General features: G+C 34.9%; 4 protein-coding genes across 8 annotated transcripts; all 4 read right to left on the bottom strand.

Moving 5' to 3' along the window:
- Nucleotides 1-2,973: 2,973 nt before the first annotated feature.
- Nucleotides 2,974-12,199, bottom strand: LOC112502718 (F-box/LRR-repeat protein 10; the record flags this gene model as incomplete). Its single annotated transcript, XM_025106710.1, has 4 exons — nt 11,889-12,199; nt 11,468-11,673; nt 9,368-9,461; nt 2,974-4,461 (listed from the first exon to the last, which is right to left on the bottom strand). Coding segments are annotated over exons 1-4 (2,007 nt in total), but the record flags the coding sequence as incomplete, so codon positions are not given.
- An 8,822-nt stretch (nt 12,200-21,021) lies between these two features.
- LOC112502717 (transcriptional elongation regulator MINIYO) lies at nt 21,022-30,944 on the bottom strand. Of its 4 annotated transcripts, none has more exons than XM_025106706.1 (11): nt 30,616-30,944; nt 28,714-29,650; nt 27,615-27,742; nt 27,056-27,240; nt 26,575-26,680; nt 26,237-26,497; nt 25,245-25,433; nt 22,927-25,140; nt 22,172-22,381; nt 21,683-21,887; nt 21,022-21,404 (listed from the first exon to the last, which is right to left on the bottom strand). In XM_025106706.1, the coding sequence occupies exons 1-10, from the start codon at nt 30,808-30,810 to the stop codon at nt 21,696-21,698; spliced, it is 4,617 nt and encodes a 1,538-aa protein (XP_024962474.1). In that variant the 5' UTR covers nt 30,811-30,944; the 3' UTR covers nt 21,022-21,404; nt 21,683-21,695. The 4 variants fall into 4 exon arrangements, with proteins under 4 accessions (XP_024962474.1, XP_024962475.1, XP_024962473.1 ...); XM_025106707.1 differs by lacking the exon at nt 21,022-21,404 and having other exon boundaries at nt 21,418-21,887; nt 22,927-23,745; nt 23,845-25,140; XM_025106705.1 differs by lacking the exon at nt 21,022-21,404 and having other exon boundaries at nt 21,418-21,887.
- Nucleotides 30,945-31,973: 1,029 nt separating this feature from the next.
- Nucleotides 31,974-41,706, bottom strand: LOC112502715 (F-box protein SKIP23). Of its 2 annotated transcripts, XM_025106704.1 has the most exons (3): nt 40,700-41,699; nt 40,521-40,571; nt 31,974-32,292 (listed from the first exon to the last, which is right to left on the bottom strand). In XM_025106704.1, exons 1-3 carry the CDS (start codon nt 41,697-41,699, stop codon nt 32,273-32,275), a joined length of 1,071 nt encoding a protein of 356 aa, XP_024962472.1. In that variant the 3' UTR covers nt 31,974-32,272. The 2 variants fall into 2 exon arrangements, with proteins under 2 accessions (XP_024962472.1, XP_024962471.1); XM_025106703.1 differs by having other exon boundaries at nt 40,521-41,706.
- Nucleotides 41,707-44,122: 2,416 nt separating this feature from the next.
- On the bottom strand, nt 44,123-50,679 carry LOC112502720 (rop guanine nucleotide exchange factor 1-like). The gene is made up of 5 exons (XM_025106712.1): nt 50,179-50,679; nt 49,627-49,743; nt 48,980-49,518; nt 45,502-45,855; nt 44,123-44,723 (listed from the first exon to the last, which is right to left on the bottom strand). Exons 1-5 carry the CDS (start codon nt 50,504-50,506, stop codon nt 44,325-44,327), a joined length of 1,737 nt encoding a protein of 578 aa, XP_024962480.1. The 5' UTR covers nt 50,507-50,679; the 3' UTR covers nt 44,123-44,324.
- Between the last annotated feature and the right edge of the window lie 8,112 nt (nt 50,680-58,791).

Raw genomic sequence — 58,791 nt, 5'->3', positions numbered from 1 at the left:
GTCCCAGACGTTAAGGTGGTCGAGAAGATTTTCATAACTCTAACTGAGAAGTTCACGTACGTGATGGTATCCATCGAAGAATCCAAGGATGTGGAGACAATTTCTATTGATGAACTACAAAGCTCACTTGTAGTTCATGAACATAAATTCAAGAAACCATACCATCGAGATGATCTAGGCATGGGAATGGGCCGGGGACCTCAATCCCGGTCCCCGACCCCGATTACTTATCTCTATCCCCGTCCCCATCCCCATTCCCACCAGGGAATATAATCACATCCCCATCCCCAACAGGGATCCCCCAACAGGGAAACGGGGATTTTTTTCCGTTTATATAAGTTATTTTAAATTAAATATGTGAAAGACCATACATGTTTAAATCTCAAACATTTTCAATTAATCTAAAACCAAAATGAATCTAATTTAATACAAAAAAACCACAACATCATATAAGATCTAATAACCTAAAACAAAAACAAAAAAACTTAAATTCACATGTACCAAAAGATATTGAGTAATATACAAAACTTATTGAGTAATTGCATTTAGACTTGACATCCAAAATACTACATACTAACATCCAAAAAATAACAATTTTAGATTATAAACCTAGTTAGGAAATAAAAATTATGAACCACCGCTTTAGTTGAAATAAATAATATACATATATATAATTTATTAATTAATATATATATATATATATATATATATATAACGGGTACGGGGCGGGGAGTACCATACCCGTCCCCATCCCCGTTTTGAGACAAACGGGGATTCCCGTCCCCATCCCCGATTTAGTGGGGAATCCCCGTCCCCGACTGGGGCGGGTGGACCGGGTTCCCCGACGGGTCGGGGCCCATTCCCATGCCTAAGATGATCAAGTACTGAAGAGGCTGTGACAGAGGAAGATCCAATTGGAGCGGAAGATCCAATTGGAGAGGAAGAGGCCGTGGTCAAGGAAGATATTCGTACAGCAAAGCCACTGGGGAGTGCTACAATTGCCAAAAACTTGGGCATCTTCGGTATTAGTGTCCAAAGTGGGATGAAGAAGCGAATTATGCAGATTACGAAAAGTGTGAAGAAGTACTACTTATGGCATACGTCAAGGAACACGAAACCAAGAGGAACAATGTCTGGTTCCTTGATTTGGGATGTTTAAATCATATGAGTGGTGACAAAAGCCTCTTCTCAAGCATAGATGACAACTTCAAACATTCAGTCAAGTTGGTAAACAACTCTAGGATGACAGTTGCAGGCAAAGGAAGTGTTAGATCGACACTAAATGGTGCAGTGTACTTGGTTAATGAAGTATATAATGTCTTAGATCTCACTAATAAGCTGCTAAGTGTGGGACAACTCCTGGTGATTCTCATTCAGGATGGAGAGTGCAAGATTTATTGCAAAGATTAAGGAATGATAGTTCAATGTTTGATGAGCACCAACAGAATGTTCGTACTATATGACCCACCTGTGAGCAGCCCCCCATCTCTGCATAAGCAATGTCTTTACACAAGCACATAAAATATGGCTCAACTATGGCATTAACGATAAGGTCATCTAAAGTCACAAAGGCATGAAGATCCTGCAAATCAAGAATATGGTACGTGGGTTACTTAAGTTTGAGACAAAAACTTACACTTGCAATTGCTTGATTAGGAAGCAACCAAGGAATGCAATTCCGTTAAAGAGCACATGGATAGCAAAGAGAGATTGGAACTAATTCATTCGGACATCTGTTGATCAATCAGTCCCACTTCAAATAATGGTAAGAAATATATCATGTGCTTTATAGATGATTTTAGTCGAAAATAGTGGGAATATTTTCTTGCAGAAAATCGAGAAGCATTCAATTGCTTCAAGCTGTTCAAGAAAAAGGTTGAGACTGAAACAGGAAACGTTATTAAGTGTTTGAAGACTGATAGTGGAGGAAAGTACACCTTGCATCTATCTGTAACTTCTTGCGAAGAGCATGGCATACATAGGCAACTTATTAATGCCTACACACCCCAACAAAACAGTATCGCAGAGAGGAAGAACTGAAGGGTCATGAACATGGTAAGGTCGACGTTAGCAGCGAAGAGGGTACCAAAATCATTTTGGCCTGAAGCTGTAAATTGGTCCTACATCCTCAATAGATGTTCTACTTTGGCGGTGAAGAATCTTACTCTACAAGAAGCATGGTGTCCCAAACATGGAACACTTCATAATATGGGGATGTATTGCAGACGTACAAGCACCAGACACAAGGAGAGGTAAACTAGATGACAAAAGTTTTGAATGTATTTTACTTGGTTTCAGTGAAAATCAAAGGGGTACAGGTTACATGACGAGAAGTAAGAAAGGTGAGATCAGTTGAGATCATCACCAGAAATCTCAGAATGAAGAAACCTTATTTATAAAGAAAGCTGCTGGGTCACTGATAATTTGTTGATGACTCTCCGATCTCTTTTGTAAATGCTTAACGTTTGTACTATGAAAACAGATCCATGACCTCCAGTGGACCAAGTGTTGATTTTGATATCTCATATCAAGTCTATGTGAAGGAACAATAATATAAATAACACCTTGCATGCTTACATAATAGTCTACTGAAAGGTATCTCCAAACAGAAGATTACAACAACTTAAACAACACAAGTTTCAACATTATACTTGCACACCTTAGATCCTATTTGCAGTCTCCAGGGTCCTTTCTTTTATGTCCATTTCACTCGTTTACCATTTTCATTTTATGGATCCTACTTCCGTATGCTGACAAGTAAATTGAGGCCCAAAAATGAAGACGACAAATAAAGGGAAACAGGCTAAACAAAAGGACCCTTGGATTTACATATTTAACAACAGATTTAGGAGTCTTACCAAATTCAGGATTCATTTTCTACTCGTCATTTTCAGCTTCCCCCTCCCCCTCCACATCATCGTCATCGTCGTCGTCACCAATATCATCATTACCATCATCATCATCATCATCATCATCATCTTCATCATCATCATCATCAAGATCATCGCTAGTATCATCATCATCATCATCATCAAGATCATCGCCAGTATCATCATCAGTCATGTTTTCATCTTCTTGAGATATCCATTGCTCGAGTTCATCAACTTCATCAAAATCATGCATGTAAATATCATCCAAATTATCCCACTTATCAGTCCCGAGCTCCTCCCCACGAGTCATCAAGTGCAAGAACGGTCTATCAACTGCCAATGAGTCGACTAACTCATGGTTCAGGGATCCAGCCACTCCCAACCACCTCAAACCAGGGAAATAAGGCCTCTTAAGCCACTGGAAAGAGAGTTTGGAAATCCCACCACAGTTGAATATATCCAACGATCTCAAGCTACTACCATGCCACCTGTCCCCATCAGCCATGGTCATTGATGCTAATGCCATCACCGACATGTCACCAATAAGAGGACAATGTCGCATTCGGAGGTCAACAAGCGGAATCCGGTTCTTTACAAGCAAAAGCACGCCAGCATTGGTGAGGTCAGACAGATTAGACAAGTCCAATTCACGTAATTCTCTGTTGGACCCACCGTTGAAAAGAGAAGAAATGCACTTGCATGTGAGCCTCTTGCACCCTCTGATGGATAATTTAACAAGACTGCTTTTTGCACCCTTTCTCAAGTATGACAAGCCCACATCGCTTACATCTGTTCCATCTAATAGCAAAGTTCTCAGTTTTGGAAGTTTGCTGATGGCTTGAAGGGCTTTATCACCAATATTTCTAGAATCTCGGAAGTCAAGCATGATGAGATCCATATTTAACGCCAATTGCAGCACAGCGGAATCCGTTAAGAGGTTACAGCATCTTAAGCTTACCAGGGTCAGAGCCAGGGAAGTCGCATACATGTCAAGGAACACGAGATCGGTCATTCGGGTGCCATTGAAAACCTTTAGCTTGTATAGGTTTGTGCAAGCATGTAGGAGCGTTTTGAACCCGGTATCTGTGACCTGACAAAAACCACCAAGACATATGGCTTCCATATTTGTACATCTGTCAGCCATGAAGAGGATGCCTTGATCAGTAACTCTTCTGAAGAATGTTGGATTAAACTCCTGGCTACGAATAAGTGAAAGGTGTTTTAATCTCCCATGTTGGTTAATCAGCTGAAGACCTTCGTCAGTAAGGTCAAATGCAACTCCAGGTTCAATGATGGGTTGATCTCGAAGATCCAAATGGGTTAAATGGATCAGATTATGTGATATTATGCTGATCATGGTGTTAGAAATGTAGTCCACAGAGAGGCCAAGTTTCTGGATATTAGGAAATACGGGAGGGACAATATGATTTGGTGACTGATTCGGTGCTACAGTTGGACTCAGCAGCTCCGTAACCATCAATTGAGTTATGTAGCCAAACTGAAGACAAGTGAGTTTTGCAGAAGCCAAATTCCAGACACGAGCAAAATCAGGACGACGGAATATCGAGACATCAAACATCAAGACAAGTTCCTGGGAGAAAAAGAATGTTTCAAACAACACATTAAACAAAGGGGATAGAATAAAAAGACCGTCAATTAAAATGTATCCAGAAAAGGGAAAAATCCAAAAACAGACTTCAATTCCAAGTAAATGCACTACTTTCGGTGCATCATCTATACTGAGAAACTCGGTACAAATAAATAAACATAAGAGTAAAGTAAAATTTTGATACTTGGACTTGCTATCTATCTTAAGGTTTTAACCATGGTATTTCTTTGTGCACTTACAGTCTAAAACCTAGATAGTTCATACTAATCAAGTCTAAAACCAAGCTAATTCATAATAATAGAGTGCCTTACGCCTTTACCCTAACGCCATTAGTTGGATCCACTGAATTTAATATGTGCTTAGCACATGACAATATAAAAGGGTAAAATTGTCAAACTAACTCTATCTTTATCATCTTCATTCTATTCTTCTTTCTTCACCATCATTTTTTAAATACTGAATCAAAATATAAATACGATAAAGAAAAAACTCATTTACTACTTGAAACTTCTTTACAGATTCAAACTCAAGAAAAACTAGGAACAGAATGATGAATTAAAAATGGAAAAAAAGATCGAAAGCCAAATCCAAATCAAAACCTAGACCCTGACAACGAAACCCAGATGAATATCCTAGTTTTCTTCCTTCCATCATCACTTGTTACTTTTTCTTCTTCTTTCTAGTCAGCAACCAGATAATGGGTTGGAGAGGTGAGGGATAAGACCGTAGACACGGTCATGGTTTTGAAATCCACATTACCTATTAGGAACTTGAAACTTTCAATTCGGTAAAACTCAAAATTAGGGCAAAATTTTGGTGGGATAAGCAAATTCCCATATGCAAAAAACTGAGATAGTTGCTCATAATTCATTGTTTTTGGTGAAGATAAATTGGGTGAAAGAACCTACACCAGAGAAGAAACAAACAGGATCACGATTTTTGGACTTCGTGATATTAGCACCGATAGATTCAGCTACACTGGAATAATCATGAAAAAGGCCTCACCCTGCACAAGCACCCTGTAGGTACAGGGGGTCGCCCACATGTCATGTTCGGGGAGGCCTCTTCGTTGAGCTTTATTCATCATGTGTGATACTTAAAATACTACTACCCCTATATAACAATAATACTAAGAAGTAAAATATATTTCTTTTCTAATCAATAACTTAATTCAAGAGGGCCTACATGGCATTGATAACAAAGCATGCACCTTCATTTATAGTTTCCATCCCAGATAAAAACTGACTAGGAACTAGTTTCCTTTTTTATTGTATTCTTTTTAACCTATAGTAGCATTATAAATACGACCAACCCTCTACAGAGATAGCGAAGTAAAAGAGTTGCAACATGCCAGCCAAAGAATATACTCTCTCGGTGTATATGCACATCATGGTGATAGATATGTTACATAGTGAGTACATTTTTGAAAAGGAAGCCTTTATGATTTACAAAGTAAATCAAACACTTTGATGAAATAAAATGATCTAGAGAATAACATCACCTCCAATAAATAATTGCATCGATCTAACATATAAATTAATGGAAGTACTCCTAATGCAGTAGTTTATCTTTTCAACCAGAGCTTTAGGGGACAATGCATAATCAACAAGATCCACTAATAAACCTCTATTCACCGAGTGAGATACTTAAATGCTACCAACTTATAATACAAAAATATTAGTAAAGAAATAAAATAAGATCATTGCTTTACAACTAAGAGCTTAAGGTATGAGACAACTTCATGGTATACTGGTATTAGTATATAAGCGTATGCCTTCTATTACTCCCTCCCTTCCATATGAGAACCAAATAGGGACCGATTTCCTTCCACTGTTTTCTTTTTACCTGTAGCATTATAAATTAGACCTACCCTCTACAGAGACAGCAAAGGTAAAAAGCTTGCAACATGTCAGCTAAAAAAGAGACTTCCTCTTAATTTATATTTACATTACTGAGTAGAGGTTGAATGGAGTTAATACACCATTACGACAGTCAGATTTTTGAAAAGGAGGCCTCTATTATTTCATTTAGCAAACAATCAAACACTTCTATGGAGGTAACATGATCTAAACAACAACTTCATTTACAATAAGAATTTGCGACAACCTAATATACTAATGGAAAAACTCCTAACGCTATTTGCTTTTAAGCTGTAGCTTTAGGAGACCATGCATCATTTAGGTAGTGTTTGGTATACAGACATGATTGGAAAGGACTGGACAGGACAGAACTGGACAGGACAGAACTAGACAGGACAAGAGGGTAGGACTGGACAAAACAAGTGTATGCCTGGTGTTTGGTACGACTATGACTGGACAGGACAGAACTAGACAAGTTACCTCCAAAAGTTGTTTGATGATTTTTAATATTATATAATATTTATAATTAACACAAATAAAGTAAATAAATGATTTAATTTATAAATATTTTTACACAATTTTCATATAAATGAATACATACATACATACATATATATAATGGTACCAAGTTTGAATGAAAAATTTGATATAATTGATGATAGTAATAGTGGTGGTGGAGGTAGTAGTGGTGGTGGAGGTGGTGGTGGCCGAAGGTAGTAGTGACGATGGGTGGTGGTGGTCGGTGGCCGATGGTGGTTGGTGGACGACATTGGTTATAGAGGACGTGAAGATGGTGGATTGTGGTGGTGGTGGTGGCGGTCGACAACGGTAGAGAAGGTAGTTGTGCTTGTGGCTGATGTAGTGAAGATAGTGGTGGTGGTGGTGGTTATAGTGGAGGTGAGGTGGCAATGAATGGTGGTGGTCGATGGTCGACGGTGGTTGTGGAGGAGGTTGTTGCAGTAGAGGAGGGGTTGGAGGTGGCCAATGGTGGTAGTGGTGGTGGCAACGAATGGTGGTGGTCGATGGTCAACAGTGGTTGTGGAGGTCATGAGGTTGTTGCGGTATAAGGGAGTTCGAGGTGGCCAATGGTGGTAGTGTTGGTGGTAATGGATGGTGGTTGTAAAGGTGGCAATGGACGGTGGTAATCGGTGGTTGTGAAGGTGGTGAAGGAGGTTGTTGTAGTAGAGGAGGAGTTGGAGATGGCAAACGGCGGCAGTGGTGGTGGCAATGGACGGTGGTGGTCGGTTGTCGACTATGGTAGAGGTGGTGGTGGACGGTGGTTGTGAAGGCGATGGAGGATGTTATTGTAGTGGAAGAGGAGGTGCAGGTGACCATCGGTGGCGGCGGCGGCGGCGGCCGAAACTAGCGGTGAAAACAAATACCATATTAAGGTTATATATCAAACTAGGGTAGATTAGTAATATTTTAGTTTATGTCTTATTTATGTCCCATTGATATGAATCAATTGGCAAAATCAAGATTAGCGGCCAAAAGTACCACTAATCGGATGCTTATTAAAATAAACCCTGGAATTCGAGACCCAGTAATCTCCAATGTCTACGACAAGAATCAAAATACTAGAATGCCTGCAAACAATGGGGTGGTCGGTCCCTTAAATAAGCCGTACCCTAATCCTCCAAAATAGGAAAACATACTTATCCTAAGAAACTAGTTAATAACTTCCCTAATCAACTAATTAATTCCTAATCAACTAATTAAGAATAAGAAAATTGCAAACTGCCCCCCTCTACTTGTTTCCTGCCTCTCTTTTGTGACGCTTATATATCTGACCCCAATGTGGGTCGGGCTGAGACGTATCACCCATCCTGTTCCACCTATTTTGGCAGAACAAGAAAAAGCCTCTTTTGTTCCATGTTGTCCCACCTTGTCCCAGTTCTTATCCCTGTCCCATGTCACGCCAAACGTGGGACAGTGAGTTCTTGTTTTGTCCCATGCTACGCCAAACCCTAAACATGCTACGACAAAAATCCACCAAAATCCATTATGCTGGCTCTAAGATGCATGCTATGCGAGAGGATTTACCCCACAAATATTTGACACTTGAGTTGATCAAAATACTATTACTATCTGCACTTATTTAGCTTCAAGAAAAGAAAGAAAAGTAATTAAGAGAAAAGATCTGCAACGAGCTTAATAACCATGTGTCTATAAAATAATAGGGTGTTCAGAGAAATGATTTTTTCCCAAGTAAAATACAAGGGCATAGTAACCCCACATGGAAACAAGCACCAAGGATAGAAAAATATGGAACTAATAAATGAAATCTGGGGCTATCTACATACAAAGGTACATAGCAAATAAAGCAGTGACATTGAACTTTTTAATGTGGGAATGATTAGTCTCACTAGTTGAGCAGCTGATTCAAGGGATATTAGGTTAAAGTATTTGGAGGACTCTGAAAATAAACCTCAATTTACCTTAAGAACGATAGCCAGCTTCACAACAGAAGTGACAGAGAAAATATTTGAAGAAAAATTCTAGACATCCCACCGTCCAACAAGGTTGGTAGGTTTTTGTAATTTGGAGACAAAACATTGGTCTTAGATTTTTCAATGACGAAAGCTAGAAATGATTAATTAAACTTGTTTGCTGATTTTAACAAATGCAGCTTATTACTATATAGTACAAATTTGTTGTGATGCCCAGCAGTTCTAGTCTAGGATTTGAGGTTATGTAATTGATTGGATTTGTAGAGGAAAGACAACAGCAAACAGAAGTCTTTCTCAAGCACAGATTTTCAACTTCTATCGCTGTGTGATACCAGTAACAGTGTACTTTAAACTCCAATCGCTATCCTTAGTGGAAAGAAAAAAGGAATGTAGACATCCCATGTTAATACGAGTATGTCAAAGCAAACAAAAATAGTTATTCATGTTTTTTGCATATCAGAGGGATTGGACCTTGGAGATGCCTATTTATTTCCCATCATGTGAACACCAAATGCAACCATTTTAACAAGTCTGCTATTTTCATCCATTTAAGAAACCACTTTGGTAATAAAATCTTACTTCCAATTGAGTGCAACCCCTGAGTAACCCCTCTAGATCACAGACATCATGTAATTGTCCTCGATTATCAGCCACAGAACTCACAAACAGAGACCTGGAGAACACGTAATTAATGCTGCTAATTAATTGCAGATACTGAGAACTTTAATTGTCACACATATTCAGATACTGTAGGATCTAGCATATGACATAAAATGGAAAGCTTACAGATGGCCATAAATCAAAAGCTAAAGAAAGATATTTACGGCAATCTCTACCATGTGTTCAAGTCTAATAAGATAGTCTACACTACAAGGTGCAAGAAAACATTCAGGCACAAACAAAATAGCGGGCTATTACACCTCATCACATAACAGAGCATTTCCAATATACATATATCTCCATCAATATGTTTCTCTTCGGTTAGAATTCTCTCTCCTGAAAGATTTAAGGTATTGTACTCCCTTCATGTCAACTCAGAGGTAAATATCACTGTAAGGTCAAACAAATTAGTTCTAAAATTCAGTGGCAGAACACAGGCCTTATAACCTATGGGGCCGAAACAGACCTGTTACTCCATATAGTGCATAAATGTTATATACTGAAATATTTTTACTTCTTGATTTATATTTATACTTTGTTTTCATTATGTTAATTAATAGTAAGTAGGCCTTATTATAAAACTAATTATGTATATGAGACTGTTATATTGTTATCTTAAATCCGGTATTATTTTCGTCCTAACTCGTAACCCAATGTCATTCAGATAACATATTTTTTGGTTTTCAAATCCACTTCTTCTAGTTTATTTAAAAAGGAGATTTTAAATACGTAGTTATCATAGAATATGAAAATCGTTGAGGGGATCCGGTTTAACAAGAAACTAGTATACCGTTTTGGCATTTTAAAATTAGATTTCATACGGATTGCCCTTTTACCAAAGCTTATTATGTTGTTTGCAGTCGTTTCATCTCATCTAGTTTAATTATTTATTCCTCGTATTCTAATCTCAATCCATTATTACATGGTATCCTAAGCCTTGTATTAACACTTTTTTAGTTTAACAAATATATTACTTTAATTCATCGTCTGTTAATAATATTTTATTAGCTTTATTATTCTAAAAAATTTATTTGATCATTATATCATTAAACTTTAGTTCTACATATTTCATAAAATATTTTACGGTCCATATTTTATATTTAGTTATAAAAGTAATATTTTATAGTTCTAAATCTCGTTATTTAATCGTTTTAAATAAAACAAATAGCTATCTGAGTTGAGATGTTATAATGCATATGAAGAGCCTACAAAAATATCTGGGTTCCTAGTCTTGAAAATACTTGAAATGGTTATATATTAGTATTTATTTATTTTATAAATTTTAAGATAACATGTAATAGTATATTACTATTAAAAGTAATAAAATAAGTCCTGGAGCATGAACAATGGCGTAGAGTTATAAAAATTAGTAAAATGTATCAGGAAGGAAGAAAAACAGGGGGGGCATGGCCCTCATAGCCCCTCTTACCCTCCGCCACTGCTCAAATTCAATTTTATTTGGAATTTTGTTACAAATAAAACATGCTGTTCCGTTGGTAATATGTCTAGAAAGTTTGTTTATAAATGTATTATCTAAAAATCAAACAATTCAGGTCAATTTTGAAAATGAAAACTAGTTTGTTTGACCTTAAAAGTCAAACTCTACCTCTTTCAGTCATGGATTAACCTCTTTGCTTGGGAACGGGAGGGTAATCTGGATATGTTGTCAAATTAAGACGACACGTTAATTAATACAAGCCTCAATAAGAATGAACATCATAAATTTCCAGCATCAAAAATCTTATCTCTGTCTATTAAGTTACACATCGAGGAATGAATGAGAAATGAGAGGAGTAGTAGTGAACCATAGGCCACATAATATACTTACCAAATTCTTGGGGCAAAAGGAGCGATCTGTATACGATCGTTGATAGATCGGACTATATACGAACTATACAGGTTCGGATAGCAATACCTATAAAAATATAACTTGCGCAAGTAGAAAACCTAATTTCTAGCGAATCAAGTAGAGTTACACATTTAAACATGAAATTATATCAGAAAGAAGTAGGAAACAACCTTAAGTCTTTGCACCGTGCTCCGACCTCAGCAAGAAGCCTCCCGCTAAATCTGAAGCAATTCCGAAGCGACAGTTCAAGCAAGCCAGGCTGAAGAAGATAATCGATCGAAGATTCATTCATCCTCCTGCAATCTAGCTTTAGGCTTCGCAGCGAAGCGTTGGGCAGCAACAATCGCCGTAATCGATCAATCGGTGCGGCAATTTCCTGTACAAACACATTTTTTCCAAAAAGAAAAATCAATCAACCAGAGTGAAGATAGAAGCAAAATCATCAAATAAAAATGTTTCATGAACACTAGTAGTATTACAGTATTACCATCAACGCTGCAATTTCCTTTTTCTACCAACGAAATAACAGTTATTTCACAAATTAATGAAATTGAAGATGCATGCACTCATTTAAACACATAAGTTCATTACGAGGAGGTGGAAATTCGGAAGGAATTTGAAGATCTCTTGAGAGCAAACACGAAAGCTTTTGCAAGTGACGGAGATGGCGCATATCGAAGAAACATCAAGTTTGGTCATAATTGTTGCGAGAACTTCCGACGATAGTCTATCGAGGCTGATTTCTCCACCGTTGTCTTGTGCCGGCGCTTTGTCCTTCATTTTCACCCTCCGAACGGAGGATTCCGCCATTTTACGTTCTCTCTCTCACACACAGACACTGTATCTTCGGCTCAAAATCAGGCAAGCGGAAGGGATTTAGGACAGATCCTCAATCGGATATAAAAACATTTCATCAAAGTTTGAGAAAGCAACCGGATATATTGCGTGTAGGTGTGTATATATATATATATGCCTCTATTTTCTGGACATCTTTTTTATTTATTTTTATACACATTTATTTTATTTATTATAATATATGTTTTATGTATATTGTATCATATTTGTATATTTCATTTAATGAATTAAATTGAATCAAGGCAATAAAAATATTTTTAACAGATTTTTAAAATAAAAAATAGATATTTTTAAGATTTTAAATATGTTTTTTGTTTTAACAGATTCTTCAAAACATTTCTTTAAAATGGAAAAAGTAGAAGAGATAGTCTAAAACTTTTTCCATTAAGGGGTCGTTTACTAAATACTTATCCGGTAAGTGTTGATTGGATAACTTTCCTCACCTGATGCCCATAGCAAAGATCGAAAATCTTACTTGATAAGAGCGATGATAATGATATCGAGTCTTACCCGGTAAGTGATGGTGAGGACTCTTACCCGTGTAAGCGTTTAATGGGTAAATTGTTGCATACGACACCATTTTAATATACTACAATCTTATCTTATAAAATAGATTATGGTGTTGACTCCTACCGAAAAACGCTTACCAGGTAAGTATTTAGGTAAACGACCCCTAAGTTTTTTTATAATTTTTCTAAATAGAAAACCAAAAATCAAAATCTCTAAATAAAGTTACATCTAACTCCATCGAGTTCTCTATTTCAAAGATTACAAGATTACAACAGTAATTATGTTATTAAGATATTATATAGTTTTACCAGTTCAATGCACTTTTTAAAAAAAAAACTTCAAATAAAATGATAATAGTTTAACGTTATTGGTGGAAATTTATTAAAAAATAATTTCTTTCACCTTTCATCAAGTTTTAGAGAATTTTTTAAATTTGGAATTTTTTTTTTTCTTGTTTTCTTTATTTTAGAACATTTCCAAGAGATACATATAATTTCTTTAAAATAGAGAATTAAAAGTCAAAATCTCTAAAATAAATTACATCTTACTCTAACAAAATCTATATTTTAAATATTTCATCATTAATTGTATTATTTCAATATTCAATTATTTTATAATCCAATACACTATAAAAAAAAAATTATATTAAATAATAATAATTCAACTTCATTGATAGAATGAATAAAAAAAACTCATTTCTCTCTCCTTTGGGAATTTTTTTAGAGAATTATCTATATTTTGAGTTTTCTCTGTATTTCTCCATTTTAGAGCATTTCTAACACATTTTCTAAAATGGAAAAAGAAAAGGCCAAAATCTCCGCACACAAAAAATTGCATTCATCTCCAATGGATTCTTTATTTTGGAGATCATACAATTAATTATATCATTAAAATATTTAAGACAACATATAAAATATTATTTCTCTCATAAATAATCATTTTTTAATAAATCTCCAAATTTGAAATTTTCATCCTCTCCTCATACTTCTCCATTTTGGAAAAGGTTTTAGGGAATCTATTTGAGCAAAAATCCTCAAAATCTCTATTTTGGAGAACCTGGGGAATCTGTTAGAGAACAAGATAGAGAATATATTGAATTATTATAGAAATAAAAACTCCATTTTCTCTATTTTTAGAGAATGTGGGAGATGCTCTTATAAAACACTTTAGAGAAACTGTTGAGCAAAATAGAGAACAAAATATATATTTTCTATGTCTTTGATAATCTATTGGAGATGCTCTATAAATCTCCAAATTTGGAGAATAGGCCAAATATGAAATTATTACAATAAGAGAGAAATATTATTTGATATATTTTCACCGATAAGAAACTTTGAAAATAAATATTTATATAGAAAAATATATTTTATTAGATGAAAAGAATATAAATTTTATTAATATAATCAATTTTGTAATCTCTAAAATGGAGAATCTGTTGTAGTTGAATGTGTTTTTGTTTTAAATATTTTAAAGTTTCATTTTCCATTTTGAAGAATCCGTTGGAGATACTCTAAAAGTCGTTTATTCGTCACTTTACCTTTTTAGATTAACATAATAAAGATTGAGAATCTTACTCAATAAGAGTAATTATAAGGAGGGAGAGTTTTACCCAATAAGTGATAGTGATGACTCTTACTAGGTAAGCATTTATCTTATAAAAATGTTGCATATGATGTCGTTTTAATGGACTAAAATCCTACTCGGTAAGTTAATCAATTTGCAAGATGACGAAAAGTTCCAAGATCATATATGATTACACGTGATATGTACGTTTAATCATATACGATTAAACACGCCCAAAGGAGACGAATGTGACTTGGTGAAGCTATGTGTTGTCAATGCAGCATGTGTTTAATCATATATGATTAAACGTACGTATTATGCATATAATCATATATGATATTGAAATTTCTCATCTTTCCGTACATTCACCACATTCTTATTTGAATCTGACCCTATAATTATAATATATATATATTACCTTATAGAGGCACGTTCAAATGAAAACCGTGCAATTCTTAGAAACCGTGTAAACTAATTTCGACCAATAGGAAAATTCTATTTTTTTAATTAAATTTAATCATTAAGGATATATTGGTCATTTGCATTGTTTTCAATTAAATATGAAACTTATTAATAAATCTTAATTAAGGTAACATAATAAAAGAAATTTTATAAATGGTAACATTTAAATGTTTAATTAAACTATAATATTAAAAATTGGATTTTGTTATATTGTGCCTCGGTTTATTATTGTCAGTATTCATGAAAATCTTAAGTTATTATATTTATAAATCCATAAAATCAGTAATAGAATAAAAAAAATATTCATGAAACCGGTTTCATACATGGTGAAATTGGTGCATGGAATAAGTGAAAATGATTATGGAATGGGTGCATGATGAAACTGGTTTCATACATGGTGAAATTGGTGCATGRAGTAAGTGAAAATGATTATGAAATGAGTGCATGATGAAATGGGTATAACATGAAATTGGTGCACCATGAAATGGATGCATGATGATATGGGTGCGTAAAGGAAGTGAAACCATTTCAGAAAATATAAGAAAAAGCATGGGTAATTAGCGAAAAGTGAAGCAATTTCATTATCAATAACGTGAAATGACAAATGATTCATCAAACTATGCTGGCCGATGAAATGGGTGATTGAAGAAAGTGAAACCATTTCATGGTTTCTAAGAAAATTTTGTGTAATTAGTGAATAATGAAACAATTTCATTATCAAAATGAAATAGATCCATCTACCAATAACATGAAAATGACAAAATCTGATCAGAATTACGTTGATTAGTGTATTGATGAAACTGTGAAACCATTTCGTTCATGTAATGTAGTACAATTTTTTTTCTATTCAAAATGATTCATTATGTAGAATTGACTATGGTGTGTTTTATTTATATCTTTGATATATTCTAATGATGAATGTTATTTTAAAAAATGTGAACGTAAAAATAATATATTACTTTACAAAATAATTTTGTTTTATTAATAATATGATATATAGGATATTGTTGCCTTGATTAGAAAATAATATGAATTCATTGTATTTAAAGGCATGGATATATATATTTTTTTAAATTTCCTAAAATAAATTTTTTAATATATTTTTTTAAATTTCCTAAAATAAAAGTGGTTGTGTTTACCATTTTGTTCTTCTCGCTATTATAAAATAAATTTTTTAATATATATATATATTTTTAATTTCTTAAAATAAACTAAACTAATCTTGATTATTGATTAAAAAAAATGGATAGATGAGATTGATTTACATGATTTATATAAATGAGAGCAGTTTTCATTTGATCGCTTCTCTTATCTTATATACATAATATTATATATTATTATATTTGACATAATCAAATAATAACTCTATAGAAATCGCGACATCCGTAGGATGCAATATACATAAATCACTTGTGATAGTTAATTTTATTTCTTAAATAAAATAAAAGGATAATTTAATAATAAAAAAATTAACAACTCATCAAAATATTTAATTAAATTTATCTTCCTATTATTTTAGAAAACTCATTAATCTTATTATTTTAGAAATCTACTTAATTAAATTTATTTTTTCCAATTATGTTATTGAAGTTCTTGTTTATGTTTTCCAAAATTTGGATAATGTTTTTGGTGTTTTTATGTTTTGAATCAGGATTTCTACGAAAATCAGATATTTGTGTACCAAAACGCTAGAATTTATAAGATGTTCACAATGATTCAAAATGTGTTGATAAGGTGTTTACAATGTGTTCATAATGAAAATCTTGTGATTCCAATTGAGAGTTTTGGTGTTCAGTATGTTCAAGTATAACATGTGTTCACAAATTTAAAAAACGTGCTGTCGAATTCTTTAATATGCTCGTCAAATTCTTTTAGTTGGAGATGAGGAAAAAAAATAGAAAAGGGAGGAGAGAGAAGATTTGCCTTAATTCAATTTATTTAGTCAAAATTACTGTTATATTAACTCTTGTTTTAATATTATTTGTAGTTGAGATTAATTTTTACGAATCTCACAAGATATTTGATTCTCACGAATGACCATATATATATATATATATATGTGTGTGTGTGTGTGTGTGTGTGTGTGTGTGGTGTGTGTGGTCACGTTAAGTAGATGAAAACCCACAAATAACATATGAAAATGATATTAATATGGATGTCAAATTAACGCAGGAAAATATATGATCTTTTTTGTGTAATTTATTCCGCTCAAAATTTGTTTATTTTTTGAATAAAAATTAGGGGGTGAATTTTTTAATTAAAAAATATTGTTGTAACCGTTCATTTAATCACATCCATCAGATCAATTAATCTCATGGTTAAATAAGGTGTTATCTAGTTTTTCATTTTTTAGAGTTTTCCTCTGAACCTTTCCGTATATATGTAACACCCAGAATTTTGGAATAAAATTGTTTAGTTTGTTGATCAAGCCTTAATTGAGATTACACTCTTTATTAGATTCTTATGACTACTTTCTGGAATTTTGAACTCATCTTTGTGATTTGACTTTAAAATGGACATTGGCTGAAGCATTTAACGCCTCATCAGGTGTCATGTGACCCTTATGTTGCGATCCTTGCATCGCAAGGGTAGGATCGCACTTCACGTGCCGTAAGTGGAGGATTGTGACCCTTGTAGTTGCGATCTTTGCACCATAAAACCACCGTCGCATTTCTCGTACCGTAAGTTTAGTCAGGGTAGAGGGCAACCTCTGAATGGCGACCCTAGGATCATATGGCAGGGTCACATGATGTTGCAGTTCATTTTACTCCCCTTGGTGAAACCTTAGGTTTGATGGGTGTAATAGCAAATTATATACTTTTTATGAACTTTTAACATAACTTTTTATTTAATTGAATAATAATATCTATTTATTTTATTCTCCAAATATATATTATATTTGTTTATAAATTAAGTAAATTCTTTTTTGCAAAACTTTATAACTTTAACTATAATTTATAAGTTTTTTCTCTGACATGTTAATGTTGGTATTTTTAAACATTCAGCCAATAATTAAATATGTAAAAAAACTTAGTTAAAAAATTGATTTATATATAATTGTTATTTAAAATACAAAAAATTTAATAACTTTTTGATGTTAAAAGTTATTTTCGTAAACATGATACGATATCTAATTTTTAAGAATTAATTTAATCCAAACAACTAAAGGATTAATAACCTAATAAATTAAAAAGTTAATAAATAAAAAATACAATAAAATATTGCATTATATATTAATAATGAATTTAAATAAATAACAATAATATTTAAAATTTATGGATCATCTTCAGTTGTTCGATATCTATACTATATTATAAAGTATTCGGCTCAATTTCTTAGGGGTCGTTTACCAAATATTTACCTTGTAAGTATTTACCGAGAAAATTCAATACTATTATTTACTTATCGAGTAAGATTTTAGTCAACAAAAACGGCTTTTTATGCAACAATTTACCCAGTAAGAGCTGACTGTGGTAAGAGTAATTTCCCTCATTTATCGGGTAAGACTCTCGGTTCTTGTCTCGTTCTTACCGGGTTAGATTTTTAGTCCTTATCATATTCATCTGATAAGGTAATATAACTTGGTAAGCGTTTACCTAAGTATTTGGTAAACGGTCCCTTAAAATCTACTTTCAAAGCATTATGTACTAATATGTAATGTTATGTTACTTAATTTTCAAGTTTACAAATTCTCAATGCTTTGGTACAACCTATTAAACATATCTCCTCATCTCTAAATCACAGCCTTACTAAATCTAAATTAAATTGTACTAAAAAAATTATACAAAAAACGAGAACTTTTAAATTGTTAATTTGATACTAATACTTATAGAAATTTTTATGGATCTTCAAATTTATATTTTATACAAATATAAAAACATTATCATTTTCTCAAAACCATACAAAATCGTATTATAAAATGAAACATTAAAATTGAAATGTTTCTCGCTATATTGCGTGAGTACGCTTCTAGTATATAACAAACTTATATTACATAATTGTTAAAAGAGTAATAGCTATAAGAGAAAAATGTGTGAAATAACAACTTACTTTTACAAATTTTCTTATTATAGCATTATAATTTAAGTTTTTCTTATTATAACAATATACTTTCAAAATATTTTTTTATTAGAGCATCGTACATTCAAAAATTTACCCGTTATAGCATTAGATAACCTTTTAAATTATATTTACTTATTGTATCTGATTTATTTGTCACATCATCGTCCACATAGGCTGTCCACATGTACAATAGTGCTGACATGACATTTTTTTATTACTAGTAAGTACTTTTAAATTTACTTTATTATAATATCATCAATTTCAATTACAACGTTGTACTGATATTTTTTTTTCATTTAAACATTGTAAATATAATCAAATATGTTTAGTAAAAATTATAATAAATATTATTTGAGATTATAATATCGTTTTTTATTTTGTTTTTTGTCATATTATAGAAGACAAAAAACATCCAAATCGGTAACTTTTTTAGCATTAACATATCTTCAATAATATAGCAAACAATACATGAAATTTAATCTCTTTTACCATTATGTAAGTTTTTTTGTTAAATTAAATATTATATTTTTTAAATAAAAAACACTTTTTTAAAACTCTGCAAACAAATCAAAATAGCTAACACATACAAGTGTCACCAATACAATTTAATACTATAATTTTTAGTAAATATATTTGATTAAATTTACAATATTTAAATACTAAAAATATTAAAATTAAAAGTACAATGTTGTAATTGAAATTGGTGATGTTATAATAAAGTATTTTTGAAAGTACAATGCTATAATAAGAAATGTCATGTTAGCATTATCCTACATGTGGATAGCCTACATGGACGATGAGGTGACAAATATAATGGGTAAATTTAATTTAATAGGTTATTCAATGTTATAACGGGTAAATTTTTAAAATTACGATGCGTAATATATATTTTTTTTGAAAGTACATCAATATTGGTATATTACTGAATAATTTAGCAAGATAAGTTGTCTTCTACTAGTTTTATTAATATTGGTATATTACTGAATAATTTAAAATATTTTATTCATTTAATATATTTATTAAATAACATGTAAAATATATAAATATTAAAATTAGAAATACATTGTTTAATAAGAGCTAGTAGATGTTATAATAAAATAATTTTGAAAGTACAATGTTATAATAAGAAAGTCACATCACTATAGTACATGTGGACATCATACATGGACAATGAGGTGACATGAAAACTTGATATAATGGGTAAATTTAAACCAAAAGGTTATTCAATGCTATAATGAGTAAATTTTTCAAAGTATAATGTTTTGATAAAAAATAGTTTGAAAGTACATTGCAGTAATAAGAAAAACTAGAAGTACAATGCTATAATAAAGAATATTATGAAAGTAGATTGTTATTTTGTGCATTTTGTCCTATAGTAATAATGTACACACATATAATTGAATATGAACTCAATGTGAATAATTTGTGAACATTTTCTTAGAAATATCATTATGGTTATTGAACAAATTGTGAACATGCTTAAAATCTACGAGATCTGATATAGTTTATGAACATATTGTGAACACAAACTAAATCAATAAAATTAAACTAAAAACAAATGTGAAATTTGTGGACACCCTCAGAAAAAATTTATTAAGATTGTTTACATTTTATTCACAACGTATTCATCTTGTATCGATACTATGTTAATATGGAGAATTGAGAGAAAAGAGGAAAAAAAAGAGAGATAAACATGGAATTTGCTAGAAAATGCATTAATTTTTATTTAATAAATAATGATAATTACCTCATTAATTAATGATAATAATATTTTTAAATCAATGACTTAGGATGGATCTCATAATTTTTATTTAATAAATAATGATAATTACCTCATTAATTAATGATAATAATATTTTTAAATCAGTGGCTTAAGATGGATCTTATGTATCTCCATATTTTAGAGTTCTCAAATGATCAATCGCATACATTTATAAATGAGTAAATTACAAATTTCGTCCCTTTGGCCATCGAAAATTAAAAAACTTTTAACCCTTTATTTTTAAACTAAATTATCTTAAAAATAATTAATATTTTAATCGAACAAATTATATCAAAAAATTGAGCATTTTATTCTTTTCGATTTGACATCTATCTCGATATGGTCTTTTTTATATGTTTTTAACTTTTTTTTACATCAAATATTCATTATGAATATTTATGTCCGTCCATATGTTTAAAACAATTCTTTAATATTCGTAAATTAGTATGATATTCATCATGAATATACAACTTACTATAACAATTATCATGAATAATTATGTATTTTCACGTGTATTCAATAAGTTTCCAATATTCATACATCACCATGACATTCGCCATCAACTTTCTAAACTCAAACTCGTTTGAAGCTCGAACTAATCTCAAACTCAAATCAACAAACTCATCCGATGAAATTTATGAAATTTTAGGGTCTTCTCTTATATTATAAAACTTAAACTATTCAAGTCGAGCGTTGACAAAATCAATCTCGAGTAACTCACCCCAACTTTGACAGATAGTGATCGATGGAGACGAACACGAACGGAGCTTTTTGATAATTCCGACGATTTTGACATTGGTTTATCATCATAGAATGCCTTGGAAGAGTTGGAGAGGCAAACAAGAGTCTCAAGACTCGAATATCCAATATCATCCACTTTTAAAAGTAAATGTCTGTATACCAGTTTTAATATAATCGTTATTTAGTTAATTAAAAACTGTAATAACATTTTTAAGACTGTGTACCTCTTTCATTATGGACATTTATTTCGGAACAAAGGTCCCGAGGATATTGATCCATCATGAAAATAATCCATGGCTTTCATTTTTTAATTTTTTTGTTTCATTTCCAAAATTATCGATAAGCTTATAACGTCGTAATATTTTCAACATGATTTTATGCAAGTACTGTAACAAAATCTACATGCCATGCTTTACGAGATGCTTGTTACCTCTGCAACGAGATTATCGTTGTTTTGGGATGGCGTTCTTGAGCTTTTCCACTACGCTCAAAAGCGTAGAATTCTCGTCACAGGCTTCCCTCAATACTGTAAGCTTCTTTGCTATTTCAGACCCCTGCAAGGACAGATCTTCTTCTGGATCCAATTTTTGAGAAGTTGTTGGCTTCTTATATTGCATGAGTTTTACCATCATATCCTATCATCATATAACACATAAATGCATAAGCATGGACCTCAAAACTTATATATAATGGCCATAAAAAAGAACTGAATGGTTGCTTTATCCCATATTTGTGTGATTTCATAGAAGTCCAGACTTTCCTTTAAACCAAACGCCGGATTGGAACAGAATCCAATTCCAAATCCCACAAACCAAACAGGCCTTAAGTTTCATGAAACAAAAGTAGCATAGATTTACAACAAATATGTAAGCTTTACTGGAACCAACAAGTTCAAAGAACCTGGATATAGAAACCATACCTCATGCTCCGGTTTTCGAGAGTAATCACGAAGGATAGATTTGGCCAACTTCTTTCGTAACGAAATTCTGTCACCAGCATGATAACCGAATATGAAATATGATACATGGTGAATGACCAATGTGAATGCAACTGATTTTCTAGTCACTGATCTATCGAGAGCACCAGAAACCCATGATTTTACATATGCTTCCAGAATCGTTTCATCGTCCTGTAGAGAGATAGTAGTTGTTACCTCATAAATTTCATAATAAATACCATTATAGCTATATAAGCACATGCTCAGTCTCACATTTTACCAAACAGAGTAAATCTATATGGAAATTCGAGTTTTTCATTCGTGAAACAATCAACCAAGTAACAAAAACTGTACATATACTCCCTTCGTCCCAAAATAAACATCCGGAATGAAAAAGGTGTAATTATGGCACTTTTTAATTAACTAAATAACAACTTTACCTTTGATAATAGAGAAAGTAATAAATTTCTCTATATCATAATTAAGGACAAATTTGGAAAGCAGACATTTACTTTCGAAAGTGGAAATGTACTTTGGGACAAACTAAAGTAGAAATGTGGACACTTATTTTGAGATGGAGGGAGTACTATGAAACTTAAATTCAATGGCAAATAACTGAAATCGGGGCCAAAATCAGTTCCAAGAAGTTTGAAGAAATTTGTTTGTTTCCAAGCTCCAAACCTGAAATTCCAAGTTCTTAAACCTACCTTATGAGAGTAAGACCGAAAATTTCTTACCTCCAACGGTTCTAGGTAACCTTCCTCCTGGGCTAAGCATTGTTCTAACGGTGGCAAAAGCTCAAGAGCTCTAACATTTGACAGAGCATTCCAAGCAGCAAGTCGAATTGGAGCTCCAACACAACGATGTAGGTACATTGCAATTTGCCTGCCATATAACAAATCACCATACGACACACCAGCAAAATTCTCCACGTGAGTTTCTACAAATGTGGAGTAACTGTCATGTATCTCCTTGTCAAACTTCAAAAAGTCAACACTATTATTCCGTCCCATTTCTGATAGTTTTTTATCAAGAAGCTGCCCATATAACTCCTGCAAATTGATGTAAACATCCCTAGTCTTCTCCTCTTCAAGAAAATTCATCCCAGCAAATAAAGTTACAGACAAAGCATGCAGTTTCCAAATGACTGGCACACTCTGGATGGAGGAGTAGGAATATGAAGAAATGTGACTGGACATTGCTTCAAGACCTAAAAGAAAGAAAAGCCCACATCTCGCAACTTCTGGGAAGTTGGGTTCAACAGGAAGATTGACCACTTTGGTGTAGTCAACAGTTGAAACGGGGCTGAGAAACCAATGATCAGGAAGTGGCAGCCTCTGATGAGCCCATTCCGTTACCAAAGAAGTTGAATTAATTGTCCTTGATGTGTCAACGTCTTCTTGAATGGTGTCAAGAGAAAATTTGCTCTTTTTGGAGGTTCCGTGGTTACTATCTCTAGTTTTGAGTTTTGCTTTGGACTTCTTTACATGTAGCCATCTATTCTTGAAGTGAGAAATTAAATTCTCACTAAACATCAAGTACTCTTCTTCCATATACTGCCACCCAAATGTTTTCAGATTGTTGAGATCAAGGGAACGGCGAATAACAAGATCAAGACACTTGAGAATTTGTGGTTGTAGCAAGATATCGAGCACCTTGTCCATTATAATTCCATCCTTGGGTCCCATGAGTAAACATAAGTTGAAAGCACAGTTTACTCTCTCCATTGTAACGTTTAATTCTTCATTTGTGGGGTTTTCCTTAGCAAACTCCACCAGAAAGATCTCAAGCAACTGCAGGACCAATCTTGCATCCATTTGGGCCACCAAAATGTTTGTAGACCAAAACCCTCCACCAGAAGCCCCCCATCCAACACCAACACCTGGAGCAGGACCACCTCTTCCAAACATCTCAACAGATTGCACAAGTTGTCCCGAAGAAGTCAACTTCATGAAAGATGTCAATAAGGTTGTCATCTCAGACATAGAACACTTGAGTATGCCATCAGTAAGAATTTTATCGGCACTTGCTAAACTCTGCGGCTCAATGGATGGAACGATGACCTCAGTGTTAGCAAGCTGAATCAACTTATTAACCGAAACTACAACCTTTACCAACCCGTTAAGGCAACATGCAGAGGCTAATGATGTTTCTTGATCACTTTGATGTCTATATTGACACAAAAACTCAAGGAAAGAACCAACACAATCAGTACCACTTCTATTATTGGGTTTGTTCACTTGGGTAAAGTTCAAAAGTCCATTCTTGATTATGTGTAGTCCAATCTTTGGGACAAATTCGGGTAGCCATGGAAGATTCCCACCCAGAATGCTAGAGTTATCCTCTGGAATCACATTTTTAAGAACACCAAAAAGCATGTGCATAACTGCCGATATTACCCATAACATGGAAGTCAATTCTTCAAAATTTCCTTTGGATGGTGATATTAAGTTAAATAAATACGTATCACTTTTCAATGATATCCACTTAAGTGCTAAATCAATCATTGGACCAACATGGTTCCAACACCAAGTCTCTGTGTCGTTCATGGGCTCCTCTGTTGTTCGATCAATCTTCTGTGAGTGTGAGTAAAAATTTGGAAGCGTTCTTGTTAAAGCCTCAAGGACCAGGTATGCTTCCTTAGTGATGGAGATGAACTCATGAAGGATGTTCTTTCCAATCAGTTTGTCAAATGTGGGAACGTCTAACCATATGTAAAGAGCGGGGAACAGGTCTGAGAAGTAAGATACACAATACCCATACTGAATGCAAACCTTCCAAAAACGTAGCTGTTCAACCAGCAAAGCTGATGAAAGCTTGAACTTCTCTGTATCTATGTTCAGCCAGTGATCAAGAGAGAATGCATAACGATACAAATGCGAAATCATCTTCCGGAAAATTCCATTGTCTACGAATTCCATACACCTTTTTCTCTCTGATCGAGCCAGTACCTTAATATAACAAGATTTAGAAAACATTGTAGGTTTCATTATTAAATGAACAGATTATTCTCCACCAAACTGTTTAAATAAAGATCGTGCATATGCTTACATACCTTCACAAGGATAACCGATTTTATCTTTGAAAAATCGACTCCCATTTGGTCTTTTGTAGTGAACCTGTGCACAATGACTTGAACTAGCCTCTCACACTTCATGATTGCATCTGCACATGTAGGGGAATGCCGTGCTATTGCAACCAGTATAGAAATTAGGCATTCTTCCAAAGCTGCTGAAGGGTCAGACTGAAACATAGAAATTAATTTGACAGTCATCAAATCTGGTAACGATATATGATCCAACGAGCATTATGTGAGTCAATGAAGTATCGAGGTTGGATACATAGACAAAAGTACCCATGAAGTAATAAATACTGCTTTCTGTGATGCACCAATATATCAAGACAAAGCATCCAAGAGTTTATATTTGAGATATACTCGTAAAATCATATTGAGACTTCTTGGAAACACATCTCTGTTCCTAATTAAACTGAGATTCACAAACTCACGTTGACCATATATCTTTCATGCTCAAATTTCCATATCCATGGTTAAGCTTTGCTTGTTTAGCATCCAAAATTTGAACATTGTGCTCCAGCAGATTGTGAAAATACACAATTAAATACCAATATATGTATATAAGTCATTACTCAATTCTATTGATCAAACTCAAGTCAAAAACCATACGAGCAAAATCAAGACAAAACATGCAAAAATCACAACACAAGAACTCCGTTAAATCTGAAGATTTCAGGAGAAACATATCGATTCATCTTTTTCATTATATTTTTTGTTCAATAAAGATCATTAATATCCTGCTTCAGAATAAGGTTCATCAATATAGGTAGTGGTTTATACATGCCTCAACCATTTATCATGTTTTTCTCTATACTTGAACAATACCGAATCAAAGAAATGCATGTGTGACCAAAAAAGTCAAATTCCGTAAAGCATTGACTTGGAGTGATTTAAAAATATGGTGATCCAAGTGTGCCATAATTTTCCAACTTATAAGAGAAAGAAAAGAGCATCACTTCAAGACTGATTACCTCTAATAGATAGCGAATTCTTGGAAGGATTCCCATTCTAACCAAGCCTGCTGCAATATCCTGTATAGCAACCACAACGTCATCCTTTATTGTGTGTTCATCTTCAGCCTCATCATCCCTCAAAGTGTTATCAAAAGGAAAAAGATTTGAGGGTTTCGTGTTGTATTTCCAAAAGCCGCCATGAAGAAAACCAACATCAATCTTGGGTCTACTTCTAAAAATCGGAGCTGTACAGACATCCTTCTCATAGATTCCTGTTTTCTGGAAGCAGATTGTATCTTGCAAGTAAATAAGAGACAAATAATCATAGTGAAGTTCACTTAAGTAAGCAACTCTACCTCAGAGATATCAAAGAAGAGCTCATTGAAATCATAGCTCAGAACACACTGAATGACTCTTGCACAAGCGATAACCACAGAATTGTGGTTATCATCAAGACAGATCCTACAAGTCCACAAAATGGCTTAGAATGCAATAGTTTAAACTATTAACAAGTAATCTAACTTTATTAAGAAAATGAACTTTACTGTCCAAATAATGGCAATGAACAAGTTGATTAGCTTTAATGAAGATATTCAGGGGTAATATAGGTAATTAGGTATCATACTAAAATGCATGAAGTACAAGATAGAGGACTAGGTGTGAGGTTCATAGTAAATTTCGATGCTAATATTACACATCTCATCTCCAACTTTCATCCATATGTATGTGCATGAAGTGTCCGAGCTCCCAGAATAAACAACATAAGTAGAAAATAATCACCATCTGGTCTATCATTCAAAACGACATGGATTTCAACTTAGAAATTCTAAGATTTACCTGAGTGATAAAGCAAGTTCGGGTTCTGGACCTAGCGCAAAAGCCCAAAGAGCCTCCCAGTCAACAATCTTATTCTGATTTCTGGTTTTCAAAGTTGACCCTGTCTGGTTTCTGCGAATATTATCTTGTGCTTTATAAAGAACAGAGGCAAGAAGATGCAAAGCAAGAGCCCGTTGTCCAGGAACCTAATATGCAAAAAGCATAAGGGAAAGGAAGAATATCATGAATTTATATTGTATTGTCAAGGTTGATGACAGAACATTACTCCCTGCTACCCAAGAAGATGTACACTTTGACTATCAAGATCAAACAGACAGCTTTCCGATTACAAACATTGCACGAATATTTTTAAAGTATTTCAGAAATATTTTATCACTACATAGAAGTTTATTATGGGCAGCAGATAGGTTAAATAATAGAAACACTACCACCAATTTCTAATTTGGAAATCAGTCTGCAACTGCTTGATGGTATAAGTCAAAAGATAGAAGTGCTTTTTTTTTTGTGTGTGTGTGTGTTTTTTTTTTGGGGGGGGGTTATAATGAATAACATAACCAACCACGCTTCTAGTGAGAGCCAATGCTTCTTTGATGGTGTAACCAAGAGCACCAGGATCACCCTCAGTTCGAAGAAAATCACGTTGTGAAGCATTTTCACCACTGTAAACACCCATAGCAGATGCATTACCTAGAAAGCAAAAAAGCTGTTAACCGCTAATGCATAGTAGATAATCTTTATTACAAAGAATTAAAAAAAAAAATCAATGCACCAGGTGACATAAAAATAAATGCATCCATAGAATACAAGGCAGGAACACTAGCCATTTGACATCAATCGTTTCCCCACCCAAAACAAATTAAATAATAACAATAACAACAATAAAAGAGCAAATGAAATTGACCATTACGTATATGAAAGATAGCAAAGGACAAATGCATTAGCAAATAAAAAGAAACAAAAAGAAAGATAAAATGGGAATGATTTCAAGTATATATCTCATACACCCTTAAACTCTTATTAAAACTATCAAAGATCAACTACAAAAAAGAAAGAGAAGAAAAAAAACAATTCCTGTATCATGTATAAGTCTGATCAAAAGCACGGTATACATTTTTTGTAATTTTAACTCTTCCCTGAATCTAGATGACAAATTGACAAGTCAATCGCTAACCATTTGATCAACTCTGAACATCAAATCTAAGTGGTTGTAACCGAGTGGAATCCACATGCTGTTGGGCATAAGCGGAGGTGGACAAGAATCACTTGAATTCTTACATGTTTATCCAGCAATGATACCAATTGATACAGGACAACAGAAGTTTCCCTACACCAATAATCTAGAGATGTTTCTGGTTTGGACTTAAGTTTGATTTTTAGGAACTACCCATCATTACTGATTGGAAGTTCTTGACTAAAGCGTTTCTTTTGGAGTAACTAAAAGTCTAAACTACAATATCTTAGAAAAAAACTAATTGAGCTGAATCAACAATCCCTCCATCACCTTGCATAAAAGAATATATATATATATATATATCAAGGGAGGACACTTAGTTGAATAATTAAAAACAATGATTGTATACATCAGGGAAAATGTTTATTTTGATGATAAACAGCAATCATGTACGAAATGCAAGTGTAAGTACCATAGTCACCATTACCTGGCACCTGACTGCAATCAGTCATTACATCTCCATCCAAAGAAAACCTTAAATCCCTTGCAGCCTCAACATTTGTGCTCCAAGCATCCCATAAACTGCTAGCAGATGACTTAACTTCAGGCAGGTCTTTACTCTCTAACCCGGTCTGTTTACGATTTGGGTTTCTTACAATCATGTTCTGAGCATTATCACTCTCTGGGAGCAGAGTGGCACTGATTGATTCTTTCTCAGCCTTTTCATCAACCACTTTGCCAATGGAGCAAATAGCAGAGCCAGACTCACTTTTCTTTCTCATTTTGTCTTGCCCCCTCTTTTGCAATATCTTTATCAATGCCGGATTCATCTTCTTCATTATCTCAGCCTGAGCCTCGGCAATCTCATCAGTGGACATCTTCTCCAACTGAGCACGATTCTCAGCATCAATCTCACTCTCCATACTTGTAGAACCCTGTTCAATACCTGCATCTACAGAACGAGAATTGGAATGCATACGAGAAGCTGGTGTATTCAACTCCCCCATATCCACCATAATCTCCTCTCGAGCTTCTCCAATCACATTTTCTGAAATGTCCTTTGCCTTAAGGGTTGATCGCATACCATCGTCAAAATTACTGTGGACATCATCAATACCAACTTCACCTATCTTTTCCTCATGGCGCTTCACTACTTTGGATATTGTGCTGCCCGACCCCTTTTTCAGGTCACTCGGTTTTGCGCTATCATCAAACTTGTGTTCTCTCTTGTTAGAAAACTCGGAAGTATTATTACCATTCATGAGCTCTTGCCAATGCCTAAAATCCAAACCTTTCTTCTGTTTCCTTTGAATGGGATTAGCATAAGCTGCAGCCAGATCAAAGTTTGTATGATCTTCATCTTCTCCATCGTCTTCCTCATCTTTACCATGGGTTCTCAAACTGCTAGTCCTTGGTGCCCAATGCTTTCAAATAACAAACTTTGTATCAGTTTATCACACTCTAACAGCCTCAGAAACAGGTGGAAAGGGGGCCCAAAGGACAAAGAACAAAAAAAATTGATGTCCAACTTGACTGTGTTTTAAGTCATAAAGCCTATTAAAAAAATGATGAGTAAGAGGTCACAAAATGGTACATGTTGAATTGTTGATGCAGTAACTATGTTTCATGTGCTACCAATAAATACATAGTAAAATTATACTCTCATGTCATATAATTGTGATTTCTAGCATTATTCAGTAGATAAATAGTAAAGTTTTATATCAATTCCTGCACAAATCTTAATAGATGCAATATCCTCAAAAGCTGGTTTAGGCAACACAATGTAAAGTGATATCACTAACTTGATTCATCCATTCAAACTATAAACAAACACAAACACCATCTCAAATATGACCAGTGCTGGTTGCTAAACATCACGAAAGGTTCTGTGACATATACCATCAATCAAAACACATCTATGATTGTTTCTGTAACTAGGTCAAGGATAAATTCAAAGAATTCAGAACAAACTAAAAAAAACATCTGAGCCTCTGAGATGTGGGTGGCAGTCATCTTATTCGTAGGCAAAATCCTCTGCTTCATACACAGAAACACAAGCATGCGGACGCATCCATGGCAGCAGATTGTTTTCTCAGACAAAAACAATCATTCGTCATCGTATCCCTTTAACAACGATAAAACACTAGAATTAGAAAGCTTAGCTTAAACTTCCCAGGATATGTACGGACCCAACTATTGCATTATTACGTTAAACTTCTACCCTAAACATATCATAATTAAAATTACTTATGGTTGCATATAAAATATGAACATAAATCCAAAAATGCAACTATTTTCATGTATTTCCATTTGAAATCCATATCACCTCATAAAAATTAAAAAAACAAATTCAAGTAGGCAAAAAGGAGAAAAACAGGAATCGTCTTACAGGTCCATGAGAGCGGTGTCGAGCTACCGGAAACGGAAGAACAGTGACCTGAGGTTGTGACACCTGCTTGTTGAAACCCTTCTCGACTATACCACCCAGTACGCTTGAAGAAACGTCGTTTTCACTGAGTTGGAGGCCAAAACTCTTCTTCGCGCCAGAAGATGAGTTCTCCCCATTTCTCTCAGCTTTCTTCATTTTTGTCTCAAATGTGTGCGAGAAAACCTCGTGACTTTGAGCAATTATAATACAAATTGATCGTAAATTATAACTTTTAGATGATCAGAAAGCAAAGACGATCCACTCTCCTGCAGCAGAATGGGGACGACGACCAGCAGTCCAGTAGGAGCTCGGCGACGAGGGTTTTGACTAAAGAAGAAGAGAGCTTAAAAAGCGTCTCTTATACCTTTACTTTGAGTACATTACAAGTTCCGTCCCTATACTTTTTTATATCTTACAAATACTACCCTCAACTAAAACATCTTGCCTTTTTCATCGCAAAATGCTTTTCCTTTTCATCCTTGCAATTTTTAATAAAGAGCCGTTTACCTAACATTTACTCGGTAAGCGTTATAGGTAAAATTCAACACCATCATTTTTGTACCCGGTAATATTTTAGTCCACCAAGACGGCATTGGATGCAAAAATTACTTGGTAAGTGCTAACTGTCGTAAGAGTCATCATCCTCACTTACCGGATAAGACTCTCGGTCCTTGTCTCGCTCTTGTCAGGTAAGATTATTGGCCATTCCATATTTATCCGGTAAGGTAATGTGACTTGGTAAGCACTTACATGGGTAAGCGTTTGGTAAACGGCCCCTAAAGTGATAATTTTGTACAAACTAACCAACATACCAATTAAATTGATATCAATTTAATATGCACTAATTACATGGTATATGATACAGAATTTTCTATACAAATAATAATTGGTTGATACACGGTATTGGAGAAAAAAAAATCTTGGTACAGTATAACTACACCTCTAATTTTTTATTGGCCGGTAATAAGCCAACATACAAAAAGCATATTTAAAGTTCCATAATATAATGATGTTCAACTTGTCTCATTCTAAAGATCAGTTAAATTTTTTAAGTCGAAACGAGCCATAGTAAAAAAAGGTAAGAATTATCACTCGCTTACCTTACCAGATAAAAAATTTGGTCATCGATACACATAATATGACTGTTGATAAATGTTTTTTTATAAAATGACCGCCCTGATAAAATTTCCGCTCTTTGTCATGTTCACCTCTGATTAACATTTACGTCCCCTTGGAGTTCAATTTGAGAAGTCGTGTTCCGGAAATCAAAACATTAACCGAAAAACCATCCAAACCAATAATACAAAAAAAAGTCATTAAGACCATAACAAGAGATTGATTAATTCAAACTTCATTCAATTGGAATGAACTAAAAGATGCACCTAAAATCACAAAATCAAAAGGACACATTTCGAATTTTCACGACCCTAAACACATACAACTGAAAGGAATGTAAGTAAACATACGACTGAAAAAACGATCAATTATTTATAGGAAAAAAATAAAACAAGAGGCTTATTCTTCTCCGTTTAGATGCTCGAGTTTATGCAACGAGTAGCACGAGAGCAGAGTGTATGTCCACTTTAATCTTTCGACTTGTGTCATATCCGATTAGATGTTAAGATGGTCCAATCCATCCTGCAATCACAAATCATGGGTTACTTCACTTTAAGAAAGAAAAAAATAAGAAACATTGCTAGCACCACCACGAATTTCATGAAATCGGAAAACCCCCCTCCCATCAAGGCTGCTAGCACCACCACCATGGTTTTCATTGATAGTACCAAAACTAAGCTCCAAATGCAGTATCTATAAACCAAAAACTCATTTGGAAGGTCTTAGCAGGGAGTCTTTATGGAAACAACTGCTCTACTCTTCGAGGTAGAGTTCAGGTATGCGTACACGGTAAATCTCACCAGCCCACCTACTTTCGAGTGGGATTTACTGGGTCAGCTTCGTTTGGTTTAAAGATTTCTTTACTTGCTTTTGAGGACATCTAAGACATTTGACAAGTAGTTAAAACATTTTTACGCTACATGTGCTACGAAATGTTACATTGGAAATCAAATGTTAAGGAACCAACAGGGCCCCAAAGCAAATCATCATAAAGGCTCACACGAGCAAGCCTAACGTAACACCCGTATTTTCGATAAGTATATTTCGGGTTTTAAATCTTCGACCTTAAAATGACCCTTGGTATCTATCTTGAGTTGGGTTATGATTGGTAGTACGCAGTCTAGAAAACTCAAAATTTAGGACAGTTACATTGCGCCAGTGAAGAGGGGCTTCACGACCGTGAACCTGGGCAGCAGCTTGGGGCTGGTGGTCTCGGGCGACCCTGCAGCTTGAAATAGGCTTCGGCCATATATTTTTCGAGGAATTACCCCCACCTACACTCCTCGATATGCTCTCGACCTCCTCACCACTTACTTCCAGTCCATTTAATTCCATCTCCTTATCATTTAGGCGCCAACCTTGAAGATCATATTTGCATTCAAGGGTTAGGTAATTCAAGTATTTATTTCCATTTATGAAGTAATACGAAGCTTTATTCTAAGAATTTGCATAAAAGTTACATTTATGAGAGGTTTGCCATCATTTTAGACTATGAGCTAATTATTGACCAACCATATGAACTCTCATTGTTGAGGACCTTGATTTACACTTATTTCAGTTATGATATATCATTTCATAGTTTTGGGTCGGAATCGATATTTGACGCTTATTTCACTTGATTGGGTACTTAATGAATCCAAGTAGTATTGTTTTGTATGCAAACATGATTATGGCATAAATTTGTGTGCCATTGTGTTACGAAATCAGAAGTTATGCAATCTATTGTGAATAAATCAGTAGAGTGGAAAGTCTATTCTAGAAGGGCTAAAGGGGTAAATTTGGAAAGTGGCTAGAAAGTTGTTATTTGTCTCTTTTTAAGGGGAAGGGGGGATACGTATTCTAGCATGTCATTTTCTGCTTTCTGTTATATTGGCTCTTTGCATGTTGCATTGAGAGAGGGGTTCTCCCTGGATATCGTTCTGTATTTTCTGTTTGATCATAATTCCATCAGCTTCCTTTCCCCTAAACCTTCTCTATCATCTTCTTCATTTTTCTGTTCTCTATCATTGGTCCGACCTGCACTGTGACCTGCCGGACTCATGGAGACACGTTCTGTTCAAAGCCGTTTCGAACAACAAGACGAGCAAATTCAGCGTTTGCAAGCTGATTTGCTGGAGATCAAATCGGCGATTTCGGTGTTAGATTTGGATCGTGCTGAGGCCAGTGAGTTTCGTCAAATGATGTTGGGCTGGATGAAACGGCAAAACCACGTTCCGCGGGGTGATCCGGGTACGTTTTCTGGTGATTCTCCTCCGTCATCAACAGGGGGTACGTCTTCGGGGTTGTTTTCTAATTCAGGACCGGTTTCCTTGTCTCCTACGGGAGGCCTTCCATGGGCAGTAAAGAAAATCAAACTCCCAGAGTTTTATGGCTTTGACCCTCAAGGTTGGATCCAGAAGGCGTCGATGTATTTCGATATTAATAATATCGCACCTCCTCTTCGAATTTGTTTAGCTCAGTTGAGTATGGTGGGAGTAGCTCAACACTGGTTTACCATCGTCACACAGGTTCACAATCCTCTTACTTGGGAGCAATTACAAATTGAACTATTGCAGCGATTTAGCGGCCTTGAAATCCAAAATCCTTTTGAGCAATTAGCTACAATGAAACAGACCACTTCAATTCACGATTACATTGATGATTTCGAATATCTCTTATCATTGGTTCCAAAATTGCCTGAGTCTCAAGCTTTAGGCTACTTTATCGCCGATTCGCCGGCTTACGTGACGATGTCAAACGTTGGGTCCGTCTCCATCGACCTCAATCCCGATTGGATGCGATGTACCTGGTGAAGGATGTAGAAGAAATGCTTCGTCCCTCGTCGGCCTCGGTTTCTCAATCCCGTCGTCGATATTTTCATGGGGGTGGGCTGAATGAAGGGTCTCCTGGGCCTCGCTCTTTTCAGTTGGGCCAGCCCAATGTTCGCGGGCCTCAAATGGCAGTCCACAGTGATAAGGCGCCTTCTGTCAAAATCGATGCAACTCGTTCTCCGCCTTATCGTCCACCTGCATCGTCCCCGTCGGAGCTCTTTCAGGGTCAGCATCGCGATCGTGGGGTTCGATCTCTTACGAGATCGGAGTGGGAAGACCGTCGTAAGAAGGGTCTATGTTTTCGTTGCGGCCAACAATTCGGTCCCGCACACAAATGTCCAGAAGGGAAGTTGCGTGTACTGCTGTTAGGCGATGATGAATACGAAGTCAACGAAGGGGAATTATGTAACAATGAGGAAGAGCCGCCGTCACGTTGTTCTCCAATCGAAGTACCAGAGCAGGGTTTGTGTGCTTCCTTGCAAYTATTTGGAGCCTGTTCAACACTATCGGGAGGAAAAACGTTAAWATTAGAAKGTACTATTTCGGAYATACCTTTACTTATTTTGGTAGACAGTGGCGCAACGCATAATTTCATTTCTCAACGGTTGGTAACATCTCTGGGTCTATCTTCAACGCTGTTTGAGGGTCTCAATATTCAGTTGGGTGATGGTCATAAAGTATTCATAAATCAAAGGTGTTGTCAACTGTCAATTGTGTTGGGCACTTGTTCTTTTGTGGTGGATGCTTTAGTTTTCAATACTGGAAACTTGGATATGGTATTGAGAATGGAGTGGTTACGATCCTTGGGAGAGGTCACCCATAATTGGGACAAGGCTTGGATGCGTTTTATGCATCAGGGCAGTCCCGTTCAACTTCAGGGACTAACTTCGGATCACTCACCTGCGGAGTCACTTCAGACTTGCTTAACGGCTCCATCAGCAATACATTATCCTCTCGGGTTTTCCTTGTTCGCCATCTCGACCGACACGCCAGGTTTGTCTTCTGTTCAAACTACTAAATTACAGCAGCTTATAGACGCATTTTCGGCTGTTTTTCAAGCCCCAACAGGCCTTCCTCCGTCCCGAGATCATGATCATGCTATCGTGTTGCTGTCCTCACAACCCATTAGTGTACGTCCTTATCGTTATCCCCACATTCAGAAAGCCGAAATTGAACGACAAGTCCGTGAATTGCTATCATTGGGAATGATCCGTCCAAGCAAAAGTGCTTTTTCGAGCYCGGTAATCCTAGTTCGTAAGAAGGATAATACGTGGCGTATGTGTGTGGATTATCGCGCACTCAATAAGGCTACCATTCCGGATAAGTTCCCGATTCCCATGGTCGAGGAACTTATGGATGAGTTATACGGTGCTCATTATTTTTCTAAGTTGGACTTAAAGTCCGGCTACAATCAGATTCGTATGAGGCCTGATAGAATTGAAAAAACAGCGTTTCGGACTCATGACGGCCACTACGAGTACTTAGTCATGCCGTTTGGCTTAATGAATGCCCCTTCAACGTTTCAGGCAGTAATGAATGATGTTTTTCGATCCTTACTGCGTAAATCGGTCGTCGTATTTTTCGATGATATATTAATCTATAGTCCAAGTTGGGAAGCCCATTTAAGTGATTTGAAGGCTGTCTTGACTCTGTTACTACATAATCATTTTGTAGTAAATCAGAATAAGTGTTCCTTTGGTCAATCGTCGGTGGAGTACTTGGGACACATCATTTCTCACACCGGTGTAGCCATGGACCCTAAAAAGGTGGAAGCGGTCGTCGATTGGCCAGTACCCAAAAGTATTAAAGGATTACGGGGATTTTTGGGGCTTACCGGCTATTATCGGAAATTCGTTAAACATTATGGCAGCATCGCGAGACCTTTAACCGATCTCACTAAGATAGACGCTTTCCTCTGGACTTATGTTGCTCAAAACGCTTTTGAGGCTTTGAAAGATGCTTTGGTACACGCTCCTGTTTTGGCCCTTCCTAATTTCGGCCTACCCTTCGTTGTTGAATGTGATGCGTCGGGGCGGGGCATCGGGGTTGTGCTCATGCAACAAGGACAGCCCATCGCTTACTTCAGCAAAGCTTTAAGTGATCGTAATCTGGCAAAATCGACGTATGAACGGGAAATCATGGCCTTAGTCTTATCCATTCAACATTGGCGTTCTTATCTGTTGGGTACTACATTCATCGTCAACACTGACCAAAAGAGCCTCAAGTTTTTGTTACAACAACGCATCACTACTCCTGACCAACAAAATTGGGTGGCTAAACTCCTTGGCTATAATTTTGATATCTATTACAAACCGGGTCGAGAAAATCGAGCTGCTGATGCGCTTTCTCGACGTGCTGATTTTGGAGACTTTCTCCATTTAGCTTCTTCTCCGCTTTGGCTTCAAGGGGCTGATTTACTAAAGGAAGCGTCCAATGACCCAGAAATACAGCGGATTACGTCAGGATGGTTAGTCAATCCACAGTCGCATCCGGGGTATGCGGTTCGACAAGGGGTTTTGTTTTATAAGGATCGTTTGGTTATCCCTCGTACTTCCACGATGATTCCATCTTTATTACAAGAGTTCCACCAATCTGCGTCTGGTGGGCACTCCGGTTATTATCGTACTTACCGGAGGTTGGCGGCTAATCTTTATTGGCCGGGCATGGTGGAGAACGTCAAACGGTTTATTCGTGAATGTGATATTTGCCAACGTTGCAAGGCTAGTGCTACCTTACCTGGGGGTTTATTACAACCGTTAGACATTCCGAAAGCTATTTGGGAACATCTTTCGATGGATTTCATTGTGGGGCTGCCCAAATCAAGAGGGTTCGATGTTGTCTTAGTGGTGGTGGATCGGCTGTCAAAGTACAGCCATTTCATTCTTCTTAAACACCCGTACACGGCCAAAAGTGTTGCGAAAATCTTTGTGCGTGAAGTTGTGAGACACCACGGCATCCTCAAATCTATCATCAGTGATCGAGATCCACTATTTCTTAGCCGTTTTTGGCAAAAAATCTTTCGCTCCCAAGGTACGAAGTTGCTTATGAGCTCCGCGTATCATCCCGAGACGAACGGTCAAACAGAAGTAATTAATCGATGTCTCGAGGCTTATTTACTTTGCTTTGCTACTGATCAGCCCCGTAATTGGTCCATGTGGCTCCCTTGGGCGGAGATTTGGTATAACTCAATCTTTCATAGTTCAACGGGTAAATCCCCCTTTGAAGTGGTTTACGGTCGCAAACCACCTTCGGTCATTCAATTTATTCCCGGAGAGATACGTGTGCAAGCCGTCAGTCAAGAATTTCATGATCGTGATGAGGCTTTGAAACAACTTAAACTCCACCTAAGCCTGGCCCAAGCAGCAATGAAAGCACAGGCAGACAACAAGCGCAGAGAGGTGACTTTTATGGAAGGAGAATGGGTGTATGTTAAGCTTGAGCCATATCGCCAAATGTCAGTCACGTCGCGTATTCACCAAAAACTTGTTGCTCGTTTTTTTGGGCCTTTTAAAGTTTTGGAAAGAATGGGACCGGTGGCATATCGTTTGGATTTGGCCCCCACTTCGAAGGTCCATTCCGTCTTCCATGTCTCGCTACTTAAGAAAGCTGTCCGGGCGGAAAGCGAGCAAGTGTTACCCCTGGAATTGGAAATTGGCAGTGATGATCAGCTTGTTCCAGTGGCAATTTTGGCTTCTCGTACAGTAAAGGCTATCCATGACTCTATTGATCAATGGCTCATTCAATGGAAGGGTTTGCCAGTAGAAGAGGCTACATGGGAGGATGTCACATCGATTCGGAGTCAATTTCCTGATACAAGTCTTGAGGACAAGACTTTATTCGATGGCGGGAGTAGTGTTACGAAATCAGAAGTTATGCAATCTATTGTGAATAAACCAGTAGAGTGGAAAGTCTATTCTAGAAGGGCTAAAGGGGTAAATTTGGAAAGTGGCTAGAAAGTTGTTATTTGTCTCTTTTTAAGGGGAAGGGGGGATACGTATTCTAGCATGTCATTTTCTGCTTTCTGTTATATTGGCTCTTTGCATGTTGCATTGAGAGAGGGGTTCTCCCTGGATATCGTTCTGTATTTTCTGTTTGATCATAATTCCATCAGCTTCCTTTCGCCTAAACCTTCTCTATCATCTTCTTCATTTTTCCGTTCTCTATCACATTGCATTGGATCCATAGGCATAATTGTTACATCATCAAGAGAGGAGTTTTGAGGTTCTCTTCTTGATATCATTGGTTTGGGACAAGCGAGGAGTTTTGATGTCCTCGCCTTAGAAACCTTTGATCTTAGACAAGTGAGGAGTTTTGATGTTTTCATTTGTAACTTGAGGATTGACTAAGTAAGGAGTTTTGATGTTCTTATCTTAGCCCCAGTAGAAGTAATTGCCAACGGTTGGATGCTAGGGGTAATTTACTCGTCAACATCTCGATGTGCCTTACTTAGTGTTCCAGCAGGACTCGGGTCTCCCCCGTTATTGCAAGATAAATTGATTGTTCACCATTCTTTCTAGTCTATGGTTTCGAATGACTTCTATACATTATCTGTAAGCACTACATTTTCCAAGAAAGGCTCATATTTATTGCCATTTTATTCTTTATTTGTGTATTTGTAAACTTGGGGTAACTGTTTGATCTCACTAGGCGTGAGCCTAACATTTCTTCTTATTGACATGTGTAGCAGGTCATAATGGTGTCAAGCCTAAGAACCTTGGAGTGCCATTTCTTGGTGGTTGTTGGTAACCCCCGGCTTAAATCTAGTCCTAATAGGATTAGATAGAAGTCTTTAGAAACTCTGATATTCAAACTCTGTAATTGCTATCTAGTAACTTCATTGCCATGCAGGGCAAATACTTTTATTTTTTGTTATTTAAATGCCGGTTTTTACCGAGTTTTAGGTTGTTGCTATTTATAAATTTTAGGGGTGTTACACCCAACATCCAACGTTATTACACAAAGAAACTCCCACAAGTCAACCTTTTTAAAAGGGATCCTCTAGGGAACTAAAACCATATAAATTTCACAACAGCAGCTTCTTTATGTTTGGCAAACTAGATGATAAGCCAGCTGTTTGCTAAGCTAATTGTTGGCCAATAAGCTAGCCGTTACATAATAAACTAGTCATGTTTGGTAAAAGTAGCTGATAAGCTAGATAATGATGTAAAATGTCCTAAAAGGACATGTCCTAATATTAATAAGAAACATACGAGGGGAATCATTAGGGGGGAAACCTGAAACTTATTGAAACGCTACTTGAAGTCGCGTTACAAAATGCTAGTTTATGACCAACCAAAATTGGCTTTTTCAATAAGCTCAAAAAACAAGGTAGCTTATGGTTGCCAAACATGGTCTTAGTCTTGGCCAAAATAACTATTGATTTGAATGATGTTAGCTTGCCAATGTGACGAATCTTTGATAAATAAGGTACAACAACGCCATCATCTACCTTTGATCGACTTCTGTAGTGTACTATTATGAATCATATCTGAGGATTTGAATGGTGTTTCCAAGATATACCTGCCAACAGCTATAATCTACAACATCTAGATACGTTAAAGCTAAAGGTCAAATCTGAGTCAATTAAAAAACCGACAAAATTCAAGAGTAATTCTGTCAATTTTGTTGACAAAATGGGGTAAATAGATCAACAACTAAGAGATTTTTTACCACTAAAGACATGTAAATTTTGATCAAACTCATGCTATTTTTGAATGATCAAAGGAGGGAAAACCTGATATGATTCATAATAGTACACTACATAACTCGATCCAAGTTAGATGATGGCATTGTTGTGCTTCATTTATCAAAGATCCATCACATTGGCAAGCAAACACAATCCAAGTTCAATAGTTATTTTGCAATTTCATTATAATCAACAACCAAAATAGATGTAAAGATAAGCCCTGAAACAAAATATAATCAAAAGGGAAATCTTACTTCCAAAGCCACTGAATCCGAATGAAGCCAATGGGGAGGAGGCCAAAAGAGCTGAGAATAACCAGAGTCATTAGAAATAGGCCCAATGCAACCACTCTCCAAATCAAACACACCCACACCTCGACTCTTCATCAAACCATCATCTTCCCTACTCTGACCTGTAAAGAACACACAATTACCTCTGCATCCAGGAAAATCAGAAGCCGAAGCCGAAAACCCACAATTATCCCCTAAAAATAACATTCTGTCACCTAAACTTTTCACCTCATCCCACTTCTGTTCTTCTCTATCCAACCTATAGACCTCCAGTTTCACGGTCCTTTCACTCATAAAGCAATCAAAATCCTCATAAAACTCGTAATTCTCATCATCGTAATCGAAATCATTCTCAGGTCCAACACTTAAATACTTGTCAACCATGAACAATTCTCCCAATGATTCCACCAGAAACTTCTTGTCTCCACCAAACACAGAATTCGCAACAACTTTCAACAACGTTGTATCGGAATCCAGAACAACAATAACAGTCCTGCCGGTACTATCTACGGCATAGAACTCCCCTTTATAGAATATAACATCGTCGTAAGGCGACGGCAGATCGTTGATTATATGCCATTTCCTCTCTCCATACTTCAACAAAGCCAATTTCCCAGATACGTGAATCGTCAACAACACAAACCCATCAACACCGGAGCTACAAAAGGCAACCTTTTCCATATAAAGGGTTACAGAATCCCCAATGGAATTGGCATTAGGACGATAACTAATGTACTGCAAAGCATACTCTTGCCCTAACTCCATAACCCTAAAATTCAATAAATCAAGGGATCTAGGGAAATTGGGCAAGAGGGGTATGAATTCGTATCCAGTTAAGGGATTCATCAAATGGGTTTTTTGGGGGTTGTCTCTTTCGACCTTGATTAGCCATGGAGATGGGGTTTGTTGAGAATCACGATCAGGTAATCCGACACGAAAGATGGTGCGTTTGGAAAGGTAGAATCCCCAGGTGGTGTCGGAGATTCCGGCGTTCGGAAGAATCGGAAAACGGGAAGTGAAAGGTTGTATGGAGGATCGCCAGGAGGTGCAAACAGATCGGAAACGGAGAAGATCGGTCTCGGAGATGAGGTGTTTGGATATCAGATCAAGAAGTTCTCTCGGAAGCTGAGACCAGTCTGCCATTTTTCCTGATGCCAATGAGAAGGAAACAAGAATATGGATATAAAACTAAAAAGTCTTGAAAATTTACCAAAATTTACATTTTTATTTAATTTAAGAGCTTTTTGGAATTACTTATAAAAATAATTTATTGATTTATTTTGATGTATCATTAATAACAAAAAAAATTTAGTGTTTAGATAAACAATTTATATCGATACCAAACTAGTAATAAAAAGTTTTTGAATAAGTTAAACTCGTCTGACTTATAATAAATTGATTAATGTTTTTATAGAAAAATCATAAGTTATTTTAAATAAGCAATCTCAAACAATCTTTTAATTATTAATAATTTTTTTTTCTTATGCCATTAATTTATTTTATTTTCCAAAAAGAATCTAAAAATATTAAACTCCTCAATACCATGAATCTAATGGTTGGAAAATGATGAGAAAGAATAATTAGATTGAAATTAAACAATAATAATATGTAAATAATAATAAAAAAGAATCATTAGATTGAAATTAAACGAAGAATAATACATCTAACAATAATAAATAAAAAAGTATTATGAGATTGAAATTAAACATGATAAGAATGAATCATTAGATTGAAATTAAACGAAGAATAATACATCTAACAATAATAAATAAAAAAGTATTATGAGATTGAAATTAAACATGATAAGAATGAATCATTAGATTGAAATTAATCAGAGTAATATAAAAATAATAATAAGAATGGTATCGTTAAAGTTCAGAGTGACTTGTATACAACCTTTTTTAATAAGTTATCTTTGCTTAATTTCATAACTTTTTCAATAATTTTTATCTTTATAAAATATATATTTGTGGTTGCAGTTGATATACTAAAAGTTGTAGCAATTATTAGAACATAACTGATCTGTTACATATTTTCAATCTAAAATAGAATTTAGGAACACTATGTATACAAACCTGTCTTTCATCCAAATTTAAGCTTTTTTCCGAAATACTCGTCAATCAAATCTAAGATAATTCAAAAGCATTTATATTTTATAGGGAAATTAATTAAAATAGATATTTTTATTGTTTGGTTTCACATTTTTGTCACTTTGTTACAAGGTTTACCAAGATAGCCCTAGGTCAGTAATTTAAAAAAAAATGGTGGACATGGATGAAAAATGTAATTTTTTTTGTAAACTTGAAGAAAAAATGGTTAAGAGATGAAAACAACCATGAAAATGGTTATTTTAGTAAATTTCCTTATTTTAAAATACTAATGCAAATTGAAATATTTGATAGTTTTTTTTATTATCCTGGATATTCAACCAGCTATGCGAGTCGACTAATCCCAGGGAGATCACCTGCTTTGCAGGTAGCCCAGAGTCACCGCATTTGAACCCTTGTGACCACAAGGGGATTTTTGTTCTTTCTTGATGAACCTCGGATCTTCAGACACTTTTGACTTTTGAAGTCAAGCTCAAACCAATCAGACACTACCGTTGTGGTTTGCAATATTTGATAATTGTTGACATATAAATGGCATGTAACAAGCAACCGTCAAGTTGACCAATACCTACTCCTAAGAGTATAATATAATAGGCAAATTAGGTATACAACGGTCTCCTCTATGTCTGATTTAAACACTCAATGCCCACAAAAAACTCATCTCCCAAAAAAGCCTCAAGTCTGTCACACATATGATGATACTTGTCACACATATGATGATGAGACTGTCAGACTCGAACAACCATTTATTTATGCAAATATACCCCCCAAGATAATCGATCTAATGGAATAATAGCTCTTTCATTTTAGTTTTTGTTTATTTCAATTCATTAGCTAATTCATTATGTGATTATCCGTTTTTCATTTCAATTAAAACGATTTATTAAGAAAAATTAAAATATTATAGATGTAAAATCAAATTTTGTTTTTCATCAGAAATTAATTAAAAAAATGACTTAGAGACATTTTTTTAGATCAAATTATGTATCTTTTAACAGATTTATTAATAGCCTCATTTGAATTTAGGTTTATTCTTTTCTCATACAGGACTCTTATCTGATGTCAAAGTTGCTCGAACCTTTATGAAACAACGTATATTTTTTAGATAAAAATCACATGTTTCAAATTCCCAAGTTCCATTCATTTCATTCATGTACATTGATCACACAAACATACATCATCATCATCATCATCATCATCATCATCATCATTTAGGTTTATTTGACCATTTCAATTACTTGTAATGTCCCTGTAATATCGCAATAAATAGTTTTTGTCGTCTTGTGTATCAAAACGTACCCGTTGAGGTTCTCTCATGGAAACATCCTCTCTAGCCTTTGGGGTGGAAGAAAGGTTTGTATACATTTCACCATACCCTACTCCATGTTCGATTTACTGGTTTGATGCCTAATGGTATTTCTGTTACTCGTACACATAAGAATTGGGACACGTGCCACGGAACAATAATTGGCATGTCAAATTGATATTTAGTAGTATCATAATGTCAAAATTAAACTACTTACGACGTGAAGCGAGCGCTTGTGCTAAAATCATCACATGATGTTCATCTACTACCTGAATAACAAAAAGCACATAATAAAACCTAAAAATAATGGTGTATAAACGATATTGAGGCTGACCTCAGCTTCATTGATATGATTTAATGACGCTCTGGGGCATTAGAGGGTAAGTTCCCAGCAGCATATGTCCATGGCCTGTCCAGGTCAGCAGACATCGAGCCGTCTAACTTACAGCTCTGTGCAGCCTCCATAAGACGATTGTCGTCTTTGATGGGGATAAGATTCTGCATAGGAGATGAACAGAATGTTGGAGTGGCAAATGGAGAGGAGTAAGGTGTGTGCTGGATCGAGAATGGACTAGGGGACATTCGTTTTTGGACAGGATGGCCTCCTAAACCTCCTCGGTTGAAAATCGACAAAGATTCTGATCGTTTGGTGGCATTGTCTACAAAGATGACATCATCGATTCTTGCCATTATGTTGAATGCCAAGCTTTCCATCACCCTTGAGTAGCTTTCAAGAATTGATTGCCCAACATCCTGCAACAACAATTTCATCAGAAGATGAGAAAAACGACAAAACCAAACCAAAAAAAACAAATCCAGTATATCCCACACAGGTAGGGGTCCAGGGTAGGATGTAGGCGGACCTTTTCTCTACCCATGGGTAGAGGTGGTTCCCAACAAGAATTTGATCGGAGGAAGAGAAAAGTAACATGAAATCAAACAAAAAAACCCAATAATCCTCATGCAGGTAGGGTCTGAGGGTAAGTTGTAGGCAGACCTTTCCTCTACCGCACGGGATAGAGAGGCTTTTCCTGAGAAGACCCCTGGATTGCAAAACAAAAAAATGACATACAACTCGACAATAAGCAAGTGGCACCTGGCCCAGATGCTGCAAATTCTTGATACCTAATTTAGAAAATAGTGCAACAATAAGTTTTTGCAGCTCAACCAACAAATAAGGGCCGAGGCCGGGGCTTGGGCTCCTCTCTATACGTCGCCTGTTCGAGTCTCCTTAGGGCCACTAGGGATTTTCCTGTATGTTATCTTCAAGGCCCCTTGGGATTAGTCGAGGCGTGTGCAAGTTGGTCTGGACACCCGCCGTTACCAAAGAACAGTTTTTGCAGCACCAGCTGAAAGATTTTCTCAGCCTTAAAACCCCACAAGGCTTCCCCATGCAAGAAGCTAGCCTAGTAAATTAATGATTTAAGAACAAAATGTGTGCATGCATCAATCTAACTTGCAAAACATTTGCAACAAAAAGTTAAGGGTGGGTTGCATAGAAGTCGTATTTAGGATTGTCTTGTAAACATACCCTGTTATATTGAATCTTGCTCATATCCAATGAAGTTTGTGGAAGGCCAGGAAAACGACGTTTCAGGCTACGTAACAGGGTCTCTGCTCTTTGTGCTAAAGAACTCTTCTTATCACAATCAGCAACTAGGCCCTTAACCTTTGCACTCCACGATGAACGCTTGCGTTTTGGATGATTTAGATGCTTTTTCCGCTCTTTTAGCTTCCATGCATGGACAGCTGCCTCAACACGATTGGCTACTTCCAGAGTATGATGCTCTGATGACAAATCTAGGCAATCAAGAAGACATTCCGGAGAGAACTTGTCTGCGGTTATGTAGCGATAGATGATGTCTCCCAAACACTCTTTTCCATTCTGTACCAATATTAGATGAAGAAAAAGACAAAAGAAGAAATAAAAGTCGATTCTTGCACCACTCACATCCAAAGAACAATGCGGGGAGAAGATAATATGTCTTGTACAACCTCTTCACTTTCAGAAATACATAATGGACCAGTTTGACACTACATAATTAATAGATAATCATTCATACACATTCAACTGAGATAACATGAATTTGATTATATGGTAGGAAGGTTGTAATCTAAACCACAATTGTGTTAATCATATCCATCCTACAGAAACTATTTATAGGTATGATCTACTAATTATCATCTTTTTGCTAATCAGATAAACTGGTGCAGGACTGTTATCACCCCACGATCCCGAATAATAGTCCACATTTCCGGTTTACAGCGTTAACCGAGTCCTAGGCATCTCTAGAAATAAAATACGGTGTTAATATTTTTTATTATATTCTTATATTTCTTTAAAAAGATTGCATAGATTCATTTAAATCCATTTTTGTCAATTTACTTGCATTCACCCTTCCAATTAACTTTAAGATCAAGATTTGAGATTATTTATAATTGAAGGTTGATTTTACCGTCCATAAATCAAAAATAGCTTTCATTATCCCAATCAAAAGCAAAGGATCCGGTTAAAACTACATGATACATGCGTCTGTGATCAATTAGCCTCTTGACAAGCATGTCTGCTACTAAATTAAAGGTACATACATAGGACAAAAAGGATGACTATTGGCACCATGGCTCCTCAGTTTTGCAAGGATTGGGGAGCAAAGTCTTTGCAGTCAGCATTTTCCTTGCACTTTTCCAAGAGGTTCTGCGACAATCCCATGACTTTTTCCACTCACAAAGGAGTAACTTTACCAATTTCTCCATCAATTGCACCTCAAACTTATATAAGACACATTGGGTATAATTTAATTCACTACATATGCTAGTGTGAAACGGAGTCGGCACTGAATTCAAGCTATACTTTTCCCTGCACTTCCTTTGCTCAACAGGATCAAGAATTCTATTCCTATATGTCAGCTAGATTGTAGGTCTCTTGTGAACCAGGAAAAATGGTTATTTTCCAAGCTTTTTATTTGACTACATGCATAACTTTGTAGTAAAGGCTCTATCTATTATGCTAAATCTGCAGCACAAACAACAAAACTAGGGCAATATGATGTGACTTAATTATGAAACCATCAACTATTGGTATGCTCCTTTGAAAAGAGTTGGCTTCCTTTTACTAGAAATGTATATAATTTGCATTGCAGATCTGATTTTAATTTCAACTGTGTTCTATCTAGTAGACAGGATATAAAACCATATACAGGTGTTCCACATGTATAATATATCTACTAGACTGGATATAAAACCCTATACATCACCAAAACATGTATTCCTTTGTCCAAAAATACAGGGACCATTATTTTTGCTTGGCTCCAGATCATATGAAAAAACAAACTTTGGACATGAACATTTTCGTCTAGTAGACACCCAACCATCAAGAGGAAACTTCAATCTTAAGATAAGAAAAACATGAGTTTCCAAAATTGATACTTTGGTCTAGTTAGATGTCCTAACTCTTAAAACTTTGCAACTTGTTTTCATACATCCATAAAAAGAAAAACATATTATTTCTACAGATGTTGAAAAGAAAGTGACAATATCCCAACTAGTCAAAATATATGCATGTACATTGTTTGAGCAAATGAGACAAGGGGGATTTGATCCCATGAGCTCCTAGGTTATATATACGTGTGTGTTGAGAGAGATTTCATATAGTGTTTGAACTTTTCCATGTTCATTTTCAAATGTTAACTAAATGGTCTTCTACTTATAACAGGGTTGGTATCAAACTGAAGGCCATATAATAAGATAATTATATTACATAAACATCATTCAGTTGTGACCACCCACATGATAAAAGAACAAATTATCCATGATTCTGATCAAACTTACACAATAACTACCCGTATATCAGTATATCATGTCACTCTTACAGTCTTCTCATCCCAGTTTGAAGCAATTAAATCTATACATTAAAACTCGAGTAGGCAAGAATAATGAGTGTGGTTGTGTGAATTCAGTAAACAAAAACTTTATCCAGAACAAGACAGTGCATCTGGAAATGATGTAACAGAAAATGCTGACTAGCAACTTGGGGGGAACATTTCAATGGATGCAACACCCATATATATCCTTTCACCAATGATCATCACTATCACTACCTAACCTAACATCAATTTACACTTGAAACGCTAACACATTGCTACGTGTGCAAAGAGAAGAAGCAATATTATACTAACATCTTTTAACAGAAACTAGACCTAATGTACACTTCCCAATCATTGCCGAAATTTCCAAGCAGCACAATACGACATCCAATTTGCAAAGATGAAGGCAATACAAATAAACAAACCACGAAGTACAAATTTTTCTATTTGCCATCACAAGTTTCATTACATAATAGTTGTTCTTATTGCATTAAGTTTCGCTGGAACAGCTAACAACATATGCAACGGTTGGTCTATGTCTTAATCAAACATCTCTAGTCACTAATTGCTGATCGCCCCTTTTGAGTCAAACCTCAGCAAAAGAAAATCTGAAGTTATTAAATTTAGAATACCATGCCATAAACAACATTACAGTGTATTGACCATATGAAATTTAGATAAATTGTTGTAATGAAGGAGGAAACTGGAAAGGATAGTGAAATTATGAGGTTGAATGACTATCATTTATAGCCGAAAAGTCGCGACATGGGCGATGAAAAATTTAGCATACCACCCGTCAGGCAGAAGAGTAGAACAAGTAGAGAAAAAAGGTGGAGGGAACATTTACTAACTAAAGTGGTGGTGGTAACGTTAGACGACTAGTTTCTTATGGAAATCAAGATACACTAAGGTGTAACCACGTGATTCAATAAGTTTTTCTAAAACCTACTATCCGATAATTTTAAAACCACTCAACCAGATAAAAAACATGGGTAGAAATAGCAAACGTTTGCCAATGACAAGAATAATAGAAGATGATTCATCCATAATGAAAACATAAACAATCACTTCATATATAGCAAGTCCAAGATTTCATTGAAAAAGGCAAAACCTTGAAGAAAGAAAAGTCGATACTCGAAGCCATACCTTAGGCAATGTTTCCAAGTAGGCACTTGGGATCTCCATTTCAGCAAGCACGTTGCTATTTATTGCCAAAGCTGCCTTAAGTATCTGATTTGTGCAGTCCCTGCACTGCTGCAACTTTTTTTTGGCATCTTCCGGTAACCCCTTGGGAGGAACTTTCGGATACGGTAACCACCACTTGTCTTCCTGCCTAACTGAAGGCCTTGGAGCTGAAATGCTTGATGAATATGCATCACAACTGTAACCTTGAGCTACAACCAGCCCACGATCAACATAACAGAACTCCCTATCGCAAAACCCATCAAGCATACCGATTAACATAGCATCAAGCTTCTTCAAAGCAGGGAGATTCATATGCATATCGGACCGTGGATGTGGGACCATTACTTCATACGTGCCCCCACCAGGAAATTGTTGTATGGAAGGCACGAGCTCTACGATGGAATCACTTACAGATAAAAGCCATTCCATTTCCCTTTGCCATGTTACCTTCTTCTGCAGCGCCAATGGCTCTAACCTCCACAATTCCCCAAATACGGAGGCTATCATATTTCAGTTACATACAGATTCCAATGAGAAAATAATACATTTATCTATACACAGATAAGTAACGATAATGGTTAGCACAGTAGAACTGAAAAGTCACAAACCAGATAGATTTGTAATAGCATTTGAGATTGCTAGAGCAGTACAAACTCCTTTGCCCCCACCAGACATGTCTTCTCCAAGAAGAAGCTTAGCAAACCGTTCCTTCATCATATCGATCTCTGCAAAAGCATGAAATTTTTTTAACACAATTATTATAATATGCCCACTGACATAGGGAGGGCGTTCCTGAACCTGATATAAGTCGATATATTATATTTCAGTAAACACTTGTAAATGAAACAATTAGCTCTAACTCATAAACACAAATCTGTTGTTGGGTATAACTGTGCCCTAAATACGGAAAGATAGATATAATAATTTTTCTCAAATGATATAAAACCCTATCACCAGGTAAACCGATGTGTACCTGCAACATACAGATATACCTACTGGGAGAAACGCAAACAAAACTCTCCGTATTATGTGTGCAGTTTGATCGTCCACTAAAGCGTCGACTTTTTTTTTTTTTTTCGTTTCAATTTAAATGGAAAATCATATCAGGATCATCAATCAAAATCGTAATGCAGATACAGAAAAAAAAAATGCGGACTAACCAGATAAATCGGTATCAGGTTGTTTTCTAGGCTGCTTCTTTTCCCAAACCATCACGTCATCCTTCCCGCCAAACGGCGGGAAGGTGAACGGCGCCGGTGGGAAGATGGAATCGGTGACGGAAACTGTTCTGAAAGCAGCATGCGGAGAAGATGTCAAGGAACTGGAAGCAGCTCCGTGGTCGTCGCGACGACCAGAGAAACTGCTCGAACTTTCAGACTCGCTGACGTCAGCGCTGAGACTGTAGCTCTCATCGCAACATCGCTCAATACTACTCCTCGAGTTATTGTTATCGTTTTCTTCTTTCGATGAAGATACACTCGCAGCCATAACATAGATTCCAATTTGATGGATTGTTCAATCGATCAGAAAATTCAACTGGAACGCATTTTCAGCAAAATTAGTGATCTCAATTTAGATTTATCAGTTCACCACACTTGTACGGTTTCTGAAATTACTGATCGACGGTGGTGGTAGTGGTAGTGGTAGTGGTGGTGATGGCAGCGGCAGATGAGCAGAGGTGGTGGTGGAGGAGGACGACGAGAGGTGAAGGGGGCAGAAGATGATCTAAAGCTGCGAAAGCAGAATGAATGGTTGGTGATGTAGACAACACACGTTACTACTGCTGCAAAAATGTTCACAAGGAACCCCTGAATTACGCACAAATGACATAATAGACGTTGCTCGAGATTTGGAAATTCCAGATTTAGGTAGATTTGATCCGATCTGATCTGATCCGATCATTCATTGGATGATAAATTTCGCCATCCGAGCAAAAGTCAATTTAATCCAATGATTAATTTGACCCGATCAGTTTCATATATTTTTTTTCCCGATTAATTTGAATATCCAACCCGCTATGTGAGCCGACTAATCCATGGAAGACCACATGCTTTGCAGATAGCCCGGAGTCACCACATTTGAACATCCATGGCCACAAGGGGGCTTTTATTCCTCCTTGGATTTGAACATGGGATCTCCTGGTACTTTTGAACTTTGGAGTCAAGCTCAAACCAATCAGGCACCACCCTTGTGGTTCGGTTTCATATATTTAATATTACTATGGGTTATTCATTAAATTGCATTAGATTTATCTAATACTTTGATTCAATTTTTAATTAGGGATGGCAAAAAAAACTGAAACCGGTGGTGAAAACCGAAAACCGAAACTTTCGGGTCGGATTCGAGAACCATCTTATCGGATATGGGGCGGGGATCAGGGACAAATTCGGGGATTTTAACGGGGACGGGGGGACGGTGATCACCGACCCGGCCCTGCCCGATATGTGTGTGTGTGTGTGTGTATATATATATATATATATATATATGGTTTGGTTCACGTGAGACCAAGAGTTTTTTGTGAGGCCCGTAAGATCCATTTATGTTCACTGATCAACTTTATAAGCTAATGATTTAATGGTCTAAAGTTGCACGGTGGCAATTTTGTGATTATTGAGAAGTCTCGTGGCAATTTTGTGATTATGAATGTTCAAATTGTAGATCTAATCCAAGGGTTGAGAATTGGTCTTACGGATCTCACGAAAAACTATTGGTCTCACATGATCCCAAGTCTCTCTCTCTCTCTCTCTCTATGTATATATATATATATATATATATATATATTCTAATTTATATACATACATATATATATATATATATGTAATATCATTAAAAAAATAGTAACATTAAAATTTAAAAGACTTGTATCAACTTTATCTCAACAACTCAAATAAAACTCACGAAAAAAGTCTAGTTTATTTGTTTAAAATCGTGATTTTAGTTGTATGATGTTTGAATTTATGTTTAGTTTTATATTGTAATTTAATATGTTGTTTGTAATTAGTTCGATTATGTTTGCGACATTTAAACTTACATCTTTAAAAAAATTGTAACTTATTTTTAATTGTGAAAATTAACATATTGTAATTTTTTTCATATCAGTTTCGGTTTCAGTTATAACATACTGTGAAAACTATGATTTTTACCCTTAACGGTTTCCCAACGGGGATCGGAAAAACCGCGGGGACCCGAGGGAATCGGGGCAGTTACGGGGACGTTTTTAGTTATCGGTTTCGGAGACGGGGATACCAATACCCGACCCGTTGTAATTCCTGTTTTTAATCAATCAATGTGTCACTTCAACCAATAATCATTACAATCAGTTGTTCTTTAATTTTACAAATTTATCGCATATTAAACAGCTTCTCTATAATTTTTATAAAATAAATTACAATCAACTCCAACAGATTCTTTATTTTTATAGATTTTATCATTAATTATATTATTTAAATGTTCTATAATTTTATGATTCCAATACATTTTTTTTCAAAAATATATAAAATGATATTAATTCAATATTTATTGTTGGGATGAATAAAAAAACTCATTTCTCTCACTTTTATTTGGATTTTTAGATAATTCTCTATATTTGGAGTTTTCTTTATGATTTTCTATTTATATAATGAGATAGAAAAGTTGTTGTAGTATTATAGTAAAAATTTGATTTTATCTATTATAGAGAAGTTGTTGGAGATGCTCTTAATAACAAACATTACATACACATATCAGTAAAAGATAATATCATAAAATATATTTAAAATATATATGTAATTTGATGGTCAATGAATTGTAATTGAATTGGATCGGTTGGTTTTATACTTTTATCGGATTATGGGTTGTCATCCAATAATAGACCAATCCAATTTGAATGTTGCAAACTTTAGATCTGATATGTATCCAATTATAGTTGGTCGGCTTTAAATATATCAATCGGTTTTAAGCGGATCAAATGACTTCATGCACGCCCCTACTTAAGATGCAATCATGCAAATGATCTGGTCCAAAAATGTTGATCAAAGCCCTAAGAAAGTGAAATCGAATATAATTGATTGAATTTTTATTGTTTGAATTACTGGATAGCAAACTCATGGTTGAAAATCAGCTCATCCATGTACGGTGAAAAAAAACAAGTACATATGACTGATCTTCAAACTCCAGTAATATTGCATAAAAACCAGTATCTTATAAATGTAAGTTGGCAACCATTGAAATGTAGATTAGCACATAGATTTTTGAGTAATATGTTTGAAACATGCACTTTATATGAATCTTGAATATATTTGTATACTGATCGTTTATAAGATTTTATAATATGTTATAATGAATCATTTATAACATGTTACGCAAATATTTAGATGTTCTGCATAAGTGGTATGTGTCATACATAAAATTTGGAATTGATCAAGTCAAATACATGAATGGGCTCATTTTACTTACGACTTTGTATCTGTTTTTTTTTTTAATAACAACTTCTGATTGACAGATTTAAGATTTAAAAATAATGAATATAAAACAACTTATAAATAAACGATAAATAAAACAATCAAGTAAGGGTACAAGGACATTCTTGTAAATTCCATCCCAAAAAAAGGCACTTGTAAAGTTGTAATTTCCATTTTTCTTTTTTAATATAGGTGATTTAAATTGAAAGTCAAATTAGCAACCTGAATACAAAATCAAGTTAAACTTGTATTTAAAACAGTATTAAGAAACCGAGTTTATCATACCGATATTTATCTGATTTATAAAAAAATGTATTATGGTTACATGCTTTTATTTAACCACGATGAGGGGCACCCCTTGCCATCTCTGGTACCTCTGTCATCGAATTCAATCATATGTTTTAATCATAACTTTTCAGTTTTACAGATCATCAAAAACTATTAAATGGTAATTTTATCAAACTACTTTCTTACAATTGGAATTGTTTTCATGGTGGAAACTACATTGACTCGTTACAAAACTGTATTTAAAATTCTAGCCGGTTGACATCAATGAATGGACAACGATTTGTAAGATGAATTGACATTGAGTAGGAACATAAATCACAAAGAAAATAATAAAATAAAAACGAGAGAAAAATTAGTAAAAAGTTGTCTTTGGAGTAACAGTAGTTATGTTAATAGCTGTATCTAAGGTTGTGAATTCGATACTTGTAGCTGTATATTTCGTGTTACTATTTGGGCTGATTTCGAGCCGAAATTAAAAGATGAAAAATTAAGGTTTCGTTAAAAATAAGATTCAAACCGTCGACCTCTTATATGTCACGGTTTAATACATGTGTTTGATTTTTATTCTCATTTTTGCTTCAAAATACCGAAGGGTATCTTTTAAAATCAAATGGTTATATTTTTTACGAGACTATTTTCTAGGGGCGAGCAGCGGAACCGGGTACCCGGATATGGAACCGGAACCGCCTTGGAACCGCCGGTTCCGGAACCGGAACCGATATGAGTGGTTCCGGTTCCGGTTCCTAAAATACGGAACCGATTGAGAATGATTCCGGTTCCGGTTCTCAATTTTTCGGAACCGTTACCCGTCAGGTACCCAGTATTTGTCAATAAAAAAATAATTATTATTTTCTAATACCAAATTTATATTAGGTTTACATCTTGAAAGCACGCGCCATCTTCATTCTTCATCTATATTTTTCATATAGAATGATTCGTATTTCTTCAAATTGTGTGTTCATTTGGATTCATAATATGTAATCGTTAAACTTTGAATATTTACTATTATAGTATGTAATCGTTAAACTTTGAACATTTTCTATCAGTCTATTATGATTTGTAATCGTTAAACAATATTTGTAACCGTTATTCTGTATAATTTGTATTCTTGCTTATTTATTTAGTGTTTTGACAATGTTTTATTTTTTATTTCTAAATAACAAAATTTTAATATTTTAGGAAGCGGGTACCCGGAACCGGAACCGGTTCCCGGCGGTTCCGGTTCCGGTTCCAAAAATTTAAGAACCGCTCTAACCGGTTCCGGTTCCGATTCCAATATCTCAAAAACCACCGGTTCCGGTTCCCTTCAAAAAAGGCACGTATCCACCTATCCTCACCCCTACTATTTTCTGTTACAATAGTGGTGTAAATGATAGTACAAGATCCTCCTCAATTCTTAATAGGTCCGCATGGATTATCATGATGACTTTGACATAAATAATTGAAAAAGTATTATTCAAAATGTTTGTTTGCTTTAGGATGAATAAGTAGTTAATAATTTAATTTAATTGATAATATGAAGATGTAGTTTGGACTATCAATATATTAATAATGATTTTATGAAAATATTTATAAATTTATTTTTTATAATCAAATGATATAAAAAAATAAATTATTTACATATAATTTTATATTTTTTAATTATATAATACTACAAAGCCATTAAATCTTTTAGAGATTGTTTGTTTACTTCTTAATAGTTATTATTAAGAGGTAAAGGTTGTTTGGTAGTTGTTAAATGGTTTGGTATAGAATAATTAAGTAATCAGAATGATTAAAAGACTCTTATGATATAGTGCAAAATGAAATATAATTGTTTGATAATTGTTTACAATAAATTAAGGCGCTTAATGGTAAGGGAGACATATGATACAAAAATCATTCAGAGGGTTTTAAAACCAATAAAAGACAAACTTTTTTTGCCAAACAAAATTCATCTATTAACTATTCAGATGATGCCTCTTAATGAAACTATTAAGAGGTAAACAAACAACCCCGTAGTCTCTAAATTGTTAAGAGGTGAATTTTGTTTGACAAAAAAAAAATATGTCTCTTGATGGTTCTAAAACCCTCTGAATGATTTTGTATCTAGGGTTTCTCTTAACCATTCAGCGCCTTAATTTCATTGTAAACAATAACCAGACAATTATATTTCATTTTGCACTATGCCATGAGAAGTTTTTAATTAGTCTGACCACTTAATCATTCTGCACAAAACCATTTAATAACTGCCAAACAATCCATAAACTAGAAATTTGGTTCATGTGGTTTGTGGAAAATAAGAGTTATCATCCTTACAGTTTTGAAACTACAAGATGGTCATCGTGGTTTGTAAAAGTGATCGAATTTGGTCTTTCTCTCTAATGATCGTAAAAAAAATGTAATTAAGTAAGAGTAATTTTCGTTCTTTTATCAATTTTTTATTTTTTATCCAATCAAAATTGATTTTATGATTTTGGTCTATTTTGTTTTTGATAGGGTAAAATACAGGAAATAATAAAAGGACATAATTGTCCTTTAATGAATGGCATTTCTAACGGTTGTTAGAGGAATAAACTAAATGCGGATGTTTTGCAAACCACAATAATTATCTTATAATTTTAAAAATTCAATAATAAAAAATGTTATTTTCTATAAACTATAGGGACCAAATTTGTAGTTTACTAAACTTCATATTTACTGAAACATCATATTTTAGTTATTGTTTTGTAAAATGAAGAAAAAACAATTCAATTTGTGTGTGGAAAAGGTGAAACGGAAAGGAAACGGCCGTTAACTTGTCGTCACGAATCGACCCTTTTTCGTCGTCCAGATCTGGGTTTGGTGGGGGTGATGATGTCCCCTTAACCTTTCGTGACGTGTGCACATGTGGCCCCTGACACCATGCAGATGGCCCCTTAATCCACGTCACGCCTTCAAACATACCTAACGCTTCAATTTACTTTTTTTTAGTAATTATATATAATGATTTTAATAAAAAGAATTGTATTTTAAGAATCTTACGTTACAATTTTATTTTTTTTACTTTTTCTTATTTTAAATGTTTTATTTTTTAACGGTGGATATTCAGATCAGTTTATGTATATGATTCGATTAATTCAAGATTTCTATAGAACGGTTTGTGTATGCTCCAATTAATTCTTGATTTTGCAAAATTGAAGCACCCCATGATGGCATGCATCCAAAACCGAAACCGACATAATCTACAACTATGTTGTTAAAATGTTAACTAGTTATGTACTTGTGCAATGCGGGGGGAACTGTGAATTTTAACGATTCACTAATTTTATTAGAGAAGATTTAACGATTATATAAGTTACATTTGGTCTTTACATATTAATACAATTTAAATAAATAAAAGTTATGGTTTCAATTACAGTATATCTATGAAAAAAATTATATGACAGTTTAAAATACAACATATTTAAACGACTCCACAAATGTGTTCGATTTACACCAAGAGCAAAGAATCAAGAGATTGAGAGCGAGACCGAGAGTTCTAAAACAATTGAATGTGAGAACTTTTAATAATTCACGGTGAATATTAGTTTGAATCTCACATTGGGGGATGAGGAGAAGACATGGAGGTGTGAGATGGTGAAAACATGAGTGAAATGTGTCAAAAGTATATTGGAAATATGAAAAGAAAAGACAATAATGTGCATTGGTAAGTTGTACTATATTTATTTTAATTGTAGATTAAAAGATTTTAAAACTTTGTGCATAAAGTAGTAGTACTTAATGCATTATGAGTTGTTTTTAAGACTTTATGCATAAATGTATAGTACTTTGTGCATTAAAAATTGTTTTTAATACTTTTGATAAATCTGGTTTATAAGGTAGTATATACATATGTCATTTTATCAATTTAAACCATTGTTCGGATGATCGTCATCCGAAATCACCCACCAGACTTTTAAAAAATATAATATTTTATTTTTAAACGTAATGAACTTTACGCTGGTATTTGGTTTATAAATTATAGAGAAATCTGATGGAATTGAAATGTTAAATTCGTTTGATTAAAAATTTCATTAGTTCGTTTGGTTCATTTTTATTTAGATAAAGGATAATTCAAAATCCTACAGATATCATAAATAAGGGATTTAAACATTCATTGACAATAAGATGATATTTTGATGGAATGAAATGTTATATTGTTATAATTTCGAATATACCCTTAACCCAAATATACGACTATCTGATAAAACAAAACAAAATATACCACCTTTTTTTTTGTAAGGGTGTCCGGGCCAAAGCCCGACTAATCACCGGCAAATTTGGAGGCTAAACATAGCCCCACTTAAATGTCGTCAACACTCCTCTCCCATAACTTGAACTCGGGTTCATGACTATGCCATGCCCAAGCCTTTACCACTAGGCTGGAAGGTCTTTGACAACTATACCACCCTTTCTCCATCCACTCGATTTCTCTTTGGCTTCTCCGTCACAACACCAACTCAGCATCGCATGTTCAATTTCTCTCTGATCTCTCGGTTTATGTTTCTTAACGATTTTATAACAAATGAAATACATTTTTTTCACCGGTGCATGTCATCTCTGCTTACCCCTTATTTAAAAAAAACAAAACTAACTTATTTTATATATAATTAAATAAATTATATCAAAATAACAAAAAATCTATTCTCTTCGATTTGATATCCATATCATTATTTTATTTTCTATTTTGACTAGTTTATGGATAAAACAATATACATGAACTGATTTTATATATTCAACTATGAATATTAATAGCTCAATACATTAATACAATACTAGAAGCGTATTCGTGCAATGCAGCAAGATACATCGTGATTTTAATATTTCATTTTATTCTTTATTTCAGTCGATGTTATAATATGGCTTTATGTGATTTTAAGAAAGCGATGATGTTTTTATTTTTGAATAAAATATATGTTTGAAGATATCATAAAATTTGACAAAAATATATCGATATTAGTATCAAATTAACTCTTTGAAATTCCTCATTTTTTTGTGTAATTTTTTAATTCAGTTTTTTTATAATTTAATTTATGTACAATAACG

Source organism: Cynara cardunculus, unplaced genomic scaffold (assembly GCF_001531365.2).
Source record: "Cynara cardunculus var. scolymus isolate 2C unplaced genomic scaffold, CcrdV1 Un_Scaffold_1805, whole genome shotgun sequence".
Lineage (NCBI taxonomy): Eukaryota > Viridiplantae > Streptophyta > Magnoliopsida > Asterales > Asteraceae > Cynara > Cynara cardunculus.
The sequence above is the reverse complement of the archived record's forward strand: the minus strand, read 5'-3'. Positions and strand labels throughout refer to the sequence as shown.

Excerpts from the sequence above, each read along its gene's own strand:
- LOC112502720 (XM_025106712.1), bottom strand. The coding sequence starts at position 50,506 with ATGGCTGCGAGTGTATCTTCATCGAAAGAAGAAAACGATAACAATAAC. Across the intron at positions 49,519-49,626 it reads TGCTATTACAAATCTATCTG|CCTCCGTATTTGGGGAATTG; the intron begins GTTTGTGACTTT and ends GAAATATGATAG. Across the intron at positions 45,856-48,979 it reads ACTTGGAAACATTGCCTAAG|AATGGAAAAGAGTGTTTGGG; the intron begins GTATGGCTTCGA and ends ATATTGGTACAG.
- LOC112502715 (XM_025106703.1), bottom strand. The coding sequence starts at position 41,699 with ATGGCAGACTGGTCTCAGCTTCCGAGAGAACTTCTTGATCTGATATCC. Across the intron at positions 32,293-40,520 it reads CGGATTCAGTGGCTTTGGAA|GATGGATTGGACCATCTTAA; the intron begins GTAAGATTTCCC and ends TTGTGATTGCAG.
- LOC112502717 (XM_025106706.1), bottom strand. The coding sequence starts at position 30,810 with ATGAAGAAAGCTGAGAGAAATGGGGAGAACTCATCTTCTGGCGCGAAG. Across the intron at positions 25,434-26,236 it reads GAATTCGCTATCTATTAGAG|TCTGACCCTTCAGCAGCTTT; the intron begins GTAATCAGTCTT and ends TCTATGTTTCAG. Across the intron at positions 22,382-22,926 it reads GTTACCTAGAACCGTTGGAG|GACGATGAAACGATTCTGGA; the intron begins GTAAGAAATTTT and ends ATCTCTCTACAG.